Source organism: Polyodon spathula, chromosome 15, assembly GCF_017654505.1.
Source record: "Polyodon spathula isolate WHYD16114869_AA chromosome 15, ASM1765450v1, whole genome shotgun sequence".
In the NCBI taxonomy this organism is placed as follows: Eukaryota; Metazoa; Chordata; class Actinopteri; order Acipenseriformes; family Polyodontidae; genus Polyodon; species Polyodon spathula.
In genome coordinates, this window is record NC_054548.1 from 10,956,504 (window position 1) to 11,017,294 (window position 60,791).

At 38.5% G+C, this 60,791-nt stretch overlaps 4 protein-coding genes across 11 annotated transcripts in view; 2 read left to right on the plus strand and 2 right to left on the minus strand.

The window, feature by feature from the left end:
* LOC121327508 (RCC1 and BTB domain-containing protein 1-like) overlaps nt 1-451 on the plus strand; it is a gene marked incomplete at its 5' end in the record, with an annotated part of 7,985 nt that extends 7,534 nt beyond the window's left edge. The window contains one exon of the mRNA XM_041271578.1: nt 332-451. Coding sequence (XP_041127512.1) covers nt 332-451 — 120 coding nt within the window. The remainder of the gene's footprint in view (nt 1-331) is intronic.
* A 5,567-nt stretch (nt 452-6,018) lies between these two features.
* Nucleotides 6,019-19,575, minus strand: LOC121328159 (histone-lysine N-methyltransferase trithorax-like). 6 transcript variants are annotated; one of them, XM_041272690.1, is made up of 17 exons: nt 19,098-19,575; nt 15,220-15,289; nt 14,829-14,962; nt 14,190-14,239; nt 13,693-13,781; nt 13,502-13,530; nt 13,269-13,336; nt 12,678-12,760; nt 12,022-12,047; nt 11,584-11,596; nt 11,135-11,163; nt 10,842-10,888; nt 9,423-9,478; nt 8,877-8,967; nt 7,965-8,090; nt 7,338-7,409; nt 6,019-6,744 (listed from the first exon to the last, which is right to left on the minus strand). In XM_041272690.1, the coding sequence occupies exons 2-17, from the start codon at nt 15,244-15,246 to the stop codon at nt 6,635-6,637; spliced, it is 1,050 nt and encodes a 349-aa protein (XP_041128624.1). In that variant the 5' UTR covers nt 15,247-15,289; nt 19,098-19,575; the 3' UTR covers nt 6,019-6,634. The 6 variants fall into 6 exon arrangements, with proteins under 6 accessions (XP_041128624.1, XP_041128622.1, XP_041128621.1 ...); XM_041272688.1 differs by having other exon boundaries at nt 13,502-13,527; nt 15,185-15,289; XM_041272687.1 differs by having other exon boundaries at nt 12,678-12,757; nt 15,185-15,289.
* A 617-nt stretch (nt 19,576-20,192) lies between these two features.
* Nucleotides 20,193-39,096, plus strand: LOC121327466 (cytidine and dCMP deaminase domain-containing protein 1-like). 3 transcript variants are annotated; one of them, XM_041271530.1, is made up of 9 exons: nt 20,193-20,399; nt 21,152-21,255; nt 26,854-27,031; nt 30,078-30,659; nt 31,619-31,668; nt 32,572-32,741; nt 34,646-34,835; nt 35,904-35,964; nt 38,294-39,096. In XM_041271530.1, exons 1-9 carry the CDS (start codon nt 20,279-20,281, stop codon nt 38,371-38,373), a joined length of 1,536 nt encoding a protein of 511 aa, XP_041127464.1. In that variant the 5' UTR covers nt 20,193-20,278; the 3' UTR covers nt 38,374-39,096. The 3 variants fall into 3 exon arrangements, 2 of the variants coding, with proteins under 2 accessions (XP_041127464.1, XP_041127465.1); XR_005951574.1 differs by lacking the exons at nt 35,904-35,964; nt 38,294-39,096 and adding an exon at nt 34,226-34,403 and having other exon boundaries at nt 34,646-34,734; XM_041271531.1 differs by lacking the exons at nt 20,193-20,399; nt 21,152-21,255 and adding an exon at nt 25,035-25,270.
* A 4,491-nt stretch (nt 39,097-43,587) lies between these two features.
* cab39l (calcium binding protein 39-like) lies at nt 43,588-55,310 on the minus strand. The gene is made up of 9 exons (XM_041272283.1): nt 55,206-55,310; nt 50,567-50,701; nt 49,599-49,763; nt 48,154-48,272; nt 46,671-46,839; nt 46,438-46,497; nt 45,094-45,159; nt 44,562-44,705; nt 43,588-43,861 (listed from the first exon to the last, which is right to left on the minus strand). The coding sequence occupies exons 2-9, from the start codon at nt 50,666-50,668 to the stop codon at nt 43,682-43,684; spliced, it is 1,005 nt and encodes a 334-aa protein (XP_041128217.1). The 5' UTR covers nt 50,669-50,701; nt 55,206-55,310; the 3' UTR covers nt 43,588-43,681.
* Nucleotides 55,311-60,791: the final 5,481 nt, after the last annotated feature.

Sequence of the window (60,791 nt, forward strand, 5' to 3'; positions counted from 1 at the left end):
TCAGTGTGCAAGTTGTCAAATTAACATGGTGTGTTTTTTATTAGTCTTTTTTGGGCCCACGGCTGCCTTGACAGTCAATCGATAATTGGCACTATGCCCCTCTTTTCTGTGCGATTTTCAGTATTTAAAACCTGATTTTAACATTGACTGTATGTATGGTGGGAAAAAAATTAACTTAAATTTGGATGTGTCCTCAATGGATAACACTGAAAAGAAATCTGTTCTGTTACATTTTTTTTTAGCCAACACCCCCAGCATGCAGTGATGTGTATTTCCTAACAGGTGCATTACTATCACATTCACACGTTTGTTTTTGTGCTTCTTTGACCAGGATTTAGAAGAGTTCTGCTTCAAGTTTTGTGTGAACCACGTGACGGAAGTCACTCAGACTGCAGGCTTCTGGCAGATTGATGGCTCTTTGCTGAAGGAGTTCATTTCCCAAAGCCTTTAAAAACTAAAACCATCAGCTTTCTAAGACATTACCACAGCAAAAACCAATGAGATTCTAGGTCACCAGGTTGCAAAGCCAGTGATGACCTTTGGCTGCCTGTAAATCAAGCTGCAGTCACCACCCCTACTGGCAACCCGCAAAACAGCTTTTTTTCTTAGCAGAAGTTTCTCATTTTTGTAGATGGAATGGGGGGGTATAATATTGCATTGATATACTGCATCTATATATAACTTGAGTAGTTTTTGTTTTATTATTACAGGATAGCAGAAAGCTTATTTGTTTTCAATATTTATATTAACCCCAGTATATCATAATTTGCACATGTAGATATGCCTTTTGTTTATTCCTTATTGACAATTTAGGTAACATTTCTAATGATGCATATCATGATGAAACAAATTAAAACAATTACACATATTTGAAGGATTGTAAGGATTTCACTTGAGTGACCTCAGTATGTATTGAATGAAGAGACTTTAGGTAAAGTTCAGATGGGGTGTATTACAAGCTTCAGCCATGTCTGCTTGCATTTGCTATTAATATCATATCCACCCATGCTGTGGCCACTTCAGTACTGGCACATAAGGAACAATGTTGAAGCACAGATAAGGTTAATTGCAATGAATATTAACATCACAGAGTGATACAATGCTGCATGAATGAGCCAGGGTCAAACACACCGCTTGATACAGCAGCTGCTCATAATTAATTAACCATGTGATTTGCGAGTATAGGATGCACAGCATGCTGTAGGTTGACATCTTGTTTGCATCATTGAGTTCCTCATGGCTTGTTTGGGACCTGTACCAAAATTCTGCAATCTACGTCTGATAGCCACAGGCAAGTGATGTTATGCCCGCCCTATATGCATACATAATGATTTATTTCTTAAACAATTGGCAGGTTGTTTTTTGGCAAATGGTTCAGTTTCCAGGATTGAGCTTAAAATGTGGCTGTAAATGGTATTAAAACTTTTAGTAGCGCATAGTTGAGATGAGGTTTAAAAACGAAGGGTGTCCTGGAGAAACCTGTTAACCCAGTTTTATTTTCTCTTTAACCTATCCTTGCATCTTATTGCCGTCCGCTACATTTTTTCTGAATGCTGAAATGTTTGTGGGTTATTGAGACTCTGAAAAATTACAATGCTATGTGTGAAACTGTTGATAATTAAACCAACGTTAGTTTAGAACGTTTTCATGAATATCAATGTTTTTTTTCACGTAAATGATTGGCCGAAGGTAGTTGTGTGCACACCTGACCTTCTGAATATTGAAGAATTGTTTCCAAGGCAGGTGATTTAACTCCAAATTGTTAAATCTTCTAATTCCAGTACATATTTGTTCCGTACTAACTAAATTCAATTTTTGCTGTATCAAAGAAAATGTACAGGAACAGCCTTGTCGATGCTATACTATATTATCTGACACATAGTTTGCATTCTTAAATGGTTAAAGGCAGAGGTAACTATTCCTGCCTTTAACAATTGTAATTTAAGTTTTGTACACTGCTGGGCTGTGTTGAATCGTGAGGTTGATTAGAATATTGTGTCAAGTGAACGGCGATTAGCATGTCATTTGTCTTTTAAAATAGTGGGCGTGTGTGTGAGTCTGAGCTTGCCTGCACTTACACTGGCATCTTATCTGTGCAAACATTTGGTTTACCTTGCAACTGAGGCCACACGTGCTGTGTGTCTCTGCTCATTTTCTGAACTCCGTGCTGCTGCAGGGCGACTCAACATATAGCCAGGTAAGTGGATTTTATTTAATTTTGATAGTTAAAGTCATTGTTGCTGGGGTAACTATCCCTGCCCTTACAAAACTTTAATTACAATTGTTAAACTTCTGGGCTGTGTGGAATCGTGAGGTTGATTAGAATGTTGTGTTAAGTATATGGCTCTAGGCCCACAGCACAGTATAAATTGGCAAACAGTGTCTTAGAACGCCAGCCATTCTAAGCACCAGTCATCTAATGGCCACACGTCTAAGGGCAGTCTGAGCTGGGGCAGTCTAAGGGCCACACGACCAAGGGCAGTCTGAGCTGGGGCAGTCAGAGCGAGGACAGGTAGAGCGATTGAAATCCCTATCAGTGGCTACTAGAGGCATCATTCCTTCCTTGACACCTGTCTGGATCCCCTGGACAAAGCGGGCTCACTCGTTCTCCACTCCCAGAATGAACACTGCTAAGTATGTGCTGCACATACCGTTACTAACTCCCTTCTCCCCCTACACTGCCTGCTACAGACTTGAAAATCTTTTTCAATTCTCGCTCTCTGACTACTGCCACTGGACCCCTGGCCGACTAACCTTATCCGTCTCTGTGCTTCTGATCTTGCTCCCTCCTTTAGGCACACTCTCAACCTGTCCCTGGATTCTGGCTTGGTTCCTGCTGACCTTAAGCTTGCCAGAGTTACGCTGGTACTCAAAAAAAATGTTGCTTGACCCGGCGGGATTATCTAATTTCCGTCTCATCTCCAATCTCCCTTTTCTCTCAAAATCTCTTGAAAGGGCTGTAGCCAGTAAGCTGTTGAAACATCTCACGGATAACAGTCTGGTTGAATCTCTAGTGTCTGCTTTCTGGCCGCACTACAGTACTGAAACTGCTCTGCTCCGGATTGTGAATGAACTCCTGCTCAATGCTGGTGCTTCCTCTGTGCTTGTACTCCTTGACCTAACAGTCGCTTTTGACACCATAGATCATAGCACTCTTCTTGACCGCCTTCACAAGTATGCTGGAATCTCTGGAACCTGTCTCTCCTGGATGTCCTCTTACCTATACGGACCTATGCAGTCTGTTTTCTATGCAGGAGGCAGTGGCTTTGCAAACCTGGTCACTTGTGGTGTCCCCCAAGGATCTGTTCTTGGGCCCTTTTTCTTCAATATCTGCATGCTTTCCTTGGGTCACCTCATCCGCCAACACAGCCTCATGTTTCACTCCTATGCTGACGACACCCAACTCTACTTAAAACTCGACCCTGGTAGCCCTTCTGCCATGGTCCAGCTCTCGACTTGCATTCAAGACATCGAGGCCTGGATGTCTGCCAATTTTCCAACTCCTTCTAGTAGGATCTAAAACTCAACTTAAGAATCTCAATATACATTGAACAAAAATATAAATGTAAATGTAAAGTGCTGATCCCATGTTTCATGAGCTGAAATAAAAGATCCCAGAAATTTTCCATATGCACAAAAAGCTTATTTCTCTCAAATTTTATGCACAAATTTGTTTACATCCCTGTTAATGAGCATTTCTCCTTTGCCAAGATAATCCATCCACCTGACAGGTGTGGCAAATCAAGAAGCTGATTAAACAGCAGGATCATTACACAGGTGCATCTTGTGCTGGGGACAATAAAAGGCCACTCTAAAATGTGCAGTTTAGTCACACAACACAATGCCACAGATGTCTCAAGTTTTGAGGGAGTGTGCAATTGGCATGCTGACTGCAGGAATGTCCACCAGAGCTGTTGCCAGAGAATTGAATGTTCATTTCTCTACAATAAGCCACCTCCAACACTGTTTTAGAGAATTTGGCAGTACGTCCAACCGGCCTCACAACCGCAGACAAATGTGTAACCATGCCAGCCCAGGACCTCCACATCCAGCTTCTTCACCTGCGAGATCGTCTGAGACCAACCACTCGGACAGCTGATGAAACTGTGGGTTTGCACAACCGAAGAATTTCTGCACAAACTGTCAGAAACCATCTCAGGGAAGCTCATCTGCGTGCTCGTCATCCTCACCAGGGTCTTGACCTGACTGCAGTTCGGCATCGTAACCGACTTCAGAGGGCAAATGCTCACCTTCAATGGCCACTGGCATGCTGAAGAACTGTGCTCTTCACGGATGAATCCCGGTTTCAACTGTACCGGGCAGATGGAAGACAGCGTGTATGGTGTTGTGTGGGCGTGCGGTTTGCTGATGTCAACGTTGTGAACAGAGTGCCCCATGGTGGCGGTGGGGTTATGGTATGGGCAGGCATAAGCTACGGACAACAAACACAATTGCATTTTATCGAAGGCAATTTGAATGCACAGAGATACTGACGAGATCCTGAGGTCTATTGTTGTGCCATTCATACACCGCATCACCTCATGTTTCAGCATGATAATGCACGGTCCCATGTCGCAAGGATCTGTACACAATTCCTGGAAGCTGAAAATGCCCCAGTTCTTCCATTGCCTGCATACTCACCAGACATGTCACCCATTGAGCATGTTTGGGATGCTCTGGATCGACGTGTACAACAGCGTGTTCCAGTTCCCGCCAATATCCAGCAACTTCGCACAGCCATTGAAAAGGAGTGGGACAACATTCCACAGGCCACAATCAACAGCCTGATCAACTCTATGCGAAGGAAATGTGTCATGCTGCTTGAGGCAAATGGTGGTCACACCAGTACTGACTGGTTTTCTGATCCACACCCCTACCTTTTTTTTTTAAGGTATGTGTGACCAACAGATGCATATCTGTATTCCCAATCATGTGAAATCCATAGATTAGGGCCTAATGAATGTATTTCAATTGACTGATTTCCTTATATGAACTGTAACTCAGTAAAAGCTTAGAAATTGTTACATGTTGCGTTTATATTTTTGTTCAGTGTAGCTGCCCTGAACCTTGGAAACTGTCTGCTTTTGCCTTCCCCCACAGTATGAAGGTTTGGTGTACTTCTTGACAGCAACCTCTCCTTTGATGCCCACATCTTCTCCATGGTAAAATCTTCCTTCTACCATCTTCAAAACATCTCCAAAGTCTGTCCCTACCTTTCCCTCCTGGATGCAGAGATACATTGTCATGCATTTGTCTCCTCTCGACTCGACTACTGCAACACTGTATATGGTGGTCTCCCGGCATGCACCATAAACAGACTGCACTGGCACCTGCTCACCTACAATGCCCTTCATCACACAGGTCCCGAGTACTTCCTCAACCTGCTGACCCGCTATGTCCCTGCCCGCAAGCTGAGGTCATCTAACTCTGGCCTGCTTGTTATCCCCATGGAAAAGTGCACCACACTTGGACAATGCTCATTTAGCTTCATGGCTCTGACTCTTTGGAACTCTCTCCCAGCATCGCTCGCTTTAATTGAACTCTCAATACCCACCTGTTTTCTCTTGCTTTCCATGCTCTTTAAGCCTGATATCTGCTATTAGCTGCTTTGTTGCTGCTCCTATATGTATTATGCTACTATCATGTATTATGCACTTTCCACTGTATTTAGTGTGTTATGCTTTTTTTCCACTGTATAGCATGTATTATGCGTTTCTCTTTATTTAAAGTATTATAGCTTTTCTTGTTACTGCATCTTGTAAAGTGCTTTGTAGTGGTGGTCCACTATGAAAGGAGCTATTTAAAATAGATTTCTTGATTAAATAGTTTGCATTGTACAATATACAGTATTGACAATTTTCTGATTTAGTTTGCTTGTTATACTATATGGTTGCAATATAAACATGGTTTTACTTAGTATTGCATTAAATAGTGTTGTTTTTTGATGAGTTATTTTTCAATTAGTAAGATGTTTTGCATCTCTTTAACCTGACCCATAAAGTAAAGCAGTGAAGGTTTGCACAAAAGCAATACAGCTCAGTTTATTAAATATTGAAATATGTGTTGATATACAGATATGGATGAATTAAAAGTAAAGGTAACTTATAAAACTAAAAACATTGCAATGAACTGAAACAGTCAAATTAACACAGCTTAATTACATACAGTAAAAACTTTGATAAAATAAGAAAAACCATACCTACTGACTGACTGGTATCCTATAATGCACTGTGTTGGAAAATAAAATGTGTTTGTCCTTTCACAGTTGTTTAAATTTTAATGCGTTATTATTCTTACCCTGGTGTTACTTAGTTCCACTTTATATGAACATTTGTTTAGGATACCTAGCAGATCAGAGGCCAGTCTATTTATCCCACAGTTAGATCAACTAACAATTCTATAATGTTGCTAGATTTATACAAAAATAAAAATGGAGCCTACATTAAGATACATGGTTTAAAAAAATCAAATAAGCTAAAAAAAATATCCAAAATCAAATCTTACATAATGTTAAGATTGAATCAGGTCTAAAATGATATAAAATCCCTTTGAAATTACTGATTGCATAACATTAATTTAATGATATTATTGGTGTGTTTGATGCTTTCTATTCGTTTTTAAAAACCTGTAATTCTCACTTGTGAATGTTCTTCATTATCTCATCGAGTTCTTGCATGGTGACTTTTGCTTTTGACAAAGACTCCATTTCTGCCTTAAGTTTTTCCTGTTTTTCTTTCAAATCTGCTTAGGAATAATAAAAACATTTAATCAGTAACTCAATATTTTTGGGAAGTTTATTTTTACTATAAAAGTCAACCACAAGCTCAAAGTTAGCTATTTTTGAATAATGCTACATGTCTTAAGATTGTATATAAATAGTACAGCATTCAACAGCATCTCACAGTTAAACAACTGTCTTATCTAAAAAGTTTATTATTTGACTTAAATTTGAATATACTCCACCAGGATAAGCAGCAGATGAGACTTTTTAGAGTAGTTTACAACACTGAATTGCATCAACCTCCTATTCGTGGCTATCCCAAGAATTAAAAATACATTGCAGGAAAAATACATCAGATGAACCCCTTAGTCATTTATAAACATCATTTACACAGAATACCATCCACACTGTTGTAAACAAATCTCTGTACCTTTTATAGTTATTTTACACTCAAACATGAGGGAAAGGGCAGCCAACATTATATTCTTAAAGTTATGTCTGCAGATTCATTAAAGGTCTCTTGTTTAAAAATGTATGAAAACTATGTAAAAACGACCATGTCAATAAGGGAATTAAAAACAATATATTACAGTTTATATACATACAACTGATATACCTTTATTGTTGTCTGAAATGACTTCTGGCCACAAACCAGAAGCTGTGAGGATGTCCATTGCAAATTTATAGTCTGAGGATAAATGAAACAGCACAGCATCAACACTGAGCCTGTCAAAAAAGATGAACAGAACACAACCCCTTGTCTAGACTAATATATTTTACAGTGAGACAGTTTTAATGCAATGAGAACTTTATAAACCTCAACAGCAATGCAAAGCAAAAATAAATAACATGTAGAAGCCAGTTAATCCTTTAACATACATTTAGAACCTAGCTGCCCAGTTACCAATTAAACTACACAATATGAATAGTTTTTTGAGCATGACAACAGGGCTTGTTGAAATCCAAAATATGGTGAAGTACTGCATTTAAACATACGGTATACTATAGTGCACATACTATTGGTAACAGATTTGAATGTTAGTGTGTGCAACAAATGTAAACTGCTAATGAACTGTTACATTATGAAACCTGAGATGAAAGCTGAACCTTATATGAACAGAAAGGCAGGGTCTTGTGTCTCAGGCTTTACTTTTACGTCGATCACATGCTCCGACAACCTTTTTTTGTGCAACATAAAACATGATAAACTAAATTGAATGTTCTTTCGGTTTTAACATCTTACCATGATCACTGGCAGCCTGCGTCACAATTTTTTGGGACACGTTGGATATGGCAGTTTGAATTTTTGAAAAAAGCTTCTCTACGCATTTGACGTCTCTGCACTTCTTCCAGAACTCTGCTGGACTTCCTGCACGTGTGAGAATTACAGAAACTTTATTGGTTCCCAAATGCAGAGTCACTGTTCAATGTCAAATTAATCCATACAGACATTGGTGTTTTTATAAACAGAATATCTGAACAGATACAAGTATAACCCCCATTTTTATTTTTGCACATTAATTCGCAAATTGTTATCTACTGTTCAGCTTACTATTTCTGTATGAACCAGTTCACACAATTGGCAGAAATTTACAGCACCTTCTTTATAACTTGCTCAGCTCCAATCACTCATTTGATTTGTCTATACATCACATGCTTAGTATTTTAGACACTGTAATTATGTCTCATAAGGAGAACACATTTTGCCAAATAAACCTATGACTTGACCAACTTCAAGGATATCAGTTTTACTGTATTTCAGTTTTAAAAAGGGCTGTAGTTTTTTTATTTATTTTATTTTAGACATTGCGCGCAAAGTTATTCACTTATCATTCATTTTAAACATTTGAGCGAGAGACCCTTACAATACAAATAAAAACCATCAAAACAAAAATAGCGGAGTAACTCGGTCAATTTGAGAAGGGCACCAATGGCCAATAGTACACGATGCATTTTTCGTGGAAAGGCAAGTGTAAATGAAAAACATTCGCAATGGAACTTGACTGAGAATCATAGAACACAGATGTGTACCAAATATGAAAACAATAGGAAGTCGGTATCTCAAAAGGACTACTGTATGAGGAATCATAAAGGGTGTATAGATTTACAAAGCATACACAGTCCTCTTGTTTAAACACAAGGAGACTTGGATTACCTGAATATATAGCGCTCCCAAGAGATACGCTTTCTGCATTTATAGGAATCAGGATACTTTCAGAAGACTCATCATCTTCCCTCTCGTCATGCTGTTTATGAAATATAATAAGCCGAAATCAAAGCCAATATCATTTTGATGCTACATCTGCGGTAAACTGCCAGTGCACTGCACTGGTCAAGAGCAAATGGGCTGTAAAACGAAAAGTTCTAATTTAAATTACTATTTTAGAAAAAGGTCATCTTTTGACGTATCAAACTGAAGGAATCTCAATTGGAAATTCAACACATACTGAAATAATTTAAATGTGAAATCACATGGTATTTTTGAAGTGTTTTTGTAGTTCTACCATAGATTACTCTGGTTTGCCATGTTTATTAATATATGCTTTACCACACCTTGCTATTCTTTACAATGCTTATCTGTGCTTTTACATTTTGCTATGCTTTTACTATGGTAAACTTTATAAAGGGATGCAGATTACTCAGAGATATAATGTGCACCGTAGACATGTTCACACATTATTTAAAACACTTCAACACTTACCGAGTCCAGATTTGTGCTGACATCGCTGACCACTGTGTCACATGTGCCGTTTTTGTCTACAAAGAGAAGGATTTCTATATGGTATGTGCTGTATGATTAATTGAAAACATACATTATTAAAGCGCTCCTAGATGGTATTTTTTTACCCATTTCGAAGTAAAATACATTTACGACTTCCTTCGTGAGGTCTCTGATATTAGTGAGAAACTACATTTTCTTCATTGAATTAAACTGTCTAAATGCACAACACTGGGTGGCCAGAAAGAACTATTAATAAAAGAAAGTGCTAAACTGATCATCAGGTAAACATGTATGCCTAGAACATTCATACTGTGCCACGACTGTAAAGCACTGGACACACTGCCACTCGCTCAATCCTGTAAAAACACAAAGCATAACACACTGCCCAATGCGACTGAAAACCACTATTGATCGCATCGGGAAGTGCGTTAAGCTTTGCGATGTGATTTTACAGGGTTGAGTAATCGATTTCAAAGCGGCTCGTAAAGTTTAAACAGGTTTAATATTTTGTGATGTGATTCCCTCGCATCGGGCAGTGTGTCATACCCACTTGCAAGTCTCAAAGTCTGCAACCAATGAGTTCACCGCGTTCAGTCATATGACTGGAGACAAACACGCATGAATTCTCTCTATTAATACACACACACACACACACACACACACACACACAAGGTATTCCATTGGTTTGATGATATACACTATGCTAACTATTAGACGAAATATTTATAGAATACAGTACACTGTAAATAAAAACATGATTAGGTATAATTTAATTAAAACACTTAATATTAAATGAATCATGGTTGTAACAATTTTTTAAGTACTGTGTAAATATTTTGTCTAATAGTTAAAAAGTACAATGCTTATGGTGCGGTCAGGGCTTGTTTTCAAAATATATCGGCACAGACACTGTATACAAACCAATGGAATACCCTGTGTGTAGGTGTGTATTAATAGAGAAAGCAAATATATCCATGTCTCCAGTCATATGTGGGTTTCACAGCCATGCCGCCTTGTAGATAGTACTGTTATTGACTTGCCCCAATGCCACTGTACTTTAATGCATCCAGGGCAGGTCAAACAACAGAAAAAAGTCTCAATTTGTGCGTCCCTTGCTGTGATTTCAATCGGGCAGCGTGTGATGCCTGCGCTCAGAGGCGCTTTTTGCGACACGACCGCTGCCAGAGAGATGTACCGATTGCATCGGGCAGTGTGTCCCAGGCTTTAGACAAGATTAGAGCTGCCAGTGACCAAAGCCATAATAAGTAACTTTAATCCTACACCTGTGGTAATAAAACAGAAATGAACAAAACTCTTGTTGCCGTGTGTGGTATGTATTCCATGGGGAGATAATAATTTGGCACAATGCTATTTAAAGCTTGTCTTAAATAAACTTGCCTGTATCCATTGCCAGCTGTTCATCTTCACTTTCATTTGTGTTTTTACTGTAAAATGCCATTTCAAAAGGTTAGAGGCTTGAATTAATGCTTTACAAACAAGTCTGTTAATTAACACTGTAACACTTTGCAAGTGTGCACTCTGAGGGTGTAGTATAGCAGACAGGGTGAGGACAGGAGAACGTATCTCCAGCATTATAAAATGACTTTTTGGAATGTGGAGGTGGGGAGTGGGGGTATCAAAACTGTTATATACTAAGGTATCTGCTTAAAACAAAATCAAATCCTTCTTACCCTTTTGACACTGGATCGGCTTCAAATCTCTTTAATATATTTAAAAAAAAGGATAAACACATTACTCATACTTTTTTGGGCCAGTCGGTATACTGTACTGTATGCTAAAACTTTTTTTTATAATATGTGACAAAATAAACTGATTTTCATAGACTAAAATGGTTTATTTAAAAAAAGAAACTATACTTTAACATCAGCTACATCAAAAAGGTGTTCTTAAATATCAAACATGTTAAAAAGATAAATGTCAATGGTGTGTTTTTGAAACTGCATAAACACGTTTTTTCCTCTCAGAGTTTTTAGGTGCATGTTGGCTCTGTAGAGTGGTATTGGCAAAGGCTTCTGCTGTATATCTCTTGAATGTTTAAAGTTATACACAAATATCAAATCTGTATTGCTATAACAATCATGATAGTGAGAAGAATATGTAAATCAACACTTATACTTACAACTACTTTGAGTCTTGGTGAAATTGCACCATACAAATTTTGTTGGGGTTGTAGGAATTAAAAAAAATAATGCTGGTGTTAAATATTAAAGTGAAATTAGACTTTTCTAAAAATCACATTATTAAACTAGCTGGAAAACTGTTTAAATGAACTTCCCGAGATGATTATTAAGTTTGTAACATATTAATAACTGACCTCTTTTACTCTGGTAACAGCATTATACAGTAACAGCTTATGTGTATTTTGGAGCAAGCTTTCCAGTGTCTCTGGTTGGTTACAGCAGACATAGTTGCACAACGAGGTGGGGCAGTACAGCTTACAGGTTGCAACACTGCTGCATTTTATACCTTCTCATTACAGGAAACTCAAGACAAAACACGTCATACTATTAAGTATATCAAGTTAACTGAGAAACAAATAGCTTATAAACATGCTTACCTTTTTATTAGAGTCTGTTTTTCTCTCTTGTGTCGTGTGAGAAAAAAAAACAACATTTTAAATCATTACAAACAGTGATTGTATCTCACTAACACATATTCTATAATTACTCCCACTTCTTATTGCTGTAATCAGTCTGTGACTTAAATGTAAAAGAAACTGTTCTTTTAACACAATTTAAATAGGCACAGTACACAGCAAGACTTAGCGCGAGGAGTGTGTGTGGTAGGTGCTGTTACGTCACGTCACAGTCTCACGACAATGGAAAGAATTTGGAGTTTCTAAATGGCATGAAAACCCCGTTTTTAGACTGTTGTATATAAAAGACATCCATTTGTAGTAACCTGCTCACTGGAAATTGATTAGTTTTTACAAGAAAGGTGCTATGGAGGAATGATTTGTATTTAAAAAATGAACTACTTTATTTGATATGTGAACTTCAGACAGTAACATCCTACAGTACCTCTAAAATAAAAGGCAGTCTGGTCGAAAATTCAGGACATTTCAAATTACATATGAGCTACTGATTCACATCAAAGGTCTAATCCCTACTGAAAACTGGACTGAAACTGACCCCTTTGGAATATTGCATCTTATGTGAGGTTTATATATAAAACAAAATAGATGAAACCAGAGATAAAATAGACCTGACATACCTTTGGACCCCTGACCCCAGAACTACATGGGATTTCTGCATCTTCACTTTTTATTAAAGTGACATCCCATTTATCTCCATCTGCTGAAACCAAGACAATCTAAACTCAAATCCGACCCATACCAACCCTGATGCCAATCGATGTATACCCTTCCTTTCTTGGCAATCTTCCTATAGCAATATTAAGTATAAAACACTTGAAATGCTTTAATGATCTTATCAGTGGATCATCTTCACACGGGTGCTCTTAATTCTATGTCAATCCAGCTGGGGGTTTGCGTTGACTGTTTAGTTCAGATTGCACTGCACTCATTTTGTTAATGATTTCCACACATACCTTGTTAAATAGCCAATTCGCAGCCATCCTTACTATATGCACACCGACAAACTACTACTGGTAGACACAGCAGCCAAAACTCTGGAATCATCATGACCTGGTGCCGGACATGAGTACAGTCTGGTTGGCTTAGACACAAACCCATTCTATATTGTAATGCTGGCATTCAGTATAACTCCTTTGTTGTTGGTAATAAATCCTTCTGTCTCACTAATCCTAATTAAAAAATTTTAAAAAATTTTAAAAATCTGTTACCAGGGTTCTTGTTTAAGATTCCAATTTTTGGGCTTGATGTCCATTTTCTAGGGTTTTTTGAAAACAGCCTTTGAAAAGAGAATATATGTGTTATTACATGGGGGAGGGGGGGAGAGTGTCTAATGCGAAAAAGATCTGTCATGCCAACATGCATTACACTTTCTGTTGTGTTATTTGTGTGTTGTAAGAGTTGTCATGCCGACTGGGGTTGTGTCAGAGATATTGGTTATTACCTTTTTACTGGAGTTGATCTTTTTCTCTTCTTTCATTAAAAACAAAAAAACAAGGAAAATGTTCATTAAGAATGGGAGGTCAGAATTATTACAAAAACAGTTTTGTGTAGTATACTAGAAAAAGTAAATGACGTGCAGGTTTGAACCAGGTTTTCTATAAGATTTAAGGGGTCAAATAAATCACTACATACAGGTGTTGTCTTGGTTCCAAAGATGAATTTCTCACTGCTGTCATCAGTGTCCAATTCCTCAGTTTGATCAGATTCGGCATCACTCTCATCTTCATTTAAGACAAACAAACATAACAAATTAACAAAAGCAACACCATCACGCATGCAGCATAGCAATATTACTCGATTAAGGTACAACTCCCAAACTGAATACCCTGCATAACACTGAAACGGTACAGAAAACCCATCTTTAACCTTATGAACATCATTCTTCCCAATGTGTTTGCTTGAATAAAATTCCTTCTCAACACTGTTTTCTAACAGTTTGTATAGGATTTATCCATTGAGACAAATTCCTAAATTAATCTGGACATACATCTGGACTTCAATAGTCCAGGTCAGTTATTTGTCATCCTTTCTTTTATTTATATACAGATTTTTTGTATTCAAATATGTTTGTGCATTGCGAATAGGTCAGATCTATGTTTTTAAGATGCTGCACAATAAAATCCACCTACCGTCAATTGCATCTTCTGGTATTTTACTCTTGTGCATTTCACAATAGATCCTACAACATATAAACAGTATGTTTGATTCTCAGTTATTTTCTCTCTAATGATACATCCATCTATATATTTCAATAAAAATAAGGACATATGTAGCATATAGAAAACATACAGCCCACTGAGCAGCCATGCTTGTATTGTAACGCAACTGCAGCTCAAATCCCTCTCTCTCCGAACTTATGGGACACTTGTTTCTTGATTCATCTAGGCTACTCTGAATAAATATGCAAGTACATCAGATTAGATTGGTAAGGGCTCGTGCTGGCAGTTAAAGTGTAATCAGTCAGTTCTACATTTAGCACAAAGCAGGTGCTGAGTAGCAGACAGTGGGCTGGGTTTAATGGGGCTGAAATTCAAAAAGTAAAAATCTGGTGGATGTGGCGAGTGTGGCCATAGTATTATGAAACACTTTGTTTTTATTCATCTAACATGAAGAATTGTACTTTATTAAATCTTAGTAGAGAAATAATTGTTCTAATGCTTCATTGTCAGTACATGCCTCAACCATTCCATAGAGATGCGAGCCCTCGCACTGTTTTCTCTGTCAGTGGCGCACTGCAGCTTAACAATGTTCAATCCTTGTGTACTCACCTAAACCATCCACGGTCCAAATCTTCTTCCTTTTTTGCATTATCGTTTAAGGCGCATAAAAAATGATATGATCTTTTGCATTTTTTAACTTCACAGCCTACAGTCGCTCCAGATTTCTTGCAGCTAAAGCAATGCTGTTAATGAATAACACAGCGAGGGAGTTAGTCAATTCAAATATTGGACCACAGAAAAACAGAAAGATACAATATTTATAAAAAGCTTTAGACAATGTGCAATTTACTAGGAAATTTGCTATGTTTTTCCAACCACTGGCCAAATTCACAAAACGTCTCCCTTTATGTGTTTTACATCTGCTTTTTTATATTTATAGTGAGTAAACTATATTCACACTGTACCAGTTTTCTCCCTCGATTAATTTCCTTTTTCACACCTTCCACTGAAAATCCTGCCAAGTCATCCCCCTCAGGTGTATTCTGAGTGACAAGTCCAGAAGAAAACAGCTACAGAAAGAATAAAAAGGAAGAACCCTGTCATTGTCACAAAGAGCATTTACTCCAGTAATTAATTAACTAAACATTTTTTAAAGGCAAATAACCCAGTGACCGGATTATGCACTTTATTATTATTATTATTATTATTATTATTATTATTATTATTATTATTATTATTATGCTATTTGTTGTGGTTTGTGTGTATATAAGGTTACACTTTGTCATTAATGGAGTGTTTATTTTATTTTCTTTGTTTTTAAATTGTGTTTTGTTATTCATTTAATTACACAAAGTTTTTATTATTACCAGTTGTATACGTTGTTAAAACTTGCAGTGCCTCGGCTGGTACCTTAAAAAGGCACAAGTGAGTATTCAGTGATTGTGGGTGAAAACGTACATTTAAAAGAGTGAAGGGCTGCTAACGGGTTACAATTATATCAAGAGGAAAAACAGAAAATACTTGCATAAGGTAAACTGACAGTTGCAGGAAGAGGGTGAGAGTCACAAGATGTGAAACTGTAAAACTACAAAAACAAGGTCAAAAGATGCCAATAGCTCATAGAAAGAGAGATAGCTGAACCCATCCAGCTGAGGGCAGGGAAAACATAAGTGGGTGTGCATATGTGTATAAGTGCCTAGATAGAGGTGGAGTATAATAGGGTGCTGTCTGCTAGGACTGGCTTAAATAATGACACAAAGGAGGGGTCTGCTGAAAGCAGGGGCAGGGTGATTATGCTACAAAAATGTAAAGAATAAGTGTAGAACATTTTGAAATCTTCTCCTGATATCTCAGTTTTGTAGAATGATTTGATGTGGCTTGGAATAAAATATCTGGTTTTGAAACCAGACCAACCGTCTCTGCGTATTGCTTATTTTTACTCCCTACATTAGGTTTGGGTTTTTCACTACAACAGGGCTCGAAATTAATGCCGGCCATGCAGCCATTACCGTGGGTGCCTTTCTCAGTTGCTGCTAAGTAACTTGAACTCTGCAGCTGTTTAAGCTGAAAAAATTAAAGGTCTCATTAAGCAAATTATCAGTTCAATTAAGGGTCTAGTTGAGTGATTGAGAGCTCGGTTGGAATGAAAACCAGAAGACACAGGGGTCCCCAGGACCGGGGTTGAGGACCTTTGAACCCCTACCCTGGTCCTGGGGACCCCTGTGTCTGCTAGTTTTCATTCCAACTGAGCTCCACTACTTTAAGGATATATACGGACCTTTTTATTTTATTGTGTTACATGTTCCCATGTTTTAGTAAAGGTGTGTTTATTGTTTTTTTTGTTTGTTTTTTTAATAAAATAAATTGCAGTGCTTTCTGGCTGTTTCTACTATAGCTCCATGATGACATTTCTCAGAACTACATTTCCCATCATCCTCCTGCTCACTGGTTAATCCATCTCAGTTACATATGTGAGCAGGAGGATGATGGGAAATGTACTTTGAGTGATCCATGCAGGTCCATGTGAAGCCATCTTGGAGGCAGTAGAATGCAATTTAAAAGTTTTTTAAAAAAGTGGTCAAAATGTTAAAAATAAAATAAAATTAAAACAATACACACACCTTACAGCTGTAGCAACTCATGGGAACATATAACACAATAACATAAAAAGGTCCTTATATACCCTTTAACTAGACCCTGAATTGAACTAGATTGTTCAATTAAACCTTTTTAATTATTCTCAGCTCCTAAAAAGTTGTAGAGTTCGAATTACTTATAAAATGCAACTGTAAGAGCTGAAAACAAGATAAAATTTCTAATTAAGGAAATGATTAGTTCAATTAAGGGTGGAAGTTAAATTTAGAGCTCAGTTGGAATGAAAAACAGAAGACACAGGGGGTCCCAGGACCAGGGCTGGGCAGCCCTGAGCTACAGCAACCAGAGATGCCTGTAATGTATTAGAGTTTGGATGTAGTGTTTGGATCAAAACAATGACATGATGTGAATGGTTAAGTCGCATCAGCGTGAAAAAAAAAATCAAAACGATCAAACAATGGAAATTCCCCTTTCAAGCACATGGATTTCTGACACTGTCAGCCCCACCACAGACTATATATATATATATATATATATATATATATATATATATATATATATATATATATATATATATATATATAATCAAATTATATATATATATAATCAAACCGGTAATACAGCTGCATTGCATTGGGTGAGATGCAGATAGCAACAACACATTGTTAAAATATACAAGTGGTCAATTACAGACTTTCTATCATAATGAAGACTGATGCAAACTGCATTACTGCACTTTTAAAAAAGTGCTTAGTACATTTAGGAAAGGCACTGTTTTATAAACAGGCTTAACATATAGAATAAAACAAACCAAAAAAAAAAAAAAAAAAAAAAAAAAAAAACATTTAACATACAGGGGAGGGAACTTCACAGGGAAAATATCTGTATAACAAAAAATCTATTTACTTTCCATACATAAGGCTCCAATCAGCTACCGACAAGCTAACGTTCATTGCGATACCGCTGTACAAAAGAGCCCGCACCTTGGCAAACAGCTTATATCGCGATTATGTCTTTGTGTGTGATTACGCCACTTACAGTTGTGAATATATCCACAACCTTTGCTTCTACTGTGAATTCTATAAACAATTTGTGAAAACCAATACAATATCCCATATATGCGCCTATAGCAGACAGGCTTCATTAAATACGCTGTATTTACGGTATAATCGTACATCTCAAAAAACTACTCACTTCTAAATCTTTTGTAGTCATTTTTGTATTACTTTAGTATAAATACATGTTAATTTGGATTCATATGTTGTTTTTTTCTGACTTTATGTGAACGAAAAGACACACATTTGCCCGTTTTCCCATTGGAAATAGTGATATTTTGAAATATCACTGTCCTGGTCACAAAGGCAAAGTTTGTGGGGAATAATAACAATTTTCTATACTTTTGAGGCATAAGCAATTAGGAAATAACACTTACTACCCAGGAACAACAACAACAACAAAAAAATTGTTACACGGTGTAATTATTCACGCATGCTTACTATACGCGCATATGGGATATTGTATTGATTTTCACAAATCGATTATAGAATTCACAGTCTAAGCAAAGGTGGTGTATATATTCACAACTGTCCAGCTTTACATTAAAGTTGGTTTGGAAACCCTAAGTGATACGGTTGCTGATTCACAGCGTATTTAATTAACCCTGTTTGGTATAGGTGTATATGCGTATATATGGAATATTGTACTGGTATTCACAAATTATTTATAGGATTCACAGTGGAAGCAATGGTCGTGTATATATTCACAACTGTCCAGCTCTACATTGAAGTTGGTTTGGGAAGCCTAGGTGATGCGCCGTTTCAAATATCAAATGTCAAACCAACTTTACCACGGTCTGAAACACATTCAATTTGCGTTATTGAATAACATGCCAACTTGCTATCTGTGCCATTTTTTTTGCCCACTATCAAAATCTGTGAGAATCAACTTTGCAATCTGTGGCACAGAGCGATTTAACCCCCGAAATACTTCATCAATTTGTGTTACATTTGCGGTATGCCAATAAGAAGCTGGAAAGAAAATAATCAGCTGACCGAATAAGAAGCTGGCGAACAAGAAGCCACTTGTTACACTTCAGCATCGTTGTTACAATTGGGTTTTCCTCGCCTTCCGAAGGTGGCTGTAGCGGTGCAACCCAGGTCATACACAAATAAAAATGACTTTTTTTTTCTTCATTTTTAAAAAAATACTCTTACGAAGTGTTCATGACATAAATTAAATTACGATACAAAAATGCAGCTTTTATTGTTATACATTTTTACTTACCAAACAGTTCTCGTGTGCAACTATATCTTCCTTTTGTAATATCGGTCCTGTTTTTTTGGACTCCATAGCAAAATGACAAAACCCGCAACTCATTTTAAGATGTATCAGAAATAACAGCACACACACAAATTGATTTGCAAGTCTGCACAGTGTACTGTAGGCCACTCAGTTTTCAATAGCAGAGTTGGGTCAGATATCTTATAGAACAACAGCAACTTCGTCGTTCAAACCAAGCACCTTAACCACTCCCCATTTGCGGTCACCCTTCATGAAATATTTTTATGACATATTTTGCTCACCAACCAGAATGCTCTGTTTAAAATGTTAGACGTATGAAATTAACTGCAGTTAGAAAAAAATCAGAAATGCCCGATTTATATTATTGAAAATAAAATGAACACATACTTATTGTGAATAACAGAAAACAATAACTCAAGACCTGTGCCTTCACTACCTAAATAGGCTAGAGCACTACTGTTCGAGAGAAATGAAACTGAAACAAATTTGATTTTATTCATTGCCGTATAATCCTGCAAATAGGCGCATATTTGTGTCACAATCGGATTGATCTGTATTGTATGTAGTTGCCGTTTTCTAGTTTAAAAATTAAGTTGAATGAAAAAAAAAACAAATTTCGCGTGACACAGGTTTTAACAGTGCTTCGATCACTTCTCGGAAAATGTGTATATGTGTGCCACACACCTTTTATTCCTGTTGTGCCGCGAATCTCATCTCTATATTCAAGTGTGTGCATAGCTCATTCGCTTTTTGCAACCTGCATGATTTTATGGAGGATCAATTGAACACAAAACAAAATAAACAGGTTTATAATAAATATGTCATACTGTATGCTCTCCTATGCGCAAAATATAAGTACACAAAAACCACGTAGGATAAAACAATGCACATGGTCGTTGGCGCTTATATTTGTGATAATACAGCACTTGTAATCAAGAAGGTGATGGGGACTTAATCGTATACGAGTGTGCTACATTTGTCAGGCGTTTTTTGATGAGCATCTACTCCAATCAGGGAGTTTGCTTTGGTCTTCGCTCTACGATGACGTCACGCGTGGCCACGCCTACTGTCAAACGACATGACAGAAGTTGTCACAGAGAGATTGCAGGCAGTCGATCAGTCGTGAATGTACAGGGTACGTATTGTAGTTGCTTTTGCAGTTAATGGCTGCCAACAACAGCTTTCAAGTGAAAATAGACCCAGAGGAAAACAGAGGTAGAGATCATTCTTTCAATGCTGTTACCAACCAAGAAGTCAGCACACAAACCGATCACAGTATGCAAGGTAAGTGAGTGATGAACAAGCCTGCTGCTTGAATGAACACGAAACGTTCGCAATTTATCAGTACTATTGCCTAGTAAAAAACCGAAGGCATAAATAACCGATAGGACAAATAAAGCAATCGTAGACAAATCAGCTGTAAGGTTTTGCCAGTTACCGGTACTTACTGTGCTATGCTATATGGCGCTGGGTGATAAAACTAACTTTTTCGTTTTACCTGTGCAGTTCATTGAAATAACAGCTGCTGTGGAAAACGTCATCACATTCCATTGTAACGTGTGTGTTTTTGAGCGGCTTCTGGTTAGACACTGACACAACGCCATGGTTAATAATAGCAGTCTGTCAGTTTGTCGGTAGAACCCGAGACCTATCAGGCACAGGTGTACGAAGTGAAACTGAGTGAATGGTAGCTGTCAACCTGTTCACTGTAAATAATGCAACAGGATCTGGCGCTTGTATAATTAACACACAAGAAAGAAACTGTTCAATATCATGTTGGTAGTGGGTACCATTTCATCATTTGTGTATACAGTACTTGATAAAAGTATTGGGATAGATCAATAGATTGTCTCTGTATAGAAACAATGCTTACCCACACTATGATCTGTGTATTACTAAATATCTTGCCAGTGGTTACTGTCATTATCGTTGGCACATTGAATTTGGTGCTGACATTCATTGTGGTCTATGCTCCATCAGGCTTTTCTGCAGGTTTCACACTATGCTTTATATTGTGTATTTTCTTTTTCTTTCAGGTCACAGCCCAAGGCTTTCAAAAGTGAACTTGTTCACTTTGTTAAGTCTCTGGATGGAGCTTTTCCCAATGACAAGAGCGGAGAAAGAAAATGACAGACAACAGGTAACAGTTAGAAATCTCTTACTAGGAGATGTTTGTACACGATTAAAGCAATGTTGTAAAGGCAACTGCTGCTTTCCCACAGATCCTCTTTTCTTGCCTGGCACCTCTTGATTTTATTATTTTTTGTAAATGCTCAACAGCCCAACAGTACTCATTTACAGCACAGTGAGTAAAGGGGCGTTCACACTGGATGCGGTGTGCATGCCGCCTCCTTGCGCGTCGCTCTGCAGTCGCCACAGACCACTGTTCACACCGAACGTGGCAGGGGAAAGTCAGTGGGCGGTCTGTTGTTACATCAGGGGGGCATGTAGAAGCAAAAAACAGTAAATGTCAGTGGGAAGGGAAGACTGTTTTTATACAGAAGATACAAAGCTTATATATATATATTTAAAGTATTGAACTAAACATTCACCAATGTGGTGACTTCTGTCACCAATGTAGCGATGTCAAGAAGGACATAAAACAGAGTTGCTTAAAGTAAATACTTGGTTTATTCTCACACAAATAAATCGAACAAAATAACCAGTTTAAACAATCCAGATTATTGTAACAGTTCCTTCTTCTCCAGGCTAACCCTGAGGTCCTGCTCACAGCCCCTTTTATAGGGGAGCTGGAGGGAGGCAGTGCCTGCCCCAGCCAACCCGCGCATGGCTGGAAATACCCTGCCTGACAGTTGGTGAGGGAAAGTACAGGCAGATGGCGATGGGAAACTCCCCAGCCCAGAGATCCTGGAAAGTCCCTGCCTGGCAGCTGTGAGGAAATTCCCCAGCCCAGGGATCCTGAAAAGTCCCTGCTAGGAGAAGTGGGCAGCACCCGCCATTATACAGCCCCACCCCCCCCTCTAGTCCTTGTCTTCCCGAGAGGCTCCTCAATCTAGGAAATGGCGGGGTCTGGTTCTCCCCCTCAGTGGCCTTGGTGTAACAGCTCCTTGCAGGGTAGCTGTCTGATTGGGAGAGTCCACTGGTGGGGTGGCTCCGGCAGGCAGGCTGCCAAGTTGACCAGCAGGTGCGTCCAAGGTCCCCTGCACATCGCTGGCCGGCCTACAGTAGGGAGCAAGCCGAGCACCACCCTCCAGCCACCGCGGAGAATCTGGACCCGGTAGATTACCTCTCCCAGAGGCTCCAACACCTGACAGGGCCCCATCCACAGTTTCGGGCAACGGCCCCGCTTGCGTTGGGTCTGGAATATCCAAACCAGCTCCCCTGCCCGAAACGCCCTCCCCTTCACCCGAGTGTCATAGTTCAGTTTCTGGCAGCAGCCTGCTGCCTGGAGTTGCACTCGGGCAAAGTCGTGGGCAGTGTCCAGCTTGTCCTGGAGCCTACGGGCATACTCGGGTCCAGGGAGAAGTACCTCTGTGTCAGGTGGCCGGCCGAACACCAACGTGGCTGGGGTCCTCAGCTCCCTACCCATCATCAGCAGGGCCGGGGTGCAGTTGATGGATTCCTGCACCATAGACCAGCACGCCAGGAGGACCAGGGGCAGCTGCGAGTCCCAATCCATCTGGTGCTTGGCGGTGGTGATGGCCAACTGGGTTGCCAACGTCAGGTTAAACCGCTTCACCAATCCATCGCTTTGAGGATGTAGTGGAGTGGTCTGGGATTTGTGGATCCCCAGCCGAAGGCACATCTCTGCTATGACCAGGGACTACAGGGGGGCCCCGTACTGGCATACGAACTCCTCCAGCAGTGCCTCTGCTACCGTCACTGCCTCCTGGTTTGGCAGGGCGTACACAGGGGGTAAGAGTCCATCCTAGTCACTCTGTTCAGCCGCTGGTCTGCTGTCTCATGCGCCACTTCCTCCCTCTTCGGAGCCTAGGAACAGATGGTGGCAGGCTGGACGGTGACAGGAATTCGGCAGGAGGCTGCTCCTGTTGAGGGGGGAGAAGTCGGGGCGATCATTGGGACGGCCGCTTCCTCTTGCTACACACCGCTGGGGCCCGAACAGGGATCAGCCGCAGTTGACGAGTCGGGGGTGGGGGTGGGGGTGTTTCAGTGGCTGCGCTCCGTCGGCCGACAGACCCAATGTTCTTTCCAGTCGGGCCACCAGATTGAACTGGACATGGAATGCTACCCGGTTCGCTTTCCCATTGAACCGGGGAGTCTTTGCAGCTCTCCGCCTGCCGCAGTGTGGTGACTGGGATTGCCACCGCAGTAAGCTGAATTCACTGTCATGTTCGTGGAACCATTCCTGGACAATCCTAGCCTTGTGGCATGGGGCATTATCCTGCTGAAAAAAATCCATTAGCACATGGATACACTGCTGCCATGAAGGGATGCACCTGATTGGCAATGATCTTCAGATATCCTGTGGCCTTCAAATGTTGCTGCACTTTTATCAAGAGGGTATGGACTTTTATCTCCATACCCTAGTCCTCCCATCAGCGTGAAACAACTGGAACCGGGATTCATCAGATCAGGCAATGTTGTTCCAATCCTGCAGTGTCTAGTGTTTTCATTCCTTAGCCCACTGCAACCGCAGTTTCTTGTGTTTTGCTGAAAGAAATGGAACTCTGTTTGGTCGTCAGCAGCCATACCCCATTCACGTCAAGGTACGACAAGTTGTGCATTCTTTTCTGGGTCTTTCGGCACCAATGTTGTACTGGACTGTCAGTTGACTAACTGTAGCCCGTCTGTTGCTCTGCACAATTCGTGTCAGCCTCCTTTGGCCTTGTGGCAGGCTGGCGAGTGGAAAGAGGCCCAGAGACAGACTGCAGTTCAAAAAAATAACTATTTTATTATAAATAAACACAAAAATGAAAGGGCACAAGGGCCAAAACAAAGCAATTTAAACACAAAAAAGATAAAAAGCAAAACTTACAAAAATAACAGTTTCCAGGCTGGGCAATGCCTTCACTGGATTCAAACTTTCTAAACAACCAAAAAAAAAAAAACAACCTGCTTCCTCAGCTCCCTCTCTCCAAATGAGAAGCAGAGGCCTCCTTTTATGTCAGGTGGCTGGGCGCTGATTGATCGTTAATTAAACTAATCATCTAATCAACCCCAGCCACCTGAACACAATGAACCAAGGCAGGTAGGGGAAGTTAACCCCATCCCTGCCAATTTAAAAAAGGCAGAGCTTTGCTCTTCCACAGGCCTCTTTCATCAATGAGCCATTTTCGACCACTGGCCTGCCATTGGCTGGATGTCCTTTGGGTGGTGGACCATCCTTGGTACACACAGGAAACTGTTGAGCATGAAAAATCCAGCAGCGTTGCAGTTCTTGTCACACTCAAACCGGCGTGCCTGGCACCTACTACCATACCCTGTTCAAAGGCTCTTAAATCCATGTCTTAATTGTGTCAAGGCTTAAAAATCCTTCTTTAACCTGTCTCCCCTTCATCTACACTGATTGAAGTGGATTTAACAGGTTACATCAATAAGGGATCATAGCTTTCACCTGGATTCACCTCGTCAGTCTATTTCATGGAAAGAGCAGGTGTTCCTAATGTTTTGTACACTCAGTGTATATATATATACTATATTATATATATATAGATTTATATATATATATATATATATATATATATATATATATTAGCTCAGAGCCGGGGCCGCGGCCCAAAATATATATATATATATATATATATATATATATATATATATTATATATATATATATATATATATATATATATATATTATAAAACCTAATTTTAACCACACACAACACACCATCTTAATCCCTCCCCAATTACCCAAAATATCAGACGATTGTGTTGTTTAAAATAAAATAAAGTTAAAGGCATCATTATGCATTGATTATTGAGCATTATACTCATGATTAAAAAATGCAACTATTGCCATCCCATCATATCAAATGTTTTTCTGTTTTTTTGGGGGGTGGGGGAGGTGGACTGTAACGAAGCAAAAATCAGTGGTACTGTGCATCTAACAACACAATCCCTGGAACAATGAACAGCAGACAAAAACAGATAATTGCGATCACCCTGCTCTACCGGAGAAAGAAAAAAAAAGTAAGATCGCTGTGGGGCCATGACATCACCAAGAAAAGAAAAGGTACAGCAAATATCATTGGCTGATAGTAGATCTCTGTTTTGATGAAGGCAGATTTCAGACCTACTTAATGTTGTATTATACAGCTTTGGAAAATCAGAAATCAGAACCCTGAGCTTTTCCTCCATTGTACTTTTTTTTCTTTCTTCCTCGCAAAGGAGCCTTCTTACTTTCTCCTGATTGGTTGCTAGTGGTTTATGTCACGGCGAGGTGCGGCACGGCGAAAGTCGAAAATATTTTATCTCCTGTGCGCCGCGTGTTGTATGAACGGCCCTTTATACAGTGTTTACCACCATTAAACATTCATTGACGTTGATACTGCCTAACAGTAAATTGTATATTTAATATATTTTCCAATGATCAAGATGAAGCACTAGCCTGATTTACTAGTCTTTCATGGATTTTACCTTTAGATACCTGGATCTGAATCATGCTGATTTTGGTGGGCTCGATTTTTAAAGTGGGGGTGCTGAAAGCCATTGAACAAAACTGTAACCCCTGTATATGATGGAAGCCATGCAATGCCAGGGGGTGCTGCCGCACCCCCAGCACCCCTAGTTCCAGCGCCCCTGGGCTCAACTTAGCACCTCTAGTATGTACTGTTTCTTCTACCACAAAGCTTGCTTGCCTGTGTATTGGATATAAAGAAATTGATGAATTGCAATTCTGATAAAACCGAGCCTCTAATTCTAGGCTATTGTAATCTCTTTGGAAATCATTCTTCATATTAATTTGATCTCTGACCAGTGTGATCTCAAAACCAGATGTTAGACATCTTTGATCACGAATTAACCTTTTGAAGCCCATACGAAATGTTCAGCAAACTTCATTTTGTAATCTTACAAAAATTGTAAAAGTGGAGCCCTGCAGCAGTAAAATGCTGCTGCCATGTTTGAACCACATCATGAGGAAGTCAGAACATTGCTAATGTTTTATTTGCATTGTTTGCCTGTGAGATACATATTTGAAGTCTAGTTACTTATCTAGAAGGCTATGAATGGCTTAGCTCCACATTGTTTGACCATTTAGCTGACCATTTCTTCCCTCTTAACCATTCCTTGTGGGCAAAAGAAGCAGGGTTACTGGAGACTGCACAACCATTGTTTCATTGAGGGTCCTTATTATTTTTCTATGCCATAAACAGTTTAAGAAGCATGCATATTATTATTCGCCACACAATTCAAGACAGGTTTTCCTAAATGACAGTCTTGCTACAGTACTCCAGAGTATAATATAATAATTAGTGCCAGATTGTTTTATTTGTTTCCAAAATTCAGTCATCTGTGCAAAATTGTTAGGGTCCTCATTCAAAAAATGTGCGTCTGCATTCTGTTATACTGCATTGTGGAACCTGGCAGCCGGTTTAGTTTGCTTCAGGTAAATGATAGAACACACTGCCTAGAGTTTGCATGATTTCTTTATAAAATGTCTTCAATGAAAAAGACACCAGCTGTATCAAAGATTGGAAATATTTCTGCTAAAGATCGCTCTGTGCTGTACAAGAAGGGGACACAACTGTTTTCTCTCCAGTCATTAAATGCAGCATGCTGACTTGCGGCTCTCATGAATGAATGCTGTTTCTCTAGGTGAAAAGAACCGGCCTGGTTATCGTTCACAATAGAAAAATCACTGGATTGCACTGCTCCAGCTCGGAACTGCATGCAGGCCAAATAGCTGTTATCAAACATGGATCTCGGCTGAAGGGATGTGATCTTTACTTCTCCAGAAAGCCTTGCTCTTCTTGTCTGAAAATGGTTGTAAACGGTGAGTATTGTTATATAATGGTCCAACAAAGCTGTATGCTGGTAAGCATTGAAAACTGTGTACGACAGGAGACTCATGTACTTTATAATGGATTTCCATCTTTTAAAGGTGAACTCCCTTATACCTCTAGCGGCTATTTTGAACTAAAAAATATGCCTTTTTATTAAGATTCAACAGCGTTTCCAAACCTTTAAGTTCTTTTGTGATGCCTGTTCATTAATATTGACTACAACTTTGACTGGCTTACTGTCAGACATATTTTACAGTAGCTTCCACAGCAACTCCGACTCCCAGCACCAAATATTCTGTTTGTATGAGTGACAGCCTGAGATGATAGCATAAAGCCTACAGCACATTGATGTTGGTAACAAAGCAAACAGGCACATCGAAATCGAGAAGCAAATGTAATAGGAACAATTGTGAAAGTCACAACCAGTTTTGCCTTTCATAAAACTAAGTGGAAAGAAACAATCAGCCTTATTCACAAAACTTTGTGGCTTTAAGAAAGGTTATTTAAGAAAATATTCTTTGGCTTAACAGTGCTTTTAAAATGAGAGTCCTTAACAAAATGTTTCTTTAAACACTGCTTAACTGTTTTGTTAGTGGGGCCCAATGACCCAGTGAATCATATTTACTATTCTGTAGGTGTAGCAGTAGCAAAAATTCATCAGATTCTAGATATCGACAAAACAGCAGCTGTGAAACAATGGCGCTAATGTAGAGCCTTGCCCTGCTACTCGAAAGCAGTTGTATAGGAAATAGTTAGTGTAGCAATAAGTTCGGCTTTAAATCACGTTAACCTAACTAAACTTTACCAGAATTTAAAATGCAACTTTTTATTTTATTTTATTATATTTCAAGTGTTTGTTAATTTGTTTGCAACTAACCACATCTGTTCTTGATCCTAATGTTGTAAAGTTGCTCAACTTGTCAAATCTGTGATCTTTGTTGACAAAACAAAGGAGAGCCATGCCTGCAGGAGTGAATCTGCTTTGCTGGCACGTGGCACGTGAATTCAGTTGTTATTTCACATTTAAAATAAACATTTTCGGCACTCCTGACCTTTTAAGGTTATTGTGTTGCCTCTAAGGTTTCTTGGAAGGTGTGTGCTCGGTTTCGTTTTTCTTAGAGGTGACCTGAGGAGACCCATTTTCCACATTTAGTTTAATTACTGTACAGTAACAAAGAACACCATGGCTTTAATATAAGTTCTTCTACACAAGGGAAAAGCTTAGACGTTTTTATAATCAATCAATCAATGTTTATTTTATATAGCGCCTTTCATAGTGGCCCAGATCAAGCGCTTTACAAGATGCAGTAACAAGAAAATCCATAATACTTTAAATACAATGTGAGGGCTCAGAACCAGAGGGGCATAAGTGACATTTCCATGATTTTACAAGAGAGCAAAAAATAAGATTTTGATTGATTGTGTTTACTTACTTTTCAGCACAGCATTCACAGTACCAGTATGTTCTATTACATAATACATGATAGTAACATAATACATGAAATAGTAACAACAACACAGCAGCTAATAGCAGATATCAGACTTTAAGAGCATGGAAAGCAAGAGAGAACAGGTGGGTCTTGTGAGTTAATTTAAGCGAGCGACAGTGGGAGCTTCACGCACCAAAGCTGGAAGAGAGAGTTCCAAAGAGTCGGAGCCGTGAAGCTGAACAAGTGTTCTCCAAGTGTGGTGCACTTTTGCTTGAGGATAACAAGCAGGCCAGAGTCGGAGGACCTCTGTTTGTGGGTAGGGACATAGCCGGTCAGCAGGTTGAGGAGGTACTCTGGACCTATGTGATGAAGGGCATTGTAGGTGAGCAGGAGAGTTTTGAAAGTAATCCTGAACTTTACAGGTAGCCAATGTAGCTGGGCAAGGTGGGGGGGGGGGTGATGTGATTATGTTTTTTACATCTGGTAAGCATCCTGGCAGCGACACTCTGAAATAGCTGCAGCCGGTTTATGGTGCGTGCCGGGAGACCACCATATAGAGAGTTGCAGTAGTCGAGAGGAGACAATTGCAAGTATTTCCGCATCTGGGAGCGAAAGGTAGGGACAGACTTTGGAGATGTTTTGAAGATGGTAGAAGGAAGAGTTGACCATGGAGAAGATGTGGGCATCAAAGGAGAGGTTGCTGTCAAGAAGTACACCAAGGCTTTGTACTGTGGGGGAAGGCAGCAGCAGACAGTTAACGAGGTTCAGGGCAGCTATATTGAGATTCTTAAGTTGAGTTTTAGATCCTACTAGAAGGAGTTCAGATTTGCTAGTGTTCAGCTGAAGAAAATTGGCAGACATCCAGGCCTCGATGTCTTGAATGCAAGCAGAGAGCCGGACCATGGCAGAGGGGCTTCAGGGTCGAGTTTTAAGTAGCTGGGTGACGTCAGCATAGGAGTGAAACATGAGGCTGCCTTGGCGGATGAGGTGACCCAAGGGAAGCATGTAGATATTGAAGAGAAGGGGAACAAGAACTGATCCTTGGGGAACACCACAAGTGACTGGGTTTGCAACACCACAGCATAAAACATAGAAAACAGACTGCATATCTCCTGATAGGTAAGAGCACATCCAGGAGAGACAGGTTCCAAAGATCCCAGCATACTTCTGAAGGCAGTCAAGAAGAATGCCATGATCTATGGTATATAAAGGGGAGCACTGTATATGGATGTTATTTGGATAATTTAGATAATTTAAATATATATTTATATAAATACAGACTTCTTTTAAATATTAAACAGAGGTACACATTTGGCATTTAACATCCTTTTTAAAAAGACAAAAATACTCCCCTACTGTGGCATTTACATCTGCCACAGTGTAGATCAGTTGACACATTTAGCATTCTGAACAGTCTCTTATCCATTCAAATTGAATTCAAAGTGCATTGAATCTAATGGAGAGGTATGCAGTGCATTGCTATTTCTCTTCCAGTCCCACACAGATGGAATGTTAAGAATAGGCACTGTACGATCCTGTTGGTCTCTTAAATTAATTAATAAAATAATCGAAGCATGAAGTCCAACTCTCTTTTTTCCATTTCTAGCTGGGGTAAACAAGATATCCTACTGGCCCGCTGATCCAGAAATGAGCCTCTTGCAGAACGAGACGGTGAGTAGCAGCAGCAGCCCCGACGCCAAGCTTGATGCCAGCGCTGCGGAACGGCTCAAGTCTAACAGCCGACCTCACGTGTGCGTCCTCCTCCAGCCTCTAGCCTTCAACATGAACCAGTTTGTGGAGGAAACCTCCATGAAATGTGACTTCCTGCAAAAAATGTGCCTGGACCCCACTTTCCAACTGGAAGAGTTCTTCATTGAGTACCGAAAGCAAAGGCTGAAGGAATACGAGAAAGTCTTCTTGGTTTCTAACGAGGAGGCACACAAGGGCATCTTAATGAACATGGGCTTGGAGAACTTCTGTGAGAATCCTTATTTCACCAGCTTACGGCAGAACATGAAAGATCTGATCCTCCTTTTAGCCACAGTGGACTCCAGTTTACCTGACTGTGCAGGATATGGATTTCACTGCAGAGATACTCAGCTAGGTGATGAAGACCGTGACCAAGGTTTATCACAGGGCACTGCCAGGCACTGCATGGTACAGGCCAAACTGCTGGCATACCGAACTGGTGAGATGCCTTTTAATTGCTATATTTTTTTTGGGGGGGGGGGGGGGGGGGGGGGGGGGGGGGGGGGGGGGGGGGGGGGGGGGGGTGTTATAAAAAAAAAAATCTGTCCTTTTTCTGAAAGAGCCCAAATGTAATATATTTTCTTAATTTGAGTAATTTTCTTCAATTGTATAACATAGTTCTAGGTAAATATGCAACACTCAACAGTAGGTTAAAACAGTATTAAAATAATAAACAAAGACAATAAAATGTGGTTTCATTAAAACAGAAAGGGACAGTTTCATAAATTTCAAGTGTTATTTTATTCATTAAAGCAAACTTCTTCTTGCGAAAAGTGACATTGGGCTCCAAACTTACAGTAATCTACATTTGTATTAATATTGTTTGTCCTGTAAACTAAATAAATAGACCTTTTCAACACATCTTAATAATAAAGTAGAAAATCCACTCCATTGAGACCTAAATAAAGAGTCTTTCGTTTGTGTGCTCCCTGCACTGGAGTTAGTCTTTAGTCTTGATGGCATACTGAGTCCTGTCTAATCGTATAAGTCATGCTCAAAGCTAATAATGATTACATTTTGATAAAACACAAGTGCAGGTGGACCATGCTTTTATAAAGCTTGTATTGGGTTGATTTGTCCAAAACAGCCCTATCCCTTTCTTGTATGTTTATCATTCACTATCACAGTAAACCAGTGGAGGTGTAAATAGGTGAACCTAATGCTTGCTGCATTAAATAAGATCAGGTTTATCTAAATAAGCTCATGGTGAAAGCAGGAGTGGCTCCATCTGCTTATGTAATAGGAGTCTTTTTTTTACAGCCCAGTTTGTGTGGTTCACAGATACTGATCTGAGAGGCCATGTCCTCCCTCAGTACAAAACTAAATCCCTGCATGGCACATTACTAACAACAATAGTTTCTTCTATATGTTACTCAGAACTGTAACTTTGCTTTGCAGAGGACCCTAAGACAGGAGTCGGTGCTGTCATTTGGGCAGAAGGGAAGTCTGTAAGTATTGAGGGATCATCAGTACTGAGGGATCATATGTATACTATAACTCCCCTTTAATGGTGTTTAGTGTTCACAATTAACTTTAGATCATTTTGCTGTGTCTATTTCATCTAATTTAATGGCTGCTAATACATCAGCATCACTAAGGTTCTTTTAGTTTTGTGAAAATTGCACAAAAAAAAGTTCTTGTTATAAAGAGGTTTATAGTTCTTCAGTGTTAATTTTGTTTAGAAAACTATTATAATTCTAATGATTAGAATTACAATTATTATTATTAAATATAATTCTGAACTACTGCTTTTTTTTTAAATGTACTAACTGTGTTATATTAACCATTTTACATTTTTTTCTGTAGTTACACATTAGATACTCCAATAAGCAAAATAAAAACTCCTAAACATGCATTAATTTGTACATTTGGATGCTGTAGTGCTACCAGCACAGTGTCATCACACAAACAGAATGAAATAAACCAAAGTAATAAAGTGATGTTTAAATAGGGTAGGGGGGATACATTGCCCAGGGGGGATCTTAGGTCGGCCAGGGTATCCTTGGCTCACCGCACACCAGTGACCCCTGTAGATTGTCTGGGCGCCTGCGGGATTGCCTGTAAGCTGCCCTGAGCTGTGTTGTCCTCCAACGCTGTAGCTCTGGGTTGGCTGCATGGCGGGCCTGCAGAGTGAAAAGAAGCAGTTGGCTGACGGAACACGTTTCGGAGAACAGCGTGTGTTCATCTTCATCGCTCCCGAGTCATCGATGGGGTGATAGTGGTGAGCTGAGCCTAAAACAATTTAAAAAGAAAAAAAAAAAAAAAATTACTAAATTAAAAAAAAAAAAAAAAAAACCTTGTTTTTAGAACTTATTCACAGAAACATGAATGTCTGTGGTTGTTTCTTCCAGAGTAACTGCGATGAGACAGGGGCCATGTATTTGATTGGCTGCGGTTACAATGCCTACCCAGTGGGCTCAGAATACGCAGACTTTCCTCAAATGGACGATAGACAGAAAGACAGAGAAATACGGAAGTTTAGATACATCATCCACGCTGAACAGAATGCCATAACATTCCGGTAGGTGCACTCTCCTAACTACATCCCTTCAATCAGCACACCTTCGTCACCACAGCACACTGCGCCCTGAAACGTGCACAGACATTCACATTGGCACACAGGTTTTTTTGGGTTGTGCTTAGTAATTTGATGATCTGTGCTGATTTGAAATTTAAGCCCAGCATACACAATGTTTCCACGTTCATGCTAAATGCTGGAATGTTTCCCAGAGTAATCTTGGCTCTATTTTAAGGAGGTTAAAGTATCTGGCCAGTCAAGAGAGACTCTTAACATTTGACTCATCATTAATCAATTGGCTATGTAAGATGGCAAGTTTAACTGAAGATGGTATGGTTTGGACAGTGGCTAAAATACATTATCTTTATTGATATCTAAGCTGACAAGCCAGGTCTGCTCAACTTGAAAAGCAGAGAGTACCGTAGTTTTAATTTAATGTGCTGCTTGAAAATGTTCCCCAAATATGTTTCCATATGTATGCTGGGCTTAGACGGGCTATAGTGGCATCTGCTGGTAAGAACAGCAGACATATCCCGGCTGTGATGTATCTAATAGTTTTAAACTATTACAGAGGGCTTCACAGAACAAGTTTGAGCTTTTTCAAAGCAACTGATTGCTTCACGTTTTTATTATCTTGTATGTAATCAATGTTTTTATCATTTAAAAAAAAAAAACGAATGTCAGTGTTCCAAGGTTTTAAATAAAGTAACACTCCAAATGAACACTACATTCATTTGCAAAATAACTTAATAACCATAAAGGTGATTGTGTTAATTAAACATATTTTACTTATTATAATCTACTGTGATAATGAGAGGAATGAGTACAATGTGGCCTGTGTTTGTGCTTAGGTGGGTTTTATATAGTTTATTTTAAAGTGTGTTTCACCATAAGTGTTTACTGTTATTCTGTGATATATTATGTGTCATACAATTCATATCTATAACTATTGAAGAATCAAGATTTACAAAAATAAAACATGTGTGAAAAAACAGTAGTTGACGAGTTGTGAGCAATACTTGAAAAAGTGTGTAGATAAGCACTGATGAAATAGTGACGGGATGGTATGGGTGTGCTTTAAGGGCTCAGACTTTCGTTTTTGGGATAATGAAAGCAGTCTTCAGAACTGAGCTGGTGAAACTTTGCCTGGTAATTTGTTTCAACAACGTTTATTCAAAATACTCCAGATGTTAACAATTTTTTTTTTTTTTTTAAATGCTGGCAAATGTTTTTTTGGGGTTAGGTGCCATTGGTGCCTGTAACACAAAGTGCTGCCCCTCCTTTAACAATATTTGTCAGTATTTATAAGTCCTATGATGTCTGTCTTTTAACATTTGTTTTTAAAAGGCGGAATGCCGCATTTTTCAAACTGATAAGCTGATATCTCTTCAGCCAAAAATGCAGGCACAGCAATTCAAGATGTTACCACAGTGAAAAGCAGTAAATGTATTGGAAGTTTTGTACTAAAGCAGGGTCTGCTGTTGCAGGGAAAACCAGTTTATTTCTCAAACCGAACATTTGAAGAATGGTGACAGCTGAAAGCTTTGAAGTACTTGGGACTGTAATTAGAAAGTGTACACCTACGATAACCAGAGCAATGCATTACTGAAGCAACTGCTGAAAAAAAAAATTGTTTGGAACAAGCAAGTAAATACAGACATTAAGGTATTGTTTTAGTATCACTTTAATGTCTTAACAAGTTGTTTTATTTTAAGCATTTGAATCTGATGCCAACCAACTTGCTCCTAAAGTGGCACTCAACAACTGGATTTGGTGACCAATCTTTTTGACCTTGGAGCCATTGGCTCCTAGAGCATGCAAGCCAGTGGTGGATTCCAGATATTTATGGCATGTGCACTGTAAATTCTATAGTAAAAGGTACTGATGGTATTTTATGTGTTTTTCAGGTGTAAGGAAATCCAAGAGGATGAGAAGACAATGATTTTTGTAACCAAATGCCCATGCGATGAATGTGTGCCTTTAATTAAGGGAGCTGGAATCAGACAGATCTACACAGGAGATCTGGATTCTAAGAAAGTGAAAGCTGACATATCATACCTGAAATTTGGCAGCCTGCAGTGTGTTCACAAGTTTACTGTAAGTTTAAAACAAAGTAAAAGCAGTGCAAGTTCAAATATTTATATCCATTCTCATGAGCTAATTTTAGTGCTCGAAACTTATATGAGAGAGCAGTAACCAAGGTGATAATGGCATGAATCAGTAGGCAAGTTGGAACAGATTTATTATGCATTATTAAACTCTCAGATGGAAATCAGAGTTGGCAAGTGCAGTTTCACATGACCAAAACATGGTCTGTCGTCAAGTGCTGAATAGAATAATGCCTTCAGACTCCACTCAACAGCAAACAGAAAGTATCACTTGTGTTTGATTCAGGTACACACTACATTACTACAAAGGAGAAAGCTATGATGTAAAATGTTTTCATATCACTATATCTTCTTGAAATTTAAGGAAGCATTTGTCTATTGAGGATTCTGGTAAAATAATTGTAACTAAATAATTAAATAGCTAAATAAATAAATTGTTTTTGGAACTTGCGTCCCGCACCTTGACTGTAAATACAAAATTAGAACTATCGGTACTATGAAAAAGCACATCCACCCTATTTACATGTTAATATGTAATTGCAACATACATACGAGACTCAGTAACTTACAAAAAATGTCCTAACCAAGTCTCATCACAACTGGATACGCTCACAATGCACAGCATGTGAAAATGTACTAGTAAGATTGCTACATACATAAAGACAGATAGACAAGCACCTCCTTATATACCCAATTTATCATATTCCCAATAACATGTGCTAATATGTACTGTAAAAACGAGTGTATAAGTCGCACCAGTGTATAAGTTGCCCCCCCCCCCCCCCCCCCCCTTTTTGAGACAACAATTTTAGGAAAAAGTCTATAGGTCACACCGGTGTTGCTCTCCTCTTTTTAGGTAAAAATACCTAAAAAATAGACTTTTTACAGTATTTTAGATATGTATATATAAGTATATAAAGCTATATGCTTCTCCAGTGAGTGATAATAACTTTGCTCATAAAGATACATGGTAGCTTAAGTGCAGCATTCAGAATGAGTATAACAGTGCACAACTATGAAATACCTGTGAAGTAACATGTTTTCTCATCTTTTACAGTGGCAGAGGAATCCCGAGGCCAGCTCTGTTACAGAACAGCACACCTCCACCGTCAAAGCTAGTGAGTTTTCTGGTTTTATATTGAAACTTTTAAGCCTTGGATCACATAGTTTTGCAATCTTACTGGGAGATATTCCACTGCCTTCACAGTGACCCATAGCGAAGAGGTACAAGGTGGGTGGTCACAGTCCTTGGCAGCTGGCAAATTTCTATACCCATCTTGAGTTGTAGACAAGTCAGTAGTAACCATTGTCCGTGATGACTCGCTTTGCATTTACAGTCCAAGACAGAGATGGACAAAGTCGTCGGGCATCCACAATAACACGACTTCCAAGCTCTGATAAATCTTGCTTCCATCCATTTTAAAACGAGCTGAGTTACACCTATGTCTACGGGTCTACCTAAATCGCGATTTCACGGATTTCGTAGAAATCGTGAAATTGAGGGGTCACGCGAAATTCACCTCTTTTAGGGGTCAATGCAAACTGGACAAGTATGGAGAGGAAAACAAAACTTGTTTAAATGAACGACTGCACAACACAAGTGAAGCAAACTATGTAACTTCCTTCTGTAGATAGCCCTTTATTATTCCTTCGCTGTCCTGTGTGCATTGCTCTTAAGCAAAAAACAAACAAAAAACAAAAACATGCACAAATGACATTTACAAAAAAAAAATTCTCTAAAGTGGCTAACGTTCTTATTTACTATTCAAATGACAATAAAGTTTTAATCAGCCTATCGGTGCATCTTTACTGCTTTTCTGTGACCTGTAATGTGCAGTTGGGGGTGGGACAAAGTTGGTGCTGCATTTAGGTTGCTAAAATCTAGTTTTCAGCATTGTAGGTAAAATATTAGAAATGGACGACAAAAAAAGCAAAGTATATTTCGGCTGATGATCGTTTCAGAATATTTCCAAGGAAACTGTACATAAAGTTCGAAGTAATTGTTTTGCATATCTTAATGTGTCTGGAGAAAATATCGATCGCAATTTAGCTGCAGAATCACACATTAAACAAAAGGCTACTACTACAGAGGCTGCTGAACAGAACGTAAAATAAACAGCTTTCAGAAACCAAACTGGAAAGTCAGCCCATACAAAATGTATTCCTGTGTGCAAGTTAAATCAGTACTAAAACGATCTAGCACAGCCACCTCGCATGAACCTGCTGCTTACTTTTACGCAGTTGGAATTGTAGACCCGAATAGCCATGTTCTCTGTATTTTGACTCGGTACTAATAAAATAAATTATTGGATGGGACAAATAACACAACAACGAACGTGCTGCATACATTGCCTTTGTTAAAGTATGCCAGATGCCCTTGGGTACGAGTTTTGTGGCTGTTTTTCTAATCAATTTCCACATCTGTATAACTTGGCAAAGCTTTGCCTTAACACCAATTCAGTGGATGCAGAACGTGCAGTCTCATGTATGGGCAAGTCAACTGCAGGGGGATGCTGCTCCTGTTTTTGTAAGGAAGCAAATACCACTATTTTTAGGCTTTATAGTGTTCTGAAATACCGTCTACTTAGTTTCATTTAATGTTTAAACAGGTCTGCAAAATGTCAGTGAAATCCTAATTTTATTCCGCAACCTAACAGTGAAAAATACGTAAATTTACCGCGATTTACGTAGACCCCTACCTATGTCCTACTGTGCTATAATTATCGGATTTATTTTAATAAAAAAACATGCTTTAATAAACCACACTTTCTGTAAATACACCTGTTCCATATTTCCATTTTCTGTTACATTTATTTTCGTACTGCATGTTCCTTTAACCAGGATGTTTAACCTATTTTACTGTAAAGAGGCATTTTTATACAACTTAACAAGACATGAAAGTGGAAAATTCATCCCGATGGGTCTGCTTTAGTTCTAAATACTTAATAATGTGGGCATGCAAACAGTGGCATGTGCCTACCGCTTACGCCTGTCTGAAGGATCATATATCTGAAGACACACCTGCCTCCTGTACGCTACCTGAATTATTATTTATTTATTTATTTATTTATTTAGGGTTTAGAAAAACTTATTTGTTTCAATCTGTGATGTATACTGAAGAAACTCAGGCACTACAGTATCTGGGGAAGTGCAGATCCCATTTGAGGAACCAAGGAGCTTGTTGAGCTGAGGTTGCATTCCTTGAGCCCTTTGTGACATTCTGTTTCATCCTGGTGAACAGGAAATATTAAATATACAGAATTAATAGCAACAAGTATCTTGATATTTGACACGGCAGACGCAGACTTGTGGACTAAGAATCTTGTTGAATATTTGGTAGGTCCGAGTAATATAAAATGATACTCATTAGAAACTGTATTTTGTAATTGACAGATGAATTTGTCGTGAGTTCTACTAATAATACCCTTTTTGTTTTGTTATTTTTAGACGGCTTCTTTGGTAAGCATCACAGAGACTTTGAGGAGGAACTCCAGACAAACAAAAGGTCATGCGTTCAGGAAAAATGACAAGGCCTGGGTTCCTGAGAAACAGAGAAATATGGCATTGGAAAATTTAAAATATTTTTTATTGTCTGTGTTTTACTTGTATGCATTCTAAACTAAATGGTAATGGTTCATTTGAATATTTAATACACTACAGATATACTTTTTAATTATGTATTTATTAATTTATTTGCTTGCTACCATCCTAGCAGTATATTACAATTTGAACTCCTGTACTTGCACAAAGAGACTGAAGCCCTTTTTTACCAGTGATGTTTACCCTAATACATTTACCATTGCTTTTGGTGTTTGGGCTTTTTTTTGGGGGGGGGGTTTTCCAGTTCTCCCAGTATATCGCTTTTCTCTCTTTTAGTTTCACAAGCAATTTCTTACCAAATGGAAATTTGCTAGCTCACCATCATTGCAAACCCCTGCCCTTATTTCTGAGAGGTGATGCTTCCACAATTACATGTGTGAGGCATACATCCCCACCACAGCTGTAACTGACATCGTTAGAGCTGTGGAGGCCTTTCAATGCATTTCCATCATTCCTTAATTAACTTTTTATTTTCTTACAAAACTAGAACCAAACAACCCAGTAATATAATCTTAGTTCTCCTAAGCACTCTCAATGTGCTTGTTTCTCATTTTGTAAAAGTTAATTAAAGATGGAGGAAATGCTTTGAATGTCATGAAAAAGCAGATCATGACCTACATCGACAGGTTATAGAAATGTGAGCACGACAGAGGTGCAGAGATCATGACCTACATCTTTACACTTGTGCTAGAATGTGAGCACGACAGAGTCCAATAGTTACACTGATGTCTTCTGACATAGGTCAACACTTATCAACAGGTTAATAGAAATGTCTCTCACGACAGAGTGATCATGACCATCGACTTTATAGAAATGTCTCTCTAGACAGATGAGATCATGATCCAACATCTTTACATCTCTAGTAACTGGGATGTTATAGAAATGTGAGCACGACAGTCAGCAGATCATGACCTACATCGACAGGTTATAGAAATGTGAGCACGACAGAGGTGCAGACTAATATAGATCAGGTAACTGTAGGCGTGTGGCATACGCGCATGCTTAGAGAATTTCTTAGTCATGTTGGGAGAGATCCACTGTGTTGCATTAATCAGGTGTAACCTATGACCAATCCTTGATAACCTATTTTGCTCACAAAGTTTCTGTTAATACTGTTGAAAGAAATGGTAAAACACTCTTAATGCTTTGGATTGGTCAGCTGTACTGGTTGATTATGGTAGAAAGCTACAGGTATCAATGGATTTGTGCTGTACTGTATGTAAAGAAAGATTCCAATGATGGTATATTACTTATTTTTAAAGTCATAATTTTAAAAGACAAAAAAAACTTCAGTTATTCCAAAATAAATAAATAGCATATTTGTATGCACATACTGAAAGCTGTCATCGTTTTGTAGGGTTAAATGTAATTTTGTCCTCAAAAATATGAAAACTTTAAAGCCAAAGTTTAAATCTCCAGTAAGTAATCCATTGTTCCCCTTTATATATTTTTGTCTTCCTGCAGTTTCATATTTGATTATTATGAGGACATATGTTCTGTTTTTGCCTTGGTTATAATGTATACATCTGCATCGGCCATGCGCACCACAAACCCTGCTTAATTACAAAGGGTTCTGCTAATAAAGCTGATTGAAACATAATTTTATAAAACAATGGTCCATGTTTTTCAGGTTTTATTTTTTTATTTAAAAAAAATGTTACATTTAAATTTTTTAAAAAATCTTACTTAAATCAGGGAACCGGAATAAAATTTGATTTCATCATACAATATATATATATATATATATATATATATATATATATATATATATATATACACACACACACACACACACACACACACACACACACACACACACACACACACACACACACACACACACACACACACACACACACACACACACTTGCTTTCACAAAAAAGAATCCTGGTCATTGGTAAAGAAAGTATCCTTGATTTATAATAGCTACACAACATTAACAAAGTTAATGTCAAGTAGTACAAACAACTATATTTTAACACTATTTGTGGGTGAAACCATAATTTAAAAAAATAAAAAATAAAAAATCTGGACACAGTACATTATGTATGTCACCAGACATGCCAATCCATTATTTAGTGAGCAGTTGCAAAGATTCATGGGTAGTGGCACTGTACATTTATATAATGTGGTTATATTTCATTTTTTGTAAATGCATGTACAGCTGTATGATGTTTTTTTTTTCTTTAGCTAGAAGTTATCCCTCTGTATATAGCACAGATTGTAAGAGTGCTGCTTTTACAGTGTACTGCCTAAACTGTGTGAACAAATATACATATACTATTTCAAAATGGAGGTTGAAAACCAACTGTTTCATTGTCTTGTGTTTTTTTTTTCTGTTATTCTTTCCGTCATACTTCTGTTACTGAAACATTCGGTTGAAATAATATCACTATAAGAAAGACCCTTGAGATTGTAGCTAACAAAGCAATTCCATAGATCTTACCTGTTGTGCACTTCCAGTCTTATGAAGGGCTCAGATCTGGAAGAAACACATGTTCTGGTAAACACATGTTTTATTATACAAGGCTAAAGAAATCTTTGTTTGCAAGCCATGCTTTCAGATAGTGTGGCCTTGATCATTGCACCTGGAGGGTCAAATTGCCCCCATCTCTTCATCAGCTTCTTTCCTGTGATTCACCAACAAGCTGCTGCACCTATTGGATACAAAGGTGAAAAAAATCTAGGAAGTTCAAGTATAACAGATTTCCTGAGAGTACAGTGTGGAAACTGAGAACTTTCTTTAACCTAATGTAGTAACAGACATCAGGTGGTGGTTTAAAATGAATTTGTAACATTTGTGACAACGTTATTTTGCATGCTTGAGACCTATGCAGCTAATAGAAGTGCAGATCAGGTAAGCTTTATATATACATTTTATTAGTTGCAATTACTTTAAATACTCAGGAAGCACAATTCCTTAAAACATATTTTTACCCGGCTGTATATGTGGGCCATATTAATGTGTGATGCTTTTGTTGTGCTGCTTTGTTGTGTTGATACTACACTGTCCACTACAATCTGAATGTGAATGCTGACAATTCTGAACCTAAACATGTAATAACTAAGGGTTTAAACAACTGTAAAACCTTGTATTGGTATAACAATGCTTGTTTTTGTTTTCCAGACTAGTTTATGCAGCAAAACAAGTAGGTTGTTACGCAGCTTGATTTAAAATAAAAAAAAAAAGTAAGCTTTGGTGACAAAAAAACTAGCTTAAGCAACAAAGTACAGTAATGAAATACCCACTGTGTTGAGTAAATACATTGTTAAGCAATGAAGTCATCCATCTAATTGTGTTTGTTCCAGGTATGGTAGAATCACATAAATGAATTCACACCCAACACACAAATAGCAGAGTGGAAAGGTTAACAATCTTTTTTTTTTTTTTATTTTGAATTATTTGTGATGTGATACACTAGCACTGGGTGAAAAAAAAAAAAAAAAATCTTCTGTCAACAATAAAATACACATTTCACAACATAAAATTAGGAATACAATTATTACAATTTTTTTTTTTTTCCTCCTCAAATTGTTAGTACATACAAATATGTGAATAAAACAAAATTACATACAGTCTATATTTAATACTGGAGAATTAGGTCTGAATTTCATTCAGGTAAAGCTATGAGGGCTTGTCAGTTTAGGACTCCATCTGATTATCAAACTAAGCATATTTTATAGAAACTTGTTTGTAGGCCTGTGTACAATTTGGTCTTAACTCAGTCAATACAGGTACTCAGTAGGTAACAAAGGCATAATGAAACCTTTATGCAGCATGACCCAGCTTTTTGAACGGCTGTGGCCTAAAGCTCAGAACACAGTATTTCTGAGCACTTGCTTTTGAAACCTGCAAATGCCTGACCTGGCCCGTCATCTTTTTAGTGTGATTATACATTTTGACTGCATGCTGTAATCTAAATTCAACCTACAGATCTAAAAATCCTGGCCCTTGCCCTATGAGGCGTGGGGTGGGGGAAGAGGGGGTAATCTCACAAAAATAAAAGGGAGCTGCAGCCTGTTTGTACCTGGAGCTATCTAGCCCCTCCAGATACATGTTTCTACCAATATGCAAAAAAAGCAAAGACACCAGTCGAGCTCTTGTGGTCCCAAGCTAAGTGTTTTAAGAGATGCTCGTTTCCAGCCCAGATTTAAGAACCCAGTGGGAAAGGTACAAATATTTAAAAACAAACAAAAAAAATCGCCATATTACAAATCACACACCTATATTAATACCAATCACATAAATACATTTCTTGTTTGTTGATCTCCACCTGCAGTAGAGACAAAGCTGCTGCAAATGCAATTTCTGTACTGCTATCCTATTCCCACTACGACTACACTGGAAAGTGTAGGGATTAGCTTTTATACAAATAAAGGCAAAAACAGTAAATACAATACTAAAAAAAGGATTAAAGTAATCACTCAGCCAAGTTTAAAAAAGATATACATTGGTTACTTGCTTTAAACTCTTCACCCAACAAATCAACTAAAATACTTAAATCGATAACGTCACTGAAGCCCATCTAATGGGAATAAATTATTATTTAAAACAGTGTAAGGCCTGTGTTTACAAAACCTTGTTGTTTTAAGGTAAAATGGACCAAAGTATTTGGAGTGTTGAAAATTCAAGTAATACAAGGTGTTGTTTTTCTTTTCTTCATATTGTTTTCAGGCTAAATTTGAATGATGTGTTACATTTCAAAACTTGTTTAGCAATGTTCCTAAAGAAAAAGGATAAAATATCTGACTATCTGCAGGCAAACTCTTCCACATCCAAGACTGTGTTCATCTGCCATGACCATTGGGGTACTCTACTGTATCACAAGCCTTTGTTACCTGGAGTGCTGTGACACACAGATTCTCAAAGACAGGAGCAATATGGACTGGTAACAACAGACCACTGCTGTGGATGTTTGGTCTATGATAAGGTACTGACTTTATATGTACATGCTATTGCATAATTACTTAAACATTTGGGTATGAGTACTCTGCTCTATTATTCTGTGGGTCTCACTTCCATCTAGTTAATTACTATAATGTTTGGTGCCCTCTGAAGAAAAATACAACTCCTACAGTGCCACTAGTGGAAAATGACGAAGGTTTCCTAAACAAAAAAACAGACACAGCTGCTGCTGTATGTTTGAGAACTACTCTTTTATTTGTATGTTTCCTGGACTAAGAAAAAGAGTTAGGTTTGTTTTTAAAAAGGTGTTGGCTATAAAATTCCCTAATTAGGAGGCGGGTTTCTTCAGGTCACGGATCTGTTTGATCAGGTAGGTCTTCTCATCGTTGAACTGTTCATCGTCTGTCCTGTCCTTCTGGAAGTTGCTGAGGAACTCTATCAGTTTGGTCTGGTTCTTTAAAAGGATGTCCACGATGGGCTGGGTTTTGTTGGGGTTGGCCACAAAAACCTGTACAGGAAAAACAAATAACATGAATACCAATGACCTAATAATGGCTCCAACAGTTTCAAGGAAATAGCACTGTTAAGTGGGAATGCACCTGACAATGAAAATGCCCCAAACCTAGAGAAACTGTTAACATGTGCACACAAGCATACAGTATTTTCTTATCTGGATGTTTGTTTGTTTCTACAGAAGTTTGTGACTCTTCTAACTTCTGGTCATCTTGCATATTCATCTGACCTTTTCCATACAGGTTTTACAATGGTGGGAGGATGAAACAGGCACCATTGTAAACCTTTTTTTTTTTTTGCTTAGATAATTTTCTACCAGGGTCATTAACTATCCTTTATATAATACTTCTATCAATGCACTTTGGAAGTGGTTTTAAAAATGAGCATCACGGTTATGGAACTGTAATTTCTGCCCCCCTCTGCAATGGTAGAAACTGCAAGTTAGAAGATGGAAAATGTCTACCTAAAAAATCACAATTTCAAACCACCTGCGAAATCTTCCAGGAGTCTTTTCAGAAACAACCCAGGTAGTTGAAGATATTCGTTATTAACTAAGGACATTAGTAAATAATTATTTAAGCAGAAACTAAAAGAAATGGAGAATGATACACATATATTAAGATATTAAATGGGTGAGAAATAAAATATTTTGAAAATGCAGATTGGTATGAAATATTACTTTAAAGCTGCCTTACCTTGAACACATGGAAAGCTTCAAACTGAATGTTTGGGCTTTTGTCTCTGAGAAGGTTCATCATGAGCTTAAGATTCTCAGGCTTGCTGATGTACTTTGTCATGATGGTGAAGTTATGCCTGTCCAACAGAAGCTCTCCTAAAAGCTTGAAAAAAATACATAAAATAATGACTTGTCTATTATCACACTGAGGTGTCATAAACCTCATGTGGAAGCCCCCAGATCTTCTAAAATACAATAATAATAATGATACACGATTATGCCACTTTGAATTGCTGATGAGATATTTTCGCTAACACTTGCTTCTGTTAAAACTGCCTATTTAGTGAATGTCCATATTGTTACATTTTTGGAACGATTTAATTAGTTGTAATTATTTTAAAAGCCATAACTGACCAGAAACAGACACATACCATTGTCATTGATCATCGAATATGGGTGAGTAAAGATGACCTACTTGCTAAACAATATGTCTGTAGTGTTAACCTTAAAAATAACGAATGGACCATGCAAATTAAACAGAAATAACATACCTTTAATGACTGTCTCTTTGTCACGTAGTTTTCTGAGTGCAGCAGCTTTTCATAGTCACTAAATATCTGGTATGGATAAAAACAAAAAAAGGCGATGATGCTAAATTCAGAAACTATATAAAACCACATATTTTAGTTTAAAGTGCAGTAAAAAACGAATATATTAAAAGAAAAATCATTAAAAATAATTAAAGCAGGATTCTAGCAGTAATTAGCAGTGCATCAGGCAATTCTCAAACTATTTCTAGCAAACTACATTTGTATATGTTTTTACACATTCAAGAAATGCAAGTCTAATTAAAAAAAAAAAAAAAAAAAAGACAAAATAAAGAAAAAAAACCACAAGGCCCACAGGCCAAATCAGGACTCCGGGACCGTTTTATCTGGCCCGACAAAGGCTTTTTTCTGGCCTACTAATAAATCAAAAATAAAATGAAATTGCTTCCAGTGAGGCGTATGGATGTTCGTTTAATATAGTACATATACTGGATGCTACTGTATACATCTAGACCATAGCCAGCTATGAGGCACCCGAGGCATGGGCCTCGGTTCAAATCAGTTGAATGTGATTTTATAATTAATATCACACACAACTTTATGTATGCAATCACTAGCTTTTTTCTTCTGTTATAAAAACATGTGTTGGTGGGGAGAAGAGGAAAGTATGGGTAAGTGTCATTTTTCATGGATGGCTACGGTCCTTCGATGTTCTTTTTTAATGGCTAGGAGCAACTGAGGCCTTTCAAAATCAGCCAAATTATAGGGGGGATCAAATATCAAATTACAATATGACCAAAAAAAAACTGGCATGAAAGAGTACATTTTTCCTGTATGACTCTCACAGTCTAACACGGCCTAGGGAATTACAGAACACATATGTGTAAAGAGTATGTATCTTGAAGCTTTAGGTCTTTATCATCTGGAAACCAAAAAGCCACCTGACCCTAATACGATGACCACCTTCTTTTGTAAATAAAACGTGAGACTATACTATACTTATAAGGCACTCAAATTACATTATTAAGAAAATGAAATCTAAAAATCAGATTGTATAATATTTAATTTAAGAACATAACTCACAGCCCATAATCTTAAAGGCATGGGGAAATTATCAGAATTCATTTATTTGATTAAAAATCCACCAAAAAGCCTGGAATTTTTGTTCTGCCCGGATCTATTAATTGCATTTCAATGTACTAATTATCAACACAAAAGCACTGTATTTAATGTATATTTACAACATGATTTATTTAGTTTAATTTGGGAAGAGAAACAGAAGATTTCATATTCTTTTTCAGCGTGTGACCCTTTGCTGTTCTTTACTGGGACTGTGTTCTTACTTACTGCGTCATAATTCTGTTCTAGGTATTCTGCAACCAGAACCTTGTGTCTCGTGAGCAAGTCCTGCCAAAGAAAAAGAAAGAGTGAAAGAAAAGATATGACTAAATGGTGCAGTAGACTTGATCCTTTAGGTCTGAAGTTAAAATTGTTTTACAACTTAGGTATCAATACACAATAAATACCATAGGGAATACACATAGCATAACCCACAAGGCTTCTGCTGCTGAATAGCTTACCTTAAATGTAGCAAAGGCATCTGAGGCGATGTCAAATGTTGACATTTCCACGTAGTTAAAGAAGTCATTAAAATGTTCAGAGTGAAGAATTATCTTGGCAAGCGGCTCGTGTCGAATGCACTCTCTCAACATGATCCCGCAATTTAACGCAACCTGCGGTGTTTCGTACCTAACAAAAAGACACCAGCATATAAATCTAAAGCACGGTATTCAGATTACAATGATTTACAAAGATACACGATGAGTGCCCTCCCCCCACATAATCTTTTATTTTATATAATGCTTATTTGAGCAGTAACAGCTGTGTACAAGGAGATAACAGTCTTCTGTTTTATACTAGCAAGGGAGATGTCTGTGTCTGGTACCACTCAATACATCCTCTATACAGTAGCTACTACTTGACAACCCTTATAAAAGTTCCCATGCTTTCCCATTGGTTATACTATGCATTTGCCGTTGTTTAACCTGGTTTGCCACATGTGTTATTATGTTTTACCATACCTTGCTGTTCTTTACAATGCTTACCCATGCTTTACCATGCTTTCTATAATGTACGCTTCTTTACACTTTGCTATACCTTTACTATGGTAAAGAAAGTGCTGTGTACTCTCCTTTTTGAGGTGTGGGATTTTAATAAACTGTTTCTGTTCTGACTTCAACATAATCTATAATTTCTTACTTGGTTTAAGAAGAGTGTGTGTGTAACAGTATACAGTAACAAACATCTTATAAGTATCTGGGTAATCCAGCTATGACATTTTCCTGACAAGTCTGGTAATGTAACAGGATGGATGTTGGACGCAAACCGGCAACCACACACACTTCGGATGAATGTCTCAATTACTATGCAAAAGAGATGGTTATAGAGCTTTTGAGCTCATGTCACGGACAGGGGTCAGAATCTGTAATGGATTGCGCACCACAACACTGTTGTTACACTCTACAGGGCCAATGCTGGGTGTGATGATCTATGAGTGTCTGAGAAGCAAGCCAGGGAGCTGGGAGTGATGATCCAGCGTGGTAGGGCTAAGCTCAGTGACGCCATGGCAGCCGCAGTGCCAGTTTTTGGAGTATAATGGGCCGTTACGGATACTGAACACGAATATAAAACCCAGAAACGCAACCACAGCGTGATTTGAATAGTAGGCACTCGCTGTGGTGTGCACGATTGCAGGTTCATACCCAGTCCTGTTACAGTAACTTCACACACAATGCACAGTATCAAATCTTCCCTGGTAGGTATTCACTGTGATCAGCCTATCGAACTCCAATCCCAGAGAAGTCTTATTCATCTCCTGTCCAGAGTACAGTGCTGCCTGGTTTTTCCACAATTCGATAATTCATGAATTTGATTAGGCCATGTTAACAGTACAATTGTATAATTGTACTACTACATCAATCATTCCATTTCTGACTAGACTGAGCGAAAGAAAACAAAAACGGAACGGGCAAGACTGTGGTATTTCTAAAAGACAAAACTCACCCCTTTAAAAGGATGAACAGGATCTGTTGGTGGGAACTTATATATTCAACAGTTGGGATGCGAGTGCCGATTTGTCTTCTTAGGATGTTGTTGAAGATCTGGCACACATCCTTCTTACCCTGTTGTAAGCAGAACATAATTAGTACTTCACTGTAATTAAATATTGTTCAAAGTCAGAGATACCCTTAAATAGTCAGTACATATAAATAAGCAAGAAAAGCAGTTGATTCCAGCTGACAATTATAATCTTCTTCTTTATAATTAAGTGGTATACATTGAATAAGGGAAGTGAACAAAAAGCAAGCAGCAATAGGTAGAGGTTCAAGTACAATAAGGAATGCATGGTTTGGATATTTATGAAGATAAATGATGACTCGAAAAATCTCCAAAATATAACAAAGTCTTGAGAATTCTCAGCTAGCTGGCTTCATCTTTCAAAATACTGCTTGTCTCAACTAATACTTTAGCACTGACAGTGAACATAACACAACACGCTTGCAAACTAAAGGTTATAGTTTCAAAACCCATGCATGTCAGACCTTTTTTATATTTATATAAAAAAAGATTTTTTTTTGCAGGCAGATGTTCCATTTTATAACGAAATAAATAATTTATTATAAATGATATAGATGTCACAATAAGTGCTTTCCCTGGTATATTTCCATGTTGACAAAACAGGTTAATTGTCAATACAATTTGTCCTATAATGTATATATGCATGGATAAAACTCCCTGGGGTAGGGCTCCCGAATGGTGCATCTGGTAAGGGCACTCCGAGTGGTGTGCAGGATGCCCCTACAGACTGGAAGCCACTGGTTCGAGTCCAGGCTATTCTATTCCCGACTGTAGACAGGAGCTATCACAATTGGCTTAGCGTCGCCCAGGGGGAGGGAGGGCTTAGGTCGGCCAGGGTTTCCTCGGCTCACCACGCACCAGCAACCCCTGTAGTCTGGCCGGGCGCCTGCGGGCTTGCCTGTAAGCTGCCCAGAGCTGCGTTGTCCTCCGACGCTGTAGCTCTGAGGTGGCTGCATGGTGAGTCTGCAGTGTGAAAAATAGCTGTCAGCTGACGGCACACGCTTCGGAGGACAGCGTGTGTTCGTCTTCGCCACTCCTGAGTCAGCGCGGGGGTGGTAGCGGTGAGCTGAGCCTAAAAATAATTGCATATGCCAAATTGGAAGAAAATAATAAAATAATTGGTGATTACTAAATAAAAAAATAAAAAAACTCCCTGGGGTAGGCTCCCGAGTGGCTCAGAAATGACTTATGAGATGATACTATCAGTTGAACAAGAGCTGGATTTCCAAACTCCCCTCACAGGAATGCTTAATAAGGACTTGGTTGGAGTGAAGTAAGTTGCCTATTCTTGAACTACTCACACACTGTCCCCAAACTTGTTCAATAGATATTTATATTTTTTTGTATTTGAAAACAAAGATTTAACTTACCTCAAAATCTATCACCTGCAAATCGTTAACCAGACTGAGCAGCAATCCACTGTTATATAGCTCCTGAGCTAACTGGGCGACTGTTTCAGTCTGCGGGTCCTTCTCATTCGTGCCATAGAGTATCTCCTTCATGGCCACCAGGCACTTGGACACTTCCTCAGAAGCCTACAGGCAGAGTAAGATGACATTGTTTTTCAGAAAAAATACATATTCTACGTAGCCATGAAAACAGAACGTTGTATTGAAAAAATACATCTCAGATGCTTAATTGGCCCAATTAATTTATTTTGTGTAGTTTGAAGAAAAAACAGGAGGGACACTGGCCCTCCAGGACCAGTGGATGTACGGGACTTATTTATAAATACGTACCTTATGACAGCGACAGAGCAACGTATTCAGTACTAATTTGAGTAGTTATCAGAAATGAGCACTAGAGGGAGAGCTAGTAGAGACCTATCCAAAAAGACTCATAGCTGCAAAAGCTGCAAAAGGTGCTTCTACCAAGTACTGACTTAAGGGGCTAAATACTTATGCAACCAGTAAATTTCATTTTGTACATTTTCTTTGCAAGTTTTGTTGACATTTAACCTCCTCCTCGTATAACAGTGTTCAGTTTAACCACTACAGCTTTGAATTAAAAAAAGTTTGTTTGAAAAACTGTGCACACATTATTTGTAATTCAACAAAATGTGATATTATTGGTAGGGGCTTAATACTTCTGAAAACCACTGAAAATCACTGTGAAACGTTGTAATAGTTCTGAAGTTCACCATTAAACAAACTCGTATTAGGGAACAATGACTCAAATCTTCAGACTGGTCTAGTAATATAGGAAAGATAAATAACTCCACTCAAAACACCTAATGAGTTTCTTTCTTTCTATAAATGTACTTTGTACTTAGTGTTAAGGTTCCACAACTCACAATGTCAAGAATAAAAACCTGATTTTTTTTTTTTAATTCTTTTACCTTTTCTGCCTTCTTATCATGCTTCACCAAAATGGCCATATTTTCTTTTAAAGTTTTTACAATATCCGCAGGGCTTTTGTGAGATTTCCCAAAGAGAGGCATTTTTTTACAGGCCTTGGCTTCTCACCCGAGTACCTAGAGATCAAACAGAACAGAAAAAACACACTGAAATACAACACTGATTTTAGGTACAGTATGCTGGCTGTTTGATGCCTTAACTTAACAACAACCACTGTAAAAGTCCCTGGGAACATGAACAGCAGTAGTTGTAGCGTCACTGAAACAATGAACAAACCCTTATACACGGGCACACTTCTAGATTGCCTTGGGTAATATTGCTTTAGCTGTGTGTCAAGGTTTTGACACATCAGCTTATTTAAAGAACTGAACAAAAAAATAATTCATGTTGCCTAACAAGCAAACATCATTACCTAATTGACTTGATTTGTTTGAAGCTGTTAGTCTCGGTCATGGTTTTTGAAAAAGACATTCCAGGCTTCTGGTGCCTGGCAACTATAAGCTGATTTTCCAAGGCCAAGCACACTCCTTTTCTTTGTGTTGGCTGTATTATAGATAACAGACAATTTCCTAATCACCTATTATAGCAACATGTACAACCAGAATTCGTTTTAGCACTGGGTTAGTAGTCCACAAATCTAAACCTAAACCACTACAGGATTCAGCACAATTAAAAATCGGGGGCTTCAAAAGAAAAGTGGTAGCTTGAATATGATTATATTCTACATAGATAAATGTATATTTAATAGGGTTGTATGGTGGCAATTTAGCCTGAATTATTACCCCATAACAGCATTTACTTTCATGCAAAGATTCTTTAGAGTGAAAAGGCATGCAGTTCCCCTTTACAAGTAAAATAAAATAAAATCCACGTTTCTTGCAACAAAAATATACACAAGGTAAGGAAATCATAGATCTGTGTATTCCTCGTTTAGAGTACTGCTTTAGCACAAGGCTGTATGCATCCAGCATTACCATGACTTAAATACACAGCATACAACTGTGTGCTTTAATACTTCAGAATAATAGCCTGTGCTGTACAATTGCAGTTGGCCTACCTTTTCCTAATGCAACCAAAACAGAAAAAGCTATGAAATTTGAAATTTGACAAGGTATGTCATGCTCTGTAGGAATTTCTAAGAAAGACCTCTTCTCTCGTTCTACCCCCTCGCAATCTTCATGTTTAATCTGCTGTGCAGTTTTCCCTTTCAACTCGAGGACGACCACCAACGACATTATGTATGGGATATGCCTGCCCATTGGGGTAATTGCTGAGCTCTCTATATCAGAGCTGCCGATAGGCCCCTTCCTGGGATGATGCACTTGGTCCCGCCCACCGAGGGATTAAGCCTCCTTGCTTGCGTGGTAGGCCGCTCTTTCTTTTCTGTCTGTCGTGTGTGAGCGACTGCCTGTGCAGTCACCCTGGCGAGTGGTTGTCTATTTCCATCTTGAGAGTGAAAAAAAACTATTTGAAGAGCCCTGCTCTAACTAAGGCAACTCTGTCTGTCCAGGGTATACGAGAAACACATGCAAGCAGTTTTACACCAAGAACAGCATAAACCAGTCTGCGCTGTTGCAGATGAAGCTACAGATGGGAGAGAAGTGTCCTGAACACTGTATTTAATTTGTAATTTTATGAAAATTGTATATTTTTGTAATAATGTCCCTCATTTTCGACTAGTCTATGTTATGTTATTTATGTTGAAATTCCGTTGTTAATTCTTAATAAATTGGTAATAACAGAAAAAAACGCAATTGTTCATTTTGAAAAACAGAAAAAAAATGGAATTGGTCATTTTGAAAAATAGAATTTGCCATTCCCAAGAACGGCCAGCTGTTACACGGCCAGCTCTGGGAGATCCCACTTCACACAGATCTCCTCAGTCAGACGAGAGGCACTCTTTGGCAACCGGAACAGGGCAGGTTCCGGCTATGGGTCTGGCCCCTGAAAGGGACAGCTATCAAATGCGGTTGTGGTTACTTTGAAGAATGCTAGTGCAGACTCCACTAGGAGGTATTTTCAAGCTTGGTGTCTGGCTAAAAGCCATGACTCAATCTCTTGCCCTACGCCAGTTATCTTGCAGTTTCTGTAAAAACTACTTGATGCTGGTAGGTCACCTTCCACTTTGAAGGTGTATTTATCAGCTATTTCTGCATTCCGATAGATTCAGAGCCTCCGGGTGCGCATTTCTTGGTTACGCCCTCCTAGAAAGACTGTTCTCTCGGAATGGAGCCTTGACATTGTACTGGAGGCTCTCACAAAGGCCCAGTTTGAGCCCATATACTCCAGAGAGTTGAAATATCTGTCTATTAAGACAGCCTTTCTCATGGCTATCACCTCTGCTAAGCGGGTCAGCGAGCTGCAGGCGCTGTCTGTTCACAGCTCCTGCATGCGTATTTGGGAGGATGGTAACAGGGTGTCTCTGCGCACCAACCCTACTTTCCTCCCCAAGGTGATCACAGCCTTCCACATGAATCAGTTTGTGGAACTGTTTGCTTCAAAGGAGGATGAGAAATTGAATTTCCGCACTGAGATGCTACATGGATAGGACAAAAGCTCTGAGTCAGTCTGACCAGCTCTTTGTCTGTCATGGGACACGAACCCTAGGACAGCCCCTCTCAAAGGAGCATATGTCACATTGGATTGTGGACACAGTCTCGACTGCATATGATGGTCCTGGGAGGGTAGCCACACACTCCACTAGATGGGTTAGCTACATCTTGGACCCTCTTCAGAGGGGCCTCGATGTGCTATATTTCTACTGTGGCTAGCTGGGCTACACCGCATACTTTCCCCATCTTCTACCGCCTTACTGTGGTAGATCCTGCCCTGCCTTCCTTAGGTCCAAGGTCCTTGAGGGTGTAAGCTCACACCGCTAACCCTTGAGTTATGCGGTTCTGATGCTTCCCTCATATGCTGCCGTTCCTTCTCCCTCGCGACGACTCTGGTAAACATTATCCCATACATGATGATGGTCATCTTCGAATTGAAAGGGAACGTTAGGTTACTTACCATAATCCTGGTTCCCTGAAAGAGAAGACGGCCACCAACCGCGAGGTCGCATCGGTTGCCCTCACAAGTTCGATGGAAAAAGAAAAATGGCTTCCTGAGGATGACGGTTTTAATCCCTCGGTGGGCGGGACCGAATGAGTCATCACAGGAAGGGGCCTATCGGCAGCTCTGGTATAGAAAGCTCAGCAATTACCTACCCAATGGGCAGGCATATCCCATACATAATGCATACATGCCAACAGTCCCTATATGGTCGGGATAGTCCACATTTCCTAGCAAATGTCCTGCGTCCTGATGCATAGGAAAAAAGTCCCGATATTTACCCATTGTGAAAAAAAAAAACATTTATTCTGCACAGTAGTTAGTGAAAACCACACTCTGTGTTCTTCATGCGGCTGACACATCCGCTGATCACTAACTTATACAAAGGTAAAAACGCTTCGTTATGTCTACTTTTACTGTGATGATGGTCGTGTCGTGTTGAGCTGGGGGGGGGGATATGGCTATATGATAATGAGTGTTTTTTGCGAATGACTCCTCCCATGTGTGTGATGCGTATGACCACCCCCCATCCCCGGCGATGACGTCCTGTTGAACAGTTTCCAAGTGTTGGCAAGTATGCATAATGTCGTTAGTGGTCATCTTCTCTTTCAGGGAACCAGGGTTACAGTAAGTAACCTAACGTTATCCCCTCCTGAGAGGTGTACTGCCTTCGTCTTTGAGAATAATACAAACTAATTCCAGACAGTGTTACTGCATAGAACTGCATACAGTAGTGCTCTGGTTTATAGGATTTGGACCTTGGTTGTTTAATACAGGGCACATTGAAGCTTGTTGTTGCTCAATGTTCCTAATGTCAGAGGTTTCTTGTCCATACATAATTTAATCACAATCGTTTTGTAATTCAGTGGATTTTGACAATGCACTTGGGCCATTGTCAAAATGAACTGGATTACAAAACGACTGTGATAAACGAACACCATTTTTTATATTGTTATGGAATACTTTTTTTTTAGTGAACGTTTTGTTCAGCGAAAGCTTTTGTTAAACCAATCGACGTACGGTATAATCAGGAATGCTGTTATGCAACAAATCGTTCCACACCCCCAGACACTGAATGTATCAACAGGCCCGGCTCATGACGTGTTTCAAGCAGACAGTGCCAACAGTAATGATAATAACCTTAGATAAACATTATGGCATGGTTTATCTTTGTATGCATTTGCTAATGTACATTTCAAACCAGAGCATTTGTTATGTAATTAAAAACAGTGCTCTAAAAATAAAGCAATATAAAGTTAGTCATTATTTGGTATGGTAGCAACCATCACATTAAGTTTTTTGTTTTTTTTTTGGTTTGTTTTGTTTGTTTGTTTGTTTTTTGTCATGGCTGTAGTCTGACACAGGATGCCTGAACATGCGCAGCCCAGGGTAAATTACTATTGTATGTACAAAGCATTGAGTACGAGAAAGACGACAGGATAACGAATCGTTTAAATGTTTTCTCTAAATATAACTTGAAAACATTGTCACAAACTCCAGTAAAGTGAACTACATCCAATTCCACAAATGAAAACGTTACCGTAATAGTAAATTCGCTGTACTTACAGTGCAAGTTGCGTTTTGTTTTCTTTTAACAGAAGGGTTTCTCGTCTCCCTCACTGTAACACAGCCTTTTCTGGTCAGCTGTGTGTGTAAACTGAGCTCAACGTCAGAGGAATGTGTGTATGTGCAAAATGAACAGTGCAGCCTGTTAAGAGTGCAGTGCAGAATTGTTGTTGAGGAAATGCTGAACAAGTTATGGTTTCGTACTGATATGTATGTATGACACATATTTATGCTGTGCGCGTGAAATACGTTGTGAAATAGCATGGACATTGCTGAAGAATGTCAGCGTTTAAAATGTAGTTGTTTTTGGAGACAGTATCCAGGTTCACTGTTAGTGAAAGTAAGAGTAACAGTATCGGTTCAAATCCCTTAAAAATAATGACGTTTTGCATTTTTTTGTTTTTTGGTGATAAGAAAAATAATGCAACATGTTTTAGCCAAAATTATGTTTCTAATTTACTCCAGACCAATTACAATAAAATTCGAGGTTTTTTTTTTTATTTATGAGCCAGTGTCCAAAAAGTTATTATTTAAAAAATGTCTTGGTTGGTAAATGTCTGGTTTTATTATGAAATATACGATACTAAACGCCTAAACATGTTAAAATAAATAAATACATAAATAAATAAAATAGGTTGAACTGCTCTTCTTTGCAAGGGAAGTCTGGTTTGTGGAACTCTGCGTTTCGCTTGATGTCAATAAACATACATGTAAAGTTCGTGAGCACAATCTGCATCTGCATTTCAGAACACATCCAGCTGTGTTGAAGGTATGCGCTTCGGAAGATGCGATAGGTGTAGTCTTAAAAGGATGGAGTGTTTCAATGTCTCTTAGAAATACTTACTGTGTTGCGATGTGTGTGCTTATTTCTTATGACCATTTTGTATAGCCTTAGGATAAAAGGCATTGCATTGAATGAAGTAGACAACTGTAAAACGGTAACTGATAGGTTTTATTATTGTATGCAGCGTTTGGATTTTGGCTCTAATAATCTGGTAAATGGCCCGAGGTGCAGGTAGTTTTTGCAATAACATGTATGAGCGTCAATTACAATACGAAGAGTGTATGATGACTACAAACTTTTTAAAAGGTAAACTCAAGTTATACTTTTTCAACCTTAATACTGAGACAGGAACCAAAGACTAGTACCATCAAAGGGAAGAGAGAGAGAGACATCCAAGGTGAACCAACAAGTAGCCTCCGTTTACTTAAATAACGTTTTAGATAATACAGGTCTTTATAAAATGGAAGTGTAAACTAAATGCAAATTACAGAATATTGCCTACTTATTGTGCGTTCACTGGAACCTACATTAAGAGGTACAGCAGAAATGCTATAGCTGAAAGTGTAAATCATTTTCTAATTATTATTAGAAAGAGTACAACTTTTTAATAGGGAAGAAGTAAAAAGATGACAAGACAAACAGGTTATTGTACATGTACCCATGATAGACAAGATCCATATTCTGATCTGACATTACACCCCAGTACATTTTAAACTTGATTTCCAGACTCTTCCCGGTGGTTATAACGACAAATCTTCTCTTTTATCCATGTAATATATTTCATATTCAGGTTTACATTCCAGGTTTCTTTGCCGCAACCCTCTCACCAGAAACTATGCCCCTGAAAATACCTTCACATAATGCCAAATCAATCTGTCTTATATTGTGCAGTTTCACCTGATGAAAATGCAGCCAAAACAAAGCGAACAAGATAAGCTATGGTAATGTAACAGTTAATCATTAAACAGTTCTAGATACTGTGATGTTTTTTTTTTTTTTATCTGTGAACTTTTGTGCATCTTCATTTGCAAGTGAACTGTGACACTAGGGCCTTATCGAGCACTATATTCTGCAAATTTGAATACTGACTTTGGATACTGTTTTAATTCTGGAACCTTTTTTTTTTTAATCTTTTGGTTTTGCTAAATTACATTGGCTTTATGTTTTATGCAGTTCTGTGCATGGATAACATTTAGATTTCATTTCGCTGTTAGGTCGTTAATGGGAAATTTTATATACTGCTACTACACGTGCCGGATTTAAAAGTATGTACTGTATTGCAGTTAATATGTTTTCTCTTTAGTTTTGGCGAGGGATATTTTCAGAATCATATTGTTCTGAATTAAGTACTTATTCTGTTGAAAATATAGTACTGTACCAACAAAACCAATACAGTACATCTGGAAGCCTACTTATTTTAAAACACAACCCTTTCATCTATGTATTTTTGATATTGTGTTTTTTTTTTTGTGTGTGTTCCCTAAAAAACATACAAGGGTTGAAACAGGCCAAAATGAAATACATCACACATGTTTAACCATCACTAAAGTAAAAATTGTATAGGGTTGGATATGTGAGTGCTGACTGTAGAGTGTTGTGTGTAATGTAATTTAATATATATATATATATATATATATACACACACACACATACATACATACATGCATACATACATACATGCATACATACACACACCCATACAGTGCTGAGAAAAAGTTTGTGAACCCCAATGATAATTATGGAAATGCCATAGTTTTACCATGATAGCCTTCTTGAATCAAAACCAGTCTTTTCTTAAATATCCAATAGGGTTTATATTAACCAATTCCATGTCTTTTGAAACAAAATGCTGTATGAATTAGACAAACAATGAGTAATTAAGATTCAGGGTACGTGAAAACGTAAGTGAACCCCTGGTTTTATCAGCTCAATTAAGGTGGTAATTAGAATCAGGTGTTTAAATAATTAGGTAGATCTTCAGGAGTGAGTTTGGAAGGCCCTGTCCTATATAAAGATCAGAAACTTTGTGAGTTTGGTCTTCACCATACAGGTGTGTGGAAACACGTCATGCCACGATCAAAAGAGGACCTCAGAAAAACAGTTATTGATGCTCATCAGTCTAGAAAGGGTTACAAAACCATTTCTAAGGATTTGGGGCTCCACCAGTTCACTGTCAGATTGTCTACAAATGGAGAAAGTTCAAGACCACAGTCACTCCACCCAGGAGCGGTCGTCCTATCAAAATCACTCCAAGAACAAACTGGAAAATCATCAAAGAAGTCACAAAGAACCCCAGAGTAACATCCAAGGATCTGCAAGCCACTCTCACCTTGGCTAATGTGAGTGTTCATGACTCAACTATCAGAAAAAGACCGAACAAGAATGGTGTTCATGGAAGGATAGCCAGGAAGAAACCACTACTCTCTGAAAAGAACATGTGTGAAGTTTGCCAAAGAGCACATAGATGATCCACAAGACTTCTGGAACAATGTTCTATGGACAGACTAGTCAAAGGTAGAACCTTTTGGCCTCAATGAGAAACATTATGTTTGGTGAAAACCAAACACTACGTTCGAAGAGAAGAACCTCATCCCAACCTTCAAGCATGGTGATGGGAGTGTGATGGCTTAGGGCTGCTCTGCTGCCTCAGGACCTGGATGGCTTGCCATCATTGACACAACCACAAATTCTGCATTATATCAGAAGATTCTAGAGGAGAATGTCAGACCATCCTTCCATGAGTTAAAGCTGAACCGAATGTGGGTCATGCAGCAAGACAATGAACCTAAACATACAAGCAGCTCTACAAAAGAATGGCTGCAGAAGAAATTCATGTTTTAGAAAGGCCTAGTCAAAGTCCAGACCTAAACCTCATCGAAATGTTGTGGCAGGACCTGAAGTGTGCTGTCCATGCAAGAAAGCCCTCAAATGTCACAGAGTTGAAGCAATTCTGTAAGGAGGAATGGGTCAAAATTCCTCAAAACCAATGTGAGAGACTGACCAACAGTTACAGGAAACGCTAAGTTGAAGTCATTGCTGCCCAAGGGGGTGCCACCAGTTACTGAATCTAAAGGTTCACCTACTTTTTCACACATGGATATTGAATCATTTGTGGATAAATAAATGTTGAAGTATCATGTTTCTGTGTCATTTGTTTAATCAGGTTATCATTATCTATTATTATGACTTAGATTAAGATCTAAGCATATTTTAGGTTTGAAATATGTGAAAATCCTAAGGGATTCCCAAACTTTTTCTTGTCACTGTATATACCCTTTGGATGAGACGTAAAACCGAGGTTATATTGTAAGCGACTTTGCAGCAGCAGTTGTGATGCATAGTTAGAACAGTATTCACCTCCCTGAGGTAATACTTGGGAGAACCACCTTCCAAGCAAGATTTTACATGGGCTTTTTTCAGAAATGGCTTCCTTCTTGCCACTGTTCCATACAGGCCAGATTTGTGAGTACCTCAGCGATTGTTGACTCATGGAGTTTCTCCCAATTCAGCCATGGAACGCTGTAGGTTTTCAGAGCTGTCATTGGCCTCTTGGTGGCTTCTCTGACCAATGCCTTTCTTACCCGGCTGCTCAGTTTGGGAAGACGGCCTGCTCAAAGCAGATTCTGGGTGGTGCCGTATACCTTCCACTTCTTCATTTTACTTTACATTAAGTGTCTCTAATAAACTGTATTTACATAGCAAATACATGTGTACTTACAATTACAATGTACTTAATGTGTACATCTTTTTGCACATTATATACAAGTACACAATTGTATCAGAAAAGGGTTAGGATTAGAGTTGGGGTTAGTGGGGTTAGGGTTATATCATGCAAGAAAATCCAGGTCAGTCCAATACTTGATTTGTGAGCTATTTTAAGACCGTCGTTAAGTTGACTCATCTGCTTGTCTATCCAAGTTATGTGTTTCTTATTCACAATTTTCTTTTTAAAGTGTAGTGTATTCCGTTCAAGCGCAAACATAACAGTACTGTACTGTTCTGTTCATGAGAAAAGTCCATCAGGTCTCAAATTAAAATCAATTACTGTAGGTCCCTCCCTGAGTGACTGTCAGCTAGTAAGTATTGAATTAGCTAGCAGTCATACATAAATTTAAAAAAAAACTAAAAAAAAAAAAAACCCGTGCAAAATGTGACCGAGCGATAATATAATTATTAGCTAGTTAATCTCTCGGTCACCACTATAAAAGCTGCAGGCTTTACTAAAATAAAGTTAAATACGCTATTTACCACCTAACACTCAATTTAGAACCCAGCCCTACCAGAAATTACTGTGTGCTTTAGTATACAGTGCTTAAAATGAGACTTGGTTTTGAAAACGTCTTTGAATAAATGAGGTGGCATTGCTGTTAGAGCTCTGACTCTTGCAAGTATTGTAAGAGGTTACAAAGTAAAAAAAAAAAAAAAAATGATACATTTAGTAGTTAAAAATGCTTGCTCTGACCATTTCAAAGGAAATCAAATACGATAATCCTGCTTTTATCGCCCCCCCCCCAAAAAAAATATATATTTTCCACATTAGCAACATAATATTTTTGAGATCTTTGAAAGAGATTCAAATCTTTTAATTGCTTAATGTGCCAGTATGTATGTAGATAATCCAATCATGTATAGTAGCTCCTTAGCCTTGCAGTTGGTGAACAACAATCTGACAGTATAGAATCTTGGTTTAAATGTGCACACGGTACTTGCCCGGCAAACTTAGTTTAGCTTTAACATTGTAAACTGTACATAGTGTCTTCAAGGACCTTGCATGTTAGGATACCTGGGATCTTCACAGAAAC

What these genes read in the sequence shown, in the direction of transcription:
- cab39l (XM_041272283.1), bottom strand. Translation starts at nt 50,668, where the DNA reads ATGCCTCTCTTTGGGAAATCTCACAAAAGCCCTGCGGATATTGTAAAA. An exon ending in ATGATAAGAAGGCAGAAAAG is followed by an intron (nt 49,764 to 50,566) that starts GTAAAAGAATTA and finishes CTCTGCCTGTAG; the next exon opens with GCTTCTGAGGAAGTGTCCAA. An exon ending in CTGTTCATCCTTTTAAAGGG is followed by an intron (nt 46,840 to 48,153) that starts GTGAGTTTTGTC and finishes TCTTTTTGTTAG; the next exon opens with GTACGAAACACCGCAGGTTG.
- LOC121327466 (XM_041271530.1), top strand. Translation starts at nt 20,279, where the DNA reads ATGGCTGCCAACAACAGCTTTCAAGTGAAAATAGACCCAGAGGAAAAC. An exon ending in AAGAAAATGACAGACAACAG is followed by an intron (nt 21,256 to 26,853) that starts GTAACAGTTAGA and finishes CTGTTTCTCTAG; the next exon opens with GTGAAAAGAACCGGCCTGGT. An exon ending in TTTGGGCAGAAGGGAAGTCT is followed by an intron (nt 31,669 to 32,571) that starts GTAAGTATTGAG and finishes TGTTTCTTCCAG; the next exon opens with AGTAACTGCGATGAGACAGG.
- LOC121328159 (XM_041272685.1), bottom strand. Translation starts at nt 19,190, where the DNA reads ATGAGTTGCGGGTTTTGTCATTTTGCTATGGAGTCCAAAAAAACAGGA. An exon ending in TTAATCGAGGGAGAAAACTG is followed by an intron (nt 14,963 to 15,184) that starts GTACAGTGTGAA and finishes ATTCATTAACAG; the next exon opens with CATTGCTTTAGCTGCAAGAA. An exon ending in ACCAGAAGATGCAATTGACG is followed by an intron (nt 13,782 to 14,189) that starts GTAGGTGGATTT and finishes TCTTAAATGAAG; the next exon opens with ATGAGAGTGATGCCGAATCT.